This window comes from Saccopteryx bilineata, chromosome 2, assembly GCF_036850765.1.
Source record: "Saccopteryx bilineata isolate mSacBil1 chromosome 2, mSacBil1_pri_phased_curated, whole genome shotgun sequence".
Classification (NCBI taxonomy): Eukaryota; Metazoa; Chordata; class Mammalia; order Chiroptera; family Emballonuridae; genus Saccopteryx; species Saccopteryx bilineata.
In genome coordinates this window covers 29,465,619-29,537,707 of record NC_089491.1, presented here as the reverse complement: position 1 = coordinate 29,537,707, position 72,089 = coordinate 29,465,619, and the positions used below count along the sequence as shown (strand labels likewise).

The following is a 72,089-nucleotide window of genomic DNA, read 5'->3' as shown; positions in this document are numbered from 1 at the left end:
CTTTTCTGTATTTGTGAATGTTTTTATATCTCCTTCATACTTGAAGGATAGCTTTGATGGGTATAGTATTCTTGGCTGAAAGTTCCTCTCTTTCAGGGCTTTAAATATTGGGGTCCACTCTCTTCTAGCTTGTAGAGTTTCTGCTGAGAAATCTGATGATAATCTAATAGGCCTTCCTTTATATGTTGTACTCTTCTTTTCCCTGGCTGCCTTGAGAATTTTTTCTTTGTCATTGGTTTGTGTCATCTTTATTATGATGTGCCTTGGAGTGGGTTTGTTGGGGTTAAGAAAACTTGGTGTTCTGTTTGCTTCTTGAATTTGAGGCTTTAGTTCCTTCCACAGGCTTGGGAAGTTCTTGTCTATTATTTGTTTGAGTATATTCTCCATTCCATTTTCTTTCTCTTCTCCCTCTGATATACCTATTATTCTTATGTTATTCTTTCTGATGGAGTCAGACAATTCCTGTAGGGCTTTCTCATTTTTTATTATTTTTGAGTCTCTTTCTTCTTCTCTCTGTTGTGCCTCAAGTTGTTTGTCTTCTATTTCACTAATGCTATCTTCAATCTGGGCTGTTCTGTTAGCTAAGCTTGTTACCTCGTTTTTCAGCTCGTGAATTGAGTTTTTCATCTCTGTTTGATTTGTTTTAATAGTTTCAATTTCCTTGGTAATATATTCTTTGTGTTCATTGAGTTGTTTTCTGATCTCCCTATATTGCCTTTCTGTGTTTTCTTGTATATCTCTGAGTATTTTTAAGATTTCTATTTTAAATTCTCTGTCATTTAGCTCCAAGGCTTCCAATATGTTAAGTCTTTTCTCCATAGATTTTTCCACATCTATTTGTGTTACCTCTCTTTCTTTTGTATCCATAATATTCGATTTCCTCTTTCTTATCGGCATCTGAGGGTGGTCTTATTGATAGCACGCAGGCGCACTCCCTCGCGGCTTGAATGAGCGTGGCTGCTGCGGTAGCTTCCTCCACACCCTCGTCTCTCAGATTCAAGTGATAACAGTCCTTTTGCTTTCAGTTTGTGTGGAACTCCGGAATGCTCCGAGGATAAATTTTTCTGTTTCTAGTTGATAAATTTGTTGTGATTTAGGGGAGAGCTGTCGGACACGCTTCTCACGGCGCCATTTCCGTGACATCACTCTCCCTATAGTAGGTTTTCAATGAACATATTTCCTCTAATTGGCCTGGTACTGTTGAACTGCATGATTGTGGGTAAGTTAGTGTCTCTGCAATTGAGTTTTCACTCACATAAAGTAAAAGTGATTGGATTACTTCTGAACCACTAATCCGATGTCCTATAAAACAGTATCACTGCCTTACATCTGAATTTTCTCATGCTTCATGTCAGTGAGCTTGACTGGACTCACCTTCCACACTCACCTAGACCATTTTTTGTTCTTGTTGTTGTTATCACATTATTGGCATTTATGGTGGATTTTGAGTTGGTGGCTAGCCTGTAATATAATTTGGATTTGGCAACATTCTGCTAGAGGATCTTTTAGGTTTCTTTTAATTTTTAACACTCTATAAATCTTTGATTTGGGGGGAGCTAATTAATTAAGTTAAATAGTCACTTCAAAGCAACTACTGAGCTACTAGAAGTATTGTACTGCTATGTTCTGATAACAAATTTTATTATATTATTAAGTAACCCTAAGTAAAATTTACAGACACTGTTTAAAGATATTGCCATAGGCACTTTTCTCTCACTGATATATCATGTATTCATGTAAGTTATACAGTTTCTGAAAACAGGCACCTTTAGCAGTTTCAGAAATGCTTAAATATAAAACTGCTCAGGGAGTTGACAGGTGTATTTTTTATGTTAGGCTTTAGAACAAACAAATATGGTATCAATATTATTTTTATGTACCAAAAACTATGCAAAATCATTTTAAAATATGAAGATTCTGCAAAGACACGTATTTATCAAGAACTCAGGAGAATAGTGCCTGATGTTAAAATAAGCAAAGAACAGATGCAGCAGCCTAGCTGCTGAGGTAAGACTGATCAGTTGCTCCCCAGCTTAACCCTGTAAAGCCTTCCCAGCTTCTACTGTCGATTGTAACAAGTTCTTTGCTTTTTTCCCTCCAAATGTGACCCAAGGACCCATGATGGAATGGTTTCAGATAGATGTTGCTTCCTCACCCAGGCCAGGCAACTGTCCACCTTCATGCTGACCTCTAAACTTAGAATGTTCTTTGCCCCACTGTTGTTTAGTCAACACTTACTTTCTAGAATTCCATTCCTTCTCATTGAAGCCATATTTGATATTTTCCCGAATGTCTCGCAGTTAGAAGTATACAATTACTCCCTTTGTGCTCCCACACAAACTTCTACTGTAATACCTAAAATACTTATTTTGATGTTTTATCTTACATGTCTGAGGCCATCTTCCCCTTTATCTTGCTCTAAGAATGAGAGCTTCCTTAAGACAAGGGCCAGCTTACAAGAGGGACTTAGTGAACACTGAATGGATGAATACATGATAAAGGACACTGAACAAAATTTTAGATATGGATAGAGTAGGATCTCCAGTTGAAAGAGCCATTATTAGAAAAAAGTGACTCAAGTAGGGCCCCTGCCATGAAATCCAGTGTGATCCATTCCAATCACTCTCCTATATAGAAATTAATAGTCAATTTTCCTCAAAGAAGGTAATTCTTAAGAAGATTTTAAAGGATGCCCTTCTACAACTACTTACCTATAAATATGAAATATTCTATGTACTACATCATATGATACTTTCTACTGGACAAAAACTCAGAACCTCAGTCTTCAACCTGAATCAGAACCTTCACTTTAATATTATCCCCAGTGACTAATGTGCATATTATCTTGAGAAACACTTCTTTAAAATAACAGTGGTGGGGCTGAACTCCAGCTAGAAATTATGCTTTTATCCAAAATTTAAAAATACATATCTGCCAGCAGGGACTAGCCAACAGTTATGACTATAATAAACAGAATTTTAGGTTGAACAAAAATATTGAGGTAGTCTAAACAGAATCTATGTAATTGTTCATTATTTATAGCCCTTGAGGGAGTTCCTCTTCAGAAATCTAGATAGGCAGGTAGGTAGGTGGCCTAGATAGATAGAGATAGATAGATAAATTAGATAGATAGATAGATAGATAGATAGATAATAGATAGATAGATAGATAATAGATGATAGATAGATGATAGATATAGATAGGTAGACAGACAGACAAACTATATAACTTATACATTATATGTGTAGGAAGCACATGAACTATTCTACACATGGAACATACGTGAATATAAACTCACAGGCAGAAATTCACTAGTGGGTATGTTTATGAAGTTCATTAGGATTAAGCTCTAATCAAACAAGGATGGCCTTAGGAAACACAACTTTAACCAGAGTGTTTACAAAGTATTTAAAGAAGCAGTATAGCAGAGTGGCTAGAAGCTAGACTCCAGAGCCAGGTCGTTTGGATTCAAATCTTTATTCTATGCTCAGTAGCTCTGTGGCCTTGAGCAAGTTATTTAAAACAACTTTTCCTCAACTTCTTCATCTATATCTGATAATATAGCACCTAACTCAAAGGTTGTTATGAGAGTCAATATATGTACAATACTTAAAACAGCACCTGACGGATAGTGCTATATAACAATAATATACATATATATATACCGTATATCTGGCACTATATAAAGATAATATACTTACATATCTATTTGTATCATTTATTATCATTTTTATTATAGTAAAGACTTGGCATAGGGGAGGACACAGGTTGGTTTGGACACAGGAATTGGCCTACCACAAGAACTGAAGCCAAAGGACAACGGAGGGCGAACGGGCAATTGTGATGTGAGAACTGTGACTGGCAGTTCAAGCATAAATAATCAGGATGGACACTCAGGTGGTCGGGCTACCATAAAGGGAACAGAGGGGCAGAGAAAAGGAGGAAACCATCAATTATTGGGCACATGCAGTATGCCGGGACAGTGACAACAGCCTTCACATATATCAGCTGTTTAATCCTCAACTCACTGATAGGTCTGTTGCGCTAACCCCATACTACATATGCGGAAACTGAGACGCAGGAGAGCTAAATGAATTGGGATTCAAAAAGTAGGTGAGAGCTCTTTTTGCTCGTTTTGAGCAAAGGGGTGCTTAGATTTAACAATCCCACATGTCACGCTTATCTAAAGCAAATTCATTTGTTTAATTAGTAGGAAATGGGCTAATTCTTTCCAATATGATTTAAGCTCTTCTAAGGATGATGAGGATGAAGATGATGATGATGATGATGATGATGATTATGATGATGGCGGCAGCTGACATTTAAACACTATCACAGTGCTAAACACTATACTAAACATATTGCTGTGCTATTTCTACTAATCTTACCAAGAATACTTCAAGGAAGGTATATTATTATGATTCTTGTTTCACAGATAAAGAAACCCAGGCGCAGAGGACTTAGGGAACTCTCCCAAAGCTACACATGGACAGTGCCAGAGCTGGGTGCTTAGCCCAAGCGGTACGAGCCAGGGTCCATGCTCTTACCCATCTCGCTGTACTGTCTCCTGTTAAAACAGCAACAACCACATGTTGGAGGAACATGGAGGCAATGAATTTATTTATGCTTTTAGGACCTTGTTGCGAAATATTGGGAGTACATGCTCCCAAATTTAATTCTCACCACCATGATGTGAGGTGGGAAGAAGTTTTGATGTGAGACTTTAGGAAATTGGGAACTAAAGTTTAAAACTGACTATATAAATGGGAGAAACAGAGGGCCCTAAAATAACCACATTTTAGTTAAGTTAAAATTCAAAAAAATAAATCTCTTGATAAGGAATCAGTAAACTTTTTCTATAAGGGGCCAAATAGCAAATATTTTTGGCTCTGTGGGAACACAGTCTCTGTAACAACTGGTAACCACTGCAGCATGAGAGGAACCAAAGATGACACATAAATAAAAGAGTATGGGTCTGTACCAATAAAACTTTATTTATAAAAATAGTTTGGTGGGCCAGGTTTGGCCCATGGTCCATCATTCTCAGATCCCTGTTTTTGTTCTTGACCTTCAGCGTAATGAAAATAATATACTACTTTTCACTTATGGCTACCAGGTCGTACAATTCATGATAAAGAAAATATAGTACCATTTAGGATCCTCTTTCTTAAGAATTAAATGAAGCAGAAAGAGTGGTTGAACTACAGAATGTTAGTGCTACAAAGGGCTGACTCTGCCAATGTCTACCAATTACAGGTAAATGATGAACCATTAGAGCCAGCAATACTATCCTAGAGAGGATCTTAAAATTATGAAAAGAAGTGAAAGCTAGTTTCTTCAAAAAACAGCTACAAAGTGAGGTGTCAGATGGAGATCATAGATTGTGTGCCCCCCGTTTCCCTTCCCTATCTTTCATCCTCTCACCAGGCATTTATAATAACTCCATGATGAAAAATTACTGTCATTTCGTCTTGAAAGATATACAGCATCCACGTGCGGGCCAAGTGATTTAATCTTGATTAGTGCTGTCTGAAGGCTTGTCAGATGGGCTAGCGATTGGTCATATATTTTGCAGCACTGCTATTAAATCCACTGGGAATTAACATGTTAAATCCATAATCATGCTTTATTACCTGTATAATCTTGGGTGAACAGCAAAATGAAGTTGATTCATTTTTCTCATGTTCACCAAAGTGAAGTCATATTTTTTCCCCTTAATTAGTAATTAACCTTTATGGCTCTATTAAGTATTTTATTAAATTTAAATGAAATGTTTATTGGAGAGAGTTCCTGGGAAGTGTAAACCACAATGACAGTGCGGCCCTGGTGATGTCCTGTTTCCTGGAACTTCTCTAGTGAAAAGGTTCATAGTACGAGGAGTTCATTTTTTTATCACAAAGTACTGGAGCTAGTAACTTAATAGACAGTGAAGTATAATAAATAAGCAATGGCTTTGGAGTCAGATAGACCTAGGACCAAATTCATGTCTAATTGCTTAGAAGCTGTGTGACCTAGGACAAGTTACCTAATATCTCTGATTTTCAGTTTCCTTATATATAACATATGAATAATAAGTATGCCAGACTTCTGAGGACAAAGGAGGTAAATGAAAGAGTGGGAAAAATATGTGAGGCAGCCCATTTACAGGGCTAAATTTTATTAAAGTTTCAATTTGGGGTTAAAGCAGGCGAGTTTGGCACGGCACTCACATGGAAAAGAACGTGGTAGAAAAGGATGATGTCTATTCCTTAGTTCTTTCTACAGTCTTCAGCTCCACGAACTAGAAATGAAATGAACTCTGTGAAGAGAAAATACATGGCATAGACTGATAATATACTTAATTAAAAATCCCTAGGACTACAGTCAGCCTAAAAAGTCACCTTGCATAAATTAGAAAAAAAGGTCCCCTTGGGGCAGAGACAGTCTTGTGGGCATAGAGCTTGACAAGCAGAGAAAGTTTGTGTAGAGAAGAAGGCTCATGGCTTGGGGGGCAGAGCATGCGTTGGGTATCAGCATCCCTGGTCTCTCAGTGGGCACCCTCGTTCAGACCACAACCCTCACAGCTGCATGTGGGGCCCTGAATCCCAGTTTCCACTGGGCTTTTGGTTGGAGACAAATTTCCCAGGCTCTGTTGTACTAGGAATGGTCACATGAATTAATTCCAGCCAATGGAATGTATGCAGAAGTGATGTCTATAACAACTTCTAATCATCTCCTTAAGGGAAGCCCTTTATCTGGGATATTCTCTTCCTTTTCCTTACACACACACACACACACACACACACGCACACACACGGATATTAAAATGGGACTTTTCTTATTTACAAATTTGGACTGCATCCCCGAAGATAAAAACACCTCTACATTCTAAAAAAGATTATATGTGTGGCAAATCACCTCCAAGTCTGTGGCTTGTCTTACATTGGTTGTTGTTGTTTTTTAATGGTGACTTTTGAAATATAATCATTAACATTTTTTTGTTGTTACAAAAAGAAACAATGCTTGGAATGACATGTTCATTTTATAAGGGCAATTCTCATGATACTGTGGGGAGCTAGAGGTAAGGGGCTGAGGCCAGGAGACAGCACATTGGAGGCTGTGCTGTCCACACAGTCTCTAGAGTAATGTTGGGCAGGCAACGAACCTCCAGTTACTGGTGATCTGAAAATTGAATACAAACCTTTCTGTTTCTTTAACATCTAATTTTAAGTTCTCTCTCCCTTTTCAATATGCAAGTGTAAGTTCATGGCACAGAAACAATTTTTTAAGCAGCTAATAATATAATCGTGTACCAGACATATATGTACTTCCTTTGCTTCACAGTTTGTAAATTTTTCATAGAATGAAGTTTATTTCATTGCAAATTATGAAACACTGAATTAAACATAAGCCTGAATGCCAAAGGAGTAATAGAAGAATGTCAAATTTTTGCCTGCTCTTGGTTAAATTTAAATAAAATTTGCTGGCCTTTAGAGATGGATACTTAAGACTTACCAATGACTAATTCTAACATGAGTGTTCTACATATTCAAAGAAATGTTTAAGGATGTAATAACATTTTTGTTGGAGCATCGACACCTATTTACTGCATTTGCTTCAAATCCTATGTTTATTTCTCAGGTAGCCGTTCTATCTTAGGTTTAGATGCTTGAGGTGCACATTACTGCTATTTTTAACATAAACTCATAACTCCTACCCCAACCCCTAGCTTGTACAAATGACTAAGGAATCCCACTTATTGGGATTGCAATGACTATTTACGGTAACTAAGTGTCAGAGCAGTCCAGTGACCCTATTACTGTCTCCTCGCCTGAGTGATGGAGTCATATTTGTCACATCATTTCAAAGTGATACCTCTTTACACCTGACTGGTTTACCTTGGGTCAATATTACTGACAAATGACTATCACCTTCAATACCAACCACTGATAACACTTAATATCCCTTATACTTGCAAAAGATTAATTTAAACTTCCGATGTACTTGCAATCCAAGAGAAGTCACGCCAAAGAATATATTTAAGTTTCTTGAGTGCCCAGAACTGTGCTACCTAGAAAACATATAAATTGTGTAAAATAATAGCTCCATTTTTTGAATGTCTGGGAGGGGGCTGAACATTGCACATACATTATTGTAGCTCCTCCTCTCATGCAAGTTAAAAAGTAAGTATTTTCACACCTATCTTATAAGTGAGGAGACAGAGACTTGGAGGTAGAACTGACTTAGTTCTGTCTAATCCTGATGCTTTTGCTGCTAAGTACCTGGAATAATCTTAGACAGTATTCCTGCCTTTCCTGGTTGGCCATATCCTTTAGGAGATAAAAGGAAGACCCATGTAGCCATCTTATTGGCAATATCTTTCTCATCTCCCTCTCTATCCCCACACTCAAGTTTCACTGGACATACCTTATCTAAGCAAGTGCACACTTGGCAAAGCATCAACATCGATCTGCACATCCGAGTCTGCCATTTGTGCTTCCCACATCTCTCTGGCCTCATCCCATGGCCTTTTCCTCATATACATATGGCCGTGTCTGCCAGACCCTTGCCCTGCAGTAGTGTCTTGACACCAGATCAGTCCTTACTGGAAGACGTCGCAGGCAATTATTCTTTGTCCCTGGTTGGTGTCTCTGGCCTCCTCTTCCCCACCATGCTTTACAAACTCCAGGATTCTAAGATCTCCTGCCTTTGTCTCTATTCTGCTGCTATGACCTGCTTTAACCTGCAAAGTGAGATTCAGTCTCCGAAGCTTCCCTATACCCGTGCTACCCACAAACATAAACCATTAGATATTTTGTGTGTGTATATACATTTTAGAATTTTTAATATGCAGAAGTTTAAAAAACCTACCTAATATTGTTTCTGGTTCCACAAAGTTGAGGAGCATTCACCTGAAAATCTCGGCTTGTGCTCAACCCTGCCTAATTAACTGAGCTGATGACTGCCCATTGTCAACACGAGAGTCAAAGGCCTTGCATACTGTGCTCCCCACTGGCCTGTCTGATGCCATCTCCTGTCACTCTACTCACTTATCCCACACTCTGGCCACAGGACCACTGTGGCCAGTGCCCCTTCACTCGGAACCTCCTCTGCTCCTGCTGCTGGCCCTGCCAGAAAAGACTTCTTCCGGGAATGCCATCATCCTTCAAAAATCAGCTCCTGTTTCATTTCCCTCGTGAAATCTTCCCTGATTCCCTCAGGCTTCATGAATAGCTCCTTCCATTGTGCTCTGCCTAATAGTCCTTCATGTCAGACTCTCTTAAAGCCCTGTCTCCTGGTATTATAATCATATTTATGTGCCCTCGGCTCCTGCTTGAATGGGATGTTTTTAATGGCAGGGCCAATGTCTTGTTTACTCCTGGTCCCCTCAGTGCTTCCTGCAAGTGCCTGGTTCTTAGAGAAAGTACCCCCAAATTTGTTGAAGGCATGAATAAATAAGTACATGGATAAAAGAATCAATATGCTTGAGATGAGGACAAGTAATTATCATAACCACGTGTCACGCATCCCAAGGCCCGGAGTGTGAATGACAGTTACAAAACCTCCCACAGCTATAACGTCCCTCTTTGCATCATCTTGCTGGAGGAACCTGGCGTTTCATACCAATTTTTTTCGACCTCCGGATGTGGAAGAATTGCTCTTCCCCATCAGGGAGAGGCAGTGTGTCAGTCTGATGTGTATTCTGTAGCAGAGCAGTCCTCTTCACAAAGTGATTGCTTGTCAGCCTGTGACACATTATGGCAGGTGTCACTGCAAGCCAGCTCTATTTGGCACAGAGGAGAGTTAATGAAGGAGTGAATGGGGAAATTCTTGAAAGATGCAGATGGTGTGGCTGGGAGTTGGGGGATGAAAAGAAGAAGCCTCCTTCTCTCACACATGAGAAGGGGTTCACTCCCAACCTTTGAGGGGGCCAAATTTATCTGAGAAGTGTGCTGTCCCATCTTCTTGGGAACCTCCCTACAGGCTCTTCTGCATGGGGCTTGTCCTCTTTCTCCCCACATTCGGAAGCAAGCAGCCAATGTATTCCTGGCTATCGTGTTAGTATTAGAGCCAGCAAAGACAGGAGACTCTCCTTACCTGTTTTTATAGAAGAGGGACCCATGGGTTGTGAAAACTAGATGGAGACTCTCTGATCCTTGGAAATCTATTTTGCCTATGAGAGGATTCTCTCTCTTTCTACTTCCCTATCTTTGGATAATATGACATCTCATATCTGGAAAAAAAATGTCCCACTGACTGGCATTGAACATTTATAACTATATCTGGTGTTGTATAAGATTAAGATACAGGCTTGTTCTCCAGGAGTTTATAGTCGATGGAGAAGCACACAAGTGAACCAATGATTACAGTGTGATAAGTGTGATTTGTGGAAGAGCTAAAAACAAGGCACCACAAGAACATGGTGGGGCCTTCTAGTCAAGTTCTGTGGTTACAGTAAAGCATCCTAGGCAAGGCAGAGCTTGAGCTGAACACTCCAAATCACTGATAGTTAAATAGGTTGAAAGAACAAAAGAGGCCAAGTGAGCAATATGTGTGAAGAAATGGGCAACATGATACTACTTTGGGAATTATTTGATATGACTGGCACGCAAGCTGGGAAGTAGAGGGTAGGAGGAAATATGCAGGGGAGTTGGGTTCAGACAAGACTGTGATGGGCTTGGTGAGTAATGTTGAGAAGCTTCGACTTCAAGACCTCAGGGGGGTGGCTGAAGACCATAGCCCAATATGGGCTTCTTCTACTCTAGGTCAACGAATGGGGCTGTGGCCACAGAGAGGAACTGAGGGGGTAGTGATGTGTGTCTCTGAGTTTTGATTCCCAACATGGAATGAAGCAAAGAGCTGGATTTCCCTGCTGTTCTGACAAGGAAAACCAACAGCCTATTCACAAGGCCAAAGGCCCCAACGCACGAGCTACTAATATCGTGATGTTAGACAGAGTACAACTGATTTTACAACCTTTTCAATCAAATCAATTCACTTCCACAAGTCCCCATTTGTTTTTACTTGAAAAGCTGGTCCAATAAATTTATCTCACAGATATATATTTTTTTGCTGAGTATTAAATAAATTAACAAATGAGAAAAGTGAAAAGGGTTTAACAGAACATCAGATGCATACTTGGTATTAAACAAATTGTTTATAAAACTTAAATTGTGACATATCTATCAGAGCTCTATACCAACACTCCCCAACAGAATTTTCTGAGCTAATGGAAAGGTTTTATGTCTGTTCTGTCTAATGCTACAGCCATTAGCAACATGTGTCTATGGAGCACTTACAATGTGGCTAGTGCAACTGTGGGAACTAAATTATTAATTAGATTTTATTTTAATTAATTTAAATTTAAGAAGCTACATGTGGCAAATGGCTAGCATATCAACAACACAGCTTTATTTTCTATAAAGTCTTCATATAATTACAAAGTTTTATTCTAAAAGTATATATAAAAAATAAGGTTGTGATTTCTAATTTTGGTAACCCATTAGCAGGACATAATAGTTATTAGTATTCTACTCTATTTGCCACTGGGCATTTTGAAATCTCTTGCATAAAAATAAATTTTTTCAAGGAAATAATTGTATTTTGACAACATGTTTGGGTACATGCTATAAAATAAATAAATTATTTATTTCAAAAATAAAATTCCATGACAGCATCTATAACATGAGCCCATTTACTTTGAAAAGATATACATCAAAATTTTAACACTTTATCTCAGCAATGTTGGATTATATATGATTTGCGTTATCTCCTCACTAAATGTTTTATAGTGCTTGAATTGTTTTAAATAACAAGTTTTAATTTTATAATTTGAACTATTTTGCTTTTGTGGTACAAAAAAAAAGGGGGGGCATTAACCAATAAAGTCCTGGAAAACCAGAATAAGCCCCGGACCACAGAAACACTGCCTTCATTTATGGCTCCATTTAGGGCATTAAATTTTGTCTTTCTATCATGAGTAGTGAATCACATTTTGATATAAAGTGAGGGAGACAGAAGTTAAAGCAGCTGGTCTGAGGTCTATTAACTCTCTTTTCCAAGAGCGTGCTACTGATAAAAGCAAAGAGGGCAGGGACCCAGTCTAGTCTCCTTGTCAGCATGATAATTAGACCTGTTGGCAAATGATAAAATGATATTTGCTAGGAGGAGGGTCTTTAACTATAATGCTGTTAACAGGATGTGCCTGGTTATGTAATGCTCAGAAATTAAACCCATAATCTATAAATTTATGAGATATAGTTCCTATAAAATGGCAGGAACATTGAAAGGAAACCCTTGACAAATTCAATTTAAAAAGAAGGAAGGAAGGAAGGAAAGAAGGAAGGAAGGAAGGAAAGAATGAAGGGAAGAAAGAAGGAAGGGAGGGAGGGAGGGAGGAAAAAATGTGGCCCTTCCCTAACATCACTCATCAGTAAAAAAGTTAAGTGAGCGTCCAGGCTTTACCAGGAACTGTCCATGGTCCGTTTACTCAGAAGTCAAGACACAATCCCTGTCTTCAAACAGTTCATAATCTGAAAGGACTCAGTGTTGCTAATACTAAGATATAAACATGGGTGCTATGTCATTACATATAAGAGGCAGATACTAGCCTGAAAAAATTATAGAAGGTCTTCTCAAAGTGGCAATATCTTAGAAGATGTTGAAGTTATGTTGATAAGTGGCTGTTGGGTGTTTTGGGAGCTCTGGAAAGATTAATAGTAGAAAAGCACAGATCTAATGCAAAGCATGACATATGGAGTAACTAAAAGTAGGCCAGGATGCTTATAGCCTTGTTCATAGGAGAAGGAGATCAAAGATGGACAATGAGGCAGGAAAGGTAGAAAGGACATATTGGATTTTTTATGTTACTTCAAGAATTTACCAACCTTACTGAAAACAAAGGGGAGCCATGTTAAATAAGACAGTGGTACACACATAGTAATATTTTGGAATAGTTATTCTAGAAGTCATGTGGAAAATTGATTAGGAGAATATAAACCCAATTAATCTCTGCTAAGAATGTGCTGTGGAGAAGTGACCATATTATTTCGCCCTTCAGAAGGAGAGGGAAACTACAAGCTACACAGTCTTTGGGAATTGCTTAGAAACACATTTTCTGACTCAACATCTCTCCACACTCCTTTTTCAGGGGAGAAATTGGAATGGAAGGCATCATCTCAGTTACAGGCTCACTTGAAACCATAAAATTTTCCTGTTGCAGTAAACTTAGAGCTACTCAAAACTGGAAAGTGATGGTTTATGAAGACAGAGAGAGAAGGGAGCATTTCATTTTAAAAATGAGTATTGATTTTTTTTTCTTATAAGAAAACATGCACATTGTGGACAATACAGAAAATTATAAGGAGAAAAGCAAAAATGCCTAGTGATCCCATCTCCCCAGGTTAGTGCATAGATAACATTGTGAAATAGTTCCTTAGAATCTTTCTTCTAATTGGGTGATGCTGTATTTACAAGATAAAACAGGCCCTGCCAGTTTGCTCAGTGGTAGCGCGTCGGCCTGGCATGCAGAAGAAGTCTCAGGTTCGATTCCCGGCCAGGGCACACAGGAGAAGTGCCCATCTGCTTCTCCACCCCTCCCCCTCTCCTTCCGCTCTGTCTCTCTCTTCCCCTCCCTCAGGGAGGCTCCATTGGAGCGAGGATGGCCCTGGCACTGGGGATGGCTCCTCGGCCTCTGCCCCAGGCGCTAGAGTGGCTCTGGTCGTGGCAGGGCGATGCCCCGGAGGGGCAGGGCATCGCCCCCTGGTGGGCAGAGCGTCACCCCCTGGTGGGCGTGCCGGGTGGATCCTGGTCGGGCGCATGCGGGAGTCTGTCTGACTGTCTCTCCCCGTTTCCGGCTTCAGAAAAATACAGGAAAAAAAAATAGAAGGTAAAACAATTTGAACCACTTAACCTATTGCAGTATTTTAATAGAATCCAGTTCTAATATTCAAAAGCTTTCTTATACTTTCCATTTCACATGAACAAAATATCTGCCCTTCTTTGGAGTTTCTGAGCAACAAGAAGCTACTTTCTCTCTCTTCTCAATGCCTGTCTGTCCCTATTTTCCAAGTTTGTTTCTTCCCTCCTCCTCTCCCCTCTTTGCCTGTGATCACCACATTATGCTGAATCTTTCAAGCTTCTGCTTTTAGAGTTCCCATGATGCCTTAGTTGAATTGAAACTGTCTCCCTATAGAAGGGTTTTTTTTTTCATAGAACAATATTAAGAATGTAGTAAATAATTTATATTTGAACTTGACCCTAAAGGTCTCTCCTCAGAATATAAGAACAATTAGTGAGAGCAAGGGCAGAAAGGACTTTTCGATCTCTGTATTCCACAGAGATATGTGGTACCAATTATTTAAATCTGGAATAACCTTACCCTTTTAGTTCAAAGGACAGGAGAATTTCAGATCTACTTCAGTGGGGAACTAGCTTATGAAGAAATCAAAGTAGAAAGTGGAAAAATAGCAAGGACTTGGAAATCCAGATGGATTGAGAAATAGGATAATTCCAGGAAAGATGAAAATTCTTCAAATAAAAGTCCTCATTAAATGACTGACTAAAGCATTATTGTTGCTTTTGTGAATAGTGTAATATCTAGTGTAGCTCTCCTTAAATAACTGGTCTTTAACAAAACTATAACAGCAAGGTTCTTGTTAATTAAAAATCATCATATTATTTATTTCTGGATTTGGCAAATCAGAGTCTGAACCATGCTTCTAGAACAGTGCCTAACAAATAGTGTATTCAACAAATGGTGAATAAACGAATAAATACTGGATTGGTCTTGGAAGTATTTGAGCAACTAAGTAAGATTAGTTTTAGGAGGCAGAACTGTGCAGGCAGTGACATTCACGACAGGTGTCAGCAGTAAGATGATTCATTGTCATTTAAAAGGATGGGGTCAAACTCCGGGGCAGTGCTAAATGAAAAACTAAAATTGGGTGGCCAGGATGCTGGGGGCAGGAATAGAGCCAATTTCTTGGGAAAAGTAAGATTGTAGGGTCCACAATGCTGAGGATCGCATCAGGTGGTTACATTGCTGTGTTTCTAGCTGAGCACAGTGCCAGGCATAGAGTAGCTGCTCAGTAGACAAGATTTGTTAAATGGATGAATAATGAACCCAGAAGGGAGGCCAGGCATATATATACATAGGAGTGTGTGGGTGTTGGCTCAGAATTCTCAGTTAGTTACAAGGCAGCAAAGAACACTTTATATGCCTAATGAGTAATTGTTGTCCTACCATTTTTTATAGGCTTAGTCACACAAACAATAGATTTCACCCTGGGGTATTTCAAATGGCCTGCATATCTTCTCACAGAAGCTGACAGAATTGAGTCTGATCACATGTGATTTGAAAACAGTTTAATATACATATAGTTAATATTGTAATGGTGAGCTGATATTTATAAGATGTGGTTCCTTTATTTTTTAATTTGATATAGAAAAGTTAGACAAAAGTCATCATTTCTTCTTTCTACCAGCTCCCTATCCAGCTGGAAGCTCCCCACATGCAGGAAAATACATTTCCTGTCTCTCCGGCCTCAGGAGGCAGAGCTGGGACTGCCGCACAATAATCATCAGTACACATGCATTTAATTGAGCTGAAATCCCCGAGGACCGCTTCCTCCCAGTGTTCCAGGCCTGGGGGCTACTGCTAAATTAACAAGCTGTTGGGTTTAACAGATAGATTTCAACCCCTCTCCCTTCACCCCAATCTAGTTCTGGAACATTCCTTCACTTGCCACCAGTAAGCTAGCCCACCTCTAGATTCCCCGTTCTTAGGAAAAATGAGTGAAAGACTTTAAAACATAATCTTTTAACACTAAATACCCAATACTCTTCAGATACATTCCCTCATTTGAGATGTTTTTGTATTTTGAGGGAGTGTCTTCATAACAGGTGGATTCCATTTCATGTTGATGTTGATAGCACTGAATCACTGTTACTGAGGTCTGCATTCCCAGCCCTAACCACGATCTCACCATCCTACAGACCCGCCACGTGCACTCACTCAGTCGGTCCCGACTCTTAGTCTTACAGCATCAATTCGTAGCATACCACATATAACAAAACTATAATTGTCCAGTCACTATCATTCTCATGAAGTAGGACTTTCAGAACACAGAAGTCAAGACTGTATGCTCTCTCTCATGCTCCAGCCACATCAGCCCATAAGAATTCCAACTTCAAGTCCAAGGTAGACTTACTTTCCTTCCAAAATCTATTACAATGTTAGTAAATAGAGAATAATCTATATACAGCCTCAATCTGAGAATGGAGCCATTAGAGATGCTGGGGAATTTCTATAATATGAAAAGCAATATGGACTGTTTTGTCTGACAAATCAGACTAGAGAATGTAAATAGTTCGGAACACAAAAATTTGTAGTTGAAAAGGAAGCTGAGACACTCAAGTAATTAGGGAACTGTGGTCAGGATAGCTAGCTGCATTGTCTCAGCCCTCCACCTCTAACACATGCACGTGCGCACACGCACACACACACAATGTAAATCAGGCTCCCGTCCTGATCTTCCTTCTCAAACAAAGGCCTATTAAAACTAGGACCTCTAATAAAGATGCTCCTACCCCAGAGTTAAAACCTTCTGTATGGTGTCCTATGTTCTCCTATTCCCACAGATTAGGACCAGTTGACAAATTCTGCCCACAAATAAAGAGCTCAACTCATCACCCCAAACAGTTTCATCTGTGAGCATTTGCCATTTTTGTTCCCTCTGTATGTACCTCACCTAATACTCACATGGCTCTCTTCTTTCAGGCTTTATTGTAAAGCCTTCCATGAAAAACCTGTGGAAAACAGTCACATCTCTTTCTCCATTCATGGCATTCTCTATCTCCATTACTCTGCTTTATTTTCACTGCCTAAGACTGTACTTTCAGGGGTCATTCCTATAGCTTGTTATTTTCACTGCCTGACATATTCTTTTTGTTCGTTTAACCAGCGTCCCCCTGCTGAAATATAAACTTCATGAGTTCAGGACTTGATTTTGTTGACCACTGATTTCCCAGTGTTTATGACAGTATCTGGCATTTCGTAGGTGGTCAACAAATGTTTATTGAATGTGCCAATGAATCCACTCAGAATATGACAAGAGAACTTAAGTCGCCTGCTGTTAAGCAGGAAAAGAAAGCAAGAGGTCTAATTTGATGGAGGAATTTACAGGGCCCTGAGCATAGTGTCTTCATAAAAGGTGGATTCCATTAAACATATAGCAATAAAAACCCACTGGAAGCGTTTAGTCCTTCTGCCCACCAGGTAAAGCAACAGCATTCAGAATTTCCAGAAATAACAGAGATAGAGGCAAGCACATCATAGCACAAATGTGAACTCAAATAAAATGTAGCATGATTTTGAGTGATAAAAGGATAAAATGAAAGAGACATTATTTGACTTGCAGCCTTAAAATATTCAGCCTCTAGCAGTACAGGTTTGAGGTCATAAAATTGTTGACTGTCTTACTTTCTCTGACTATATGACCCAGACCTCCAGGGCAAAGAGGACTTTCCAAGCAGTGGCTGAACAGATTGTTTTATTCCCAGGGCAAACAATAGAGTTCCCAGTGGAGGGATCTTGGTCTTTCCTTAGTCCGTGGCTTTAACAATTATACTGCCAGTACATAGTCACTAGCCACATGTGGCCTTTAAGTACATATAAATGGAATTAAAATGACATAAAATTAAATATTTCTTTTCCACTTGTACTAGTCACATTTCAAGTGCTCACTAGCCACTACTGTAGAATGAATGAATGAATGCATGAATGAATAAATAAACAAATAAAATAGACCAGTGAAAAAATAAAACACTTCAATTATCATATCGTTGATCCAACAAATGACAGAGACTGGTAGGCGAAAAAGGAGTCAAAGAAGATAGGCAGTTTTGCACCTTGGTATTCACATGGACTTAGAAAAGCAACAGCTCAGCAGTTGCCAATAGTTTCCCAGGAAGGAATGCTTATTTTACATGTCATTACACAATCACAGACTTGTCTCCCCTTTGTTTCACACCATACAAATTCCTGCTAAACGTCTAGACCCATATTTCTGATTGCTCCCTTTGAGGGGTCATTTTTATATGGCGAGGCGACAACTTTTAGTCTTTGTTCTCATTTGGTGGTAACCCTTACTCACGCTAAGACAGCCAGACGTCCTTCCCCGTGTTCTGCCGAGCAGCATGTACGTCTCTGCGGTCAGAATTACGTAAAAGTTAGCACGTAGTTTCTAGCATCTGTTGTTCCTGCTATCTCGTATTTTCTTTTTTGAATTTTGGAAGAGTCCTTCAGATTGAGATTTAATTATTTCCAAAATACAATTGGAACTGCAAATTTCTAGTCTACTTGATTAGCTACTTTATTTCCCATCAAGATTACATATCACTCTCTATGGGAAGTCACTACATTGGTTGTATACTGAATAACATTTATGTGATCATAATTTTGTAAATTCGTCTTATTGATTTTTTAAAAATTTAAACCATTAAAAAAGCATCAGATTCATATTATACTTATAAAAGGGAATGTAAAGTCAAGTTGGTAGATTGAAATCACTCACAGAAATAGGCAAATGCTAAAAAATCAGCTTCTCCTCCCCCACCAATTAGTCAGTTTATCAATGAAACACTGGGTATGAGATTATGCAAATTTAAAATTTAATTATTTAAGTGATAGGTATCAAGGGATAACCTACAGGATGACAAAAATAGAAATATATATACTACTTAGAGCTATAAATAAAGCCAATAGAAGATCTATGAAAAAATATAGATAAAATTAGTAGGGGAGAAGTAGTATAAATAAATTAAATTCCTAATCTTTCATGGGCTAAGTTTATAGCTACTATTTAAAGTTGATATATTGGGAAAAACAGATATCAGCATATTATTTAGAATAACTGTGCTAACAGATGGGGAGAGAAGAACACATTTTTTTTCATTTAATATTGCTTCATACTGCTTGAACTCTTATTATGTATGTATGTTAATTTAATAAATGTAAAATTTCCAAACCAAAACACATATTCACTACCACATTGGCTCTGTTCCTCTAAGCCTTCCTTTTTATTTTATTTTTATTTTTTTATTAAGTGAGAGGTGGGAAAGCAGGGAGGCAGAGAGACAGACTCTGAAATGCGCCCTGACTGGGATCCACCTGGCAAACCCCCTACAAGGTGATGCTCTGCTCACCTGGGGCCATTGCTCTGTTGCTAGGCAACTAAACTATTTCAGCACCCAAGCAGGGTAGGCCATGGAGCCATCCTCAGCCTCCAGGGACAACTTGCTTAAACCATTTGAGCCATGGCTGCAGGAGGGGGAGAGAAAGAGAGAAGGAGGAGGGGGAGAGGTGGAGATGTAAATGGTCACTTCTCCTGTGTGCCCTCACTGGGAATTGAACCTGAGACTTCCACATGCTGGGCTGACATCTACCACTGAGCCAACCCACCAGGGCAGCCTTCCTTATGGCTCAGTGATTTGTTATTGAACGTCAACTGTTAAAGGACAATAAGGGAAACAAAAACATTTATTGGGCACATACCATGTGTACTATCCTAGAAGTTTCAATATTCATTAATTCCTAATCTGTTAAAGCCTTCTAATCCCTTGTTAAAATAGGTATAACACAGGAGCAGTCTTAGAATTTAAAAACCTGAAGCAAAAAAGGCTTCTATCTGAGGCATCAATTTTGATACACCTACAACAATTTTGGGAGTACAACTATCATCTGTGTATAAAACTGACTTTGTTAGTGATGTCAGGGTCAAGGCTACATTGCTCATTGAAGATCCTTTCATTGTTGTTAAAGAATAAAGACTGTAAAATAAGGATAGAAGGGGCAAATACATTATTCTTTGATCATGCTTGGCTGGCCACAGGTGGGCAAGCAGATTGACCTGTCCATCCAAACTCAGTAATTCCTCACTCCTTCACTTTTTGTTTATGACTTTATTTCTTCACGCTTGGTAAGAGCAGAAACTAAATCACGGCATTTCTTGGCTGAAAGGCAGAATGAAACAGCTGTGACCCTTGAGATAGTGTTTACTTTGCTGCCTCCTGATACACAGTAAATCACTTCTGTTGGACATGGTTGATGGCTTTTGTTCATACAATCGTCTGTCCCATCTGCTCCATTGATTGATCAAGAGGCAGAGAGTGGCTGCTTTAGGCTACATGTATTAGTTCATTCATCAAATGTTCATGAGAACCTACTATCTGCCAGGTACTGAGAACAAATCAGGTACCCCTACCCTCAAGGTGCTGACAGTCTACTAAGGGAAGACAAACATGTAAATATTAACCATTACACAAGGAGCATAAGTACTAGAAGAGGTATGAATAAAGTGCATGAGAACACAAAAAATAAGAAGAGTATTTCTATGCAGGAGAAAATGGAGGAAGGCAAGACACAGGAAGATTTACATACAAAAATGATATTTAAATTTTCTCTGAGCTCCACTCTGCCACCGAGGATGACAGGAAGAAGGAAGATGTTAGAAAGTCAGCTGAGAAAGACATAGACCCAGAGAACAAATCCGGGGCAAGGCCAATAAGAAGAAGTGGTCCAAAGGTACAGTTTGGGACAAGCTCAATAACCTAATCTTGTTTGACAAAGTGACATATGACAAGTTTGGTAAGGAAGTTCCCGCTATTAGCCTGTAAGCCCAGCTGTGGTCTCTGGGAGAAGGAAGATCTGTGGTTCCTTGGCCAGAGCAGCCCTTCAGGAGCTCCTTAGTGAAGGGCTTGTTAAGCTGGTTTCAAAGCACACAGCTCAAGTAATTCACACCAGAAACACCAGAGGTGGGGACGCCCCAGCTGCTGGGGAAGGTGCATGAGCAACAGCTGGGCTGATGGACTGCTTCACGACAGAGTGAGAAATAAAACCTAGAAATCAGCAACTGTGGCACAGCTATAGCCCATAAAGCAGGGGTCCCCAAACTTTTTACACAGGGGGCCAGTTCACTGTCCCTCAGACCGTTGGAGGGCCGGACTATAAAAAAAAACTATGAACAAATACCTGTGCATACTGCACATATCTTATTTTAAAGTAAAAAAACAAAACGGGAACAAATAAAATATTTAAAATAAAGAGCAAGTAAATTTAAATCAACAAACTGACCAGTATTTCAATGGGAACTATGCTCTTCTCACTGACCACCAATGAAAGAGGTGCCCCTTCTGGAAGTGCGCGGGGGCCGGATAAATGGCCTCGGGGGGCTGCATGCAGCCCGTGGGCTGTAGTTTGGGGACCCCTGCCATAAAGAATAGTAAGCTGAGCAGACATAGTGATGCACCCCCCACATACCCCATTTAGGGCCAAACACTCAACCCGGGCTGCCAGCAGAGCTACCCGCTACTGGCTCAAAGCTGAGTCTTTTCCCTGGCGGGCCTCGTGCAAGGTTTTTCATTTTATGCTCAGGTGTTTGGACATTACCCCAAAGCAGGGGTTGCTATTGAATTACTGTTTTTCTGGGGAGTAACATAATCACAATTGTATATTTTAAGAATAATTGGCTGCAGTGGGTACATAGGAGAGAAGGAAAGGACAATAGAATAACATGGGTAGCAAGAGTCACAGGAGCAAAGGGTAACAAGGTCACATGAATTTGGTATGTTGTTTCTGGACTTTGAAAGGGAACGATTTCAAAAAACCCCTATGTTCAATTAGTACTGACCTTGAGCCCCAGAACTAAGTGCTTAGAGACTAACAGTTTGAGAAGGAGGCAATAGATCTGCAGATAACATATCCCTGATCACGGACTGCAGAATGCCGCAGGAACCTGGGCCATATGGCCTGGGTTTGATCCCAGCTCTGCTACTTACTAGCAATATATTTTTAAGCAAGTTCTATGAACTATGTCTGCATTTTTCTCATCCATACTAATGATACCTATCTTATGGAGTTACCAGGAGGGATAAGTGCATTAATAACTGTGAAGCATTTAGAAAAATGTCTGGCACATAGCAAATGCTTAATAGTGTTAGTTATTAACAGCCCAGCAGATTTGCAAATGTTTCATATGAGGAGAGCTGTTTTTCATTTATGGGAGCCTGGAGATCTCAAGGAATGATGAGGAGAAAAATAATATATTAAAGTTGCTGATTAAAGGTGGAAAGGATATACTGCTACCAGAGACTTCGCCCTCTGCCCAACCCCCAGCCCCTTTCTCCTCTCAGTTCCTTAGTGAAAATGGCGAGCTGGAAGAGGGAATGTCATAGGCTTTGAACTAAAAGGGGCCCCCATAGTCATTTTGCTGAACCACCCATTCAAGACTAGGCTCCTACTACAGCCTGCATCATCATTCAGTTCTAGCCCTGAACTTGAACACCTCCAGCAATGGGAAACTCACACTGTCTACATCCCCAAACAGCCCACAGTATAGTGGAGGGCACAGCCATGAACTAGCAACTATGTACATATATAACAGCATAATAAATGGTATCATGGAGCCAAGGGTGTTATAGGAATGAATAAAGATTAATTTACCTTGGGGTAAGTAGGCAAGGTTTTACTAAGACAATCATAGCTTCGATGAATCTTAAAAGATGAAGCTTTGTTTATTTTGCAAGGCAGAGAAGCTGGGGACATGCATGTGATGCAGAAGGAACAGCCAACAAAGACCCAGAGTCTGGGAAGAGCCCAGACTGAAAAAATCTTGAGAGCTGGAACAGAGCTTGAAGAGTGGTGTAATAAGAAGAAGGGACAGAAGTTGCAGCAGTGAAAGTAGGTAGCAAATCCTTCAAAGCTGTGCTAAGGTCTTTGTAACTATCCTGAAGACAAGGGGAGACTTAAGATCCCTAAGAAGAAAACATAATCAGATTGGTAGCTTGAAAAATGTTTGTGGCGCTATATGGGTGAAAGGGGGCAGGACGACTGCCAAGCCTCCTGGACACATGAGGAAGCAAAGTCTCCGAGATACATTTAAAACCAGAGTGAAAATGTAAACACAATCTTCTGTGCTGCGGGATGACGCTCTAACCAACTGAGCTATCCGGCCAGGGTTGCAAACACAATCTTAATTTTTAAAATGCTACATCTAAGATTTAACGCAATTGAATGCTTTCTTCGGAATTGTGCATATAATCAGGGAGCTTTCATTCAGGGATTTTTCTGTTTACTTCTATCTTGTTTATATTTATTTCAACCAGAGCACTATTTGGAAGACATGTAAGTTCAGAAGGCATGCTTACCTTTAAGCCCAAAACAAATAGTGAAGTGAAAAAGTCAAACTAAGAAAACTTTTTATTTTAGGGTGAATGGCTAGAAAAGCAAGTATATATTGTCTGAAAAGAATTACTTTGTCAATCTCTACAAATGTTTCTGTTCCTGTGAAAAATCAGTGTGCATTACACAACGTATGTGCCCATCAATCTCTCCCAGTTTGAGCTGGGGATTATTCTGATACAGTTTCCTAGAAGAATAACAAGTGCTAACGTGTCACTTCCTAAAACGGAGAAGCTTGTTTCACAAAGGTAAATTTAAAGCACAGGATGGGAATTAAAAACAAAACAGAAACTTTATCACAATGCAATATATATTTTAGAAGTGAAACGCATTAACAGTGTTTCAGAGGTTTTTCTTGTCCTGAAGTTATTGGGTATTAAAGTAAAATTTCAGTGTCCGTTAAGGACACCTGGGTTAACATCAAGACCAGGAAGTCCATAATCATCATAGTATACTCATGCTTAACTTCTTTGTTATCTTTGTTGCCCAACTGAGAATTTGCTGTACTGATTATAAATGTGTGCAACTTGAAATCAAAAATACAAAATTATACACTTTATCAGGAACGTGAAAAAATTAAACATACCTCAAATAGTACCCCCAAATGTAGAGCCTGTATATTATAATGGGGAACAAAATTTTTGTTGCATCCACAAAAACACTTGTTCTTACCTAATTCGAGTGTGCTGATCTCAAATCTGACATTAGTTTTTCTCTGTAAGCTACAGTTTTTTGCAATTCAAGATTTTAGGTTTTCATCCTATTGTAAAATTTTCAACATTTAGTTTAACATAATGAAATAGACTGTCCTCTTGGGCATCATCTTTGTGGAAATATAATAATTTATATAATGCAGTAAATACACTAATACACTGAAAGATATGATTGCATCAGAATTTGTCTACAATTTCTAAATAGAACATATTAAACACTTATATTAATCATAAAATTTGTGCAAAACTTATTTAAATTCTATTCAGGCAAAAATTTGCGTTTGTAGCTCTTGCGTTTGTGTACTTGTTGAAAACAGTTTCATTTGATGCTCCAGCAGTAGTCTGCCATCATATTTCTGTCTCACCGCCCTGATAACGCTCTTCCATCGTCTTCAGATCTTGATGAAAGTGTTCTCCCTGCTCATCACTAACAGCTCCAAGATTTTCGGGAAACTTATCAAGGTGACTGTTCAGGAAGTGAATCTTAATGCTCATGTTATATCCAATGTCGCGGAAAGCCAACAGCATCCTTTGAGCCAGAAGTTCATAGTTTTCTGCTTTTTTGTTGCCAAGGAAGTTCTTTGTAACTGTCACAAAAGACTGCCATGCTGCTTTCTCCTCCTTATTCATCTTTCTGGCAAATTCTTTGTCACGTATGAGGGTTCGAATTTGAGGTCCATTGAATACATCTGCTTTTATCTTCTCAAAAGACAAGGCAGGAAAAGCAGAAAGAATATGTTGAAAGTATTCACTTTCTCTATTCAAAGCCTGAACACACTGCTTCATTAAGCCAAGTTTGCTGTGAAGTGGGGGAAAAATGATTCTGTCTTAATTAACTACAGGTTCATTCACAATATTTTGTATCCCTACTTCCAGAGCTTCACGATTCAACCACTCCTTCTGTGTCCAATGTTTCTCCCGAGCTCGGCTGTCCCACAAACACAGAAAGCAAGGATACTTCATGAAACCTCCTCTCTGTTGTCCTAGCAGGAAATTTACCATTTTAAGATCCACGCAAATGATCCAGTTTTGCTCCACATACTTCAGTAAGTTGAGGACAATTTTTATGTCATTATAATCTTCTCGCAGATGAGCTGAATTGGAACCAATTGGAACCGCTGCATAAACATTACCGTTGTGTAGGAGAACACATTTCAGACTTCGTTTAGAGCTGTCAAGAAATAGCCGCCATTCTGTTGGACTATAAGCAGTAACACCTAGCTGGCTGAGAAGACTACTGCTATTATGACAGTAAACAAAGTGTTTATCTTTGGAAAAAAAGTCCACAAAAATTTGTTCACGCTTCCTGAAATGGGATACTTTAGCTGACCAGTGAAGTACATTCTTTTATCTTTTTTTTTAAGATTTTATTTATTCATTATAGAGAGGAGAGAGAGAGAGAGAAGGGGAGAGGAGCAGGAAGCATCAACTCCCATATGTGCCTTGGCCAGGCAAGCCCAGGGTTTTGAACCAGCAACCTCAGAGTTTCCAGGTTGACGCTTTATCCACTGCGCCACCACAGGTCAGGCGAAGTACATTCTTTTGTTGAAGCCTGGAGGCTAATAACTCAGCTGCTTTCTTTGATAGGCCCAAATATCTTACTAAGTCATTCAATTTGGGTTGGCTAAACTGCTGAGGGGTTAATGACTGCTTGATATCAGAAGAAGACCCTTCAGATTCTACAACCATTTCCTCATGCACCTTATCAAAATACACTTGATCACCATGTTCACTTTCTTCATCCTTAGACAAAATAAAACCATTGAAAATTGCATTCGGGAGTGTCTCAGAGTGTGGGATAGGTCGTATTGCTGAAGGAATATTAGGATATGCAATCATATACTGTTTTTTCTTGCCAATGCCCTTTGTATGGATCAGACAGAAATAACAGTCACTGCTGTCATCCTTTGGTTCACGCCAAACCATGGGAATACCAAAAGGCATTCCTTTGCATTTTCCTTTTGTCCAGTCATGAAGCATTTCCTCACAATTATGACACAATATGAGGAGCCCTATTTGTGTCTTGATAGCCAAGGGGAACTTGAAAATAGGCAATATATGCACGTGTCACAAATGATGAAATATTGCACCTTTGATGTTGAAGTGTGTAACAGCCACATAAGTAACAGAAGGTGTCAGGACTATTCTTACATTTACGCCTACTCGAAGAAGCCATGATTCAATCTTAAAACAAAATAAAAGGGTGTTTTTATTAGATAATAATATTTTACATTTAAAAACAACTACATTTATGTAAAAGTGATGTTTATAAAACATTAATTGCCTTATGGTTATGATCAATGCAAGAGTCATTGCCCTTTAACTCCAACTTAAAAACCAATGCATGCCATTAACTGTAACAAAAAGAAATTAAAACTTCATAAAAACTAGAGCATACACCAAAAAAAAGATTTCAGATTTGGAATCAGCGATGCAGAAATATATAGAAACAGTTCTAAAACCTCATGCAACAGTAAATGAAAAAAATTGTTCCCCAGTGTTATTGTAGCTTACTCAATGTTTTAAAAATGGTAACATGCCTTTCCTTCTCAAAATGTTAGTGTGAAGCTCTTCTTATAGATGTTGGAAGAAGAAAGGGTGGTGAGAGAGAGACGTAGAAGGGTCAAACTGACTGAGGTATTACGCTCGGCAGCAACCGAAACCCCCGGAGAGCCCACTCGGGTAGCACTTAGTTGAAAGAGATGTTGAATATTTTCCTTCATGTGTGCTAAATTAAATGACTAATTTCTAAAGGTCCACACATGACTTCTTTCCCCTACACAAAGCATAGAAATTTAAGTTTAGCGCTGAACAAAGCCCATTCTCCTTATCCAGGAGACCCAGTCTACCCTGGGTAGACTGACTCCTTTGTGATTCCACAAAACGAGGTTCTTGGGATGTGTCTGGGGTTTTGCATCAATTCTAACAACCCCAACACAGAAACAGGGAAGGGCAGCATGCAGGATGCATGCACACGTGACTGCACCGTGTCGCAGGCACGGATAGGGTGACGATGCTGAACTGACACAGGGAAACGTCCACTTTGTGTTTTCTAGCACAGTTGTTTTTGTGCTTTATGTTCACACTGGACAAGAAACTTTTCTTCTTGTTTAAGGCAAGCTGCTGGTATCATTCTATTTAAATCGTGTTATACTGTAAGAACTAACATTGGCCCTTTCTTCACTTTAGACTCAGTATAAATGACAGAATATGTTGCCCCCCCAAAAAAAATGCATTTAATTTTTTTAACTCAGTTTCTAAGTTTGTGTGAGTCATCCCCGCATTTCCAGATTTTAGATGTAAAGGACAGAGTGGAACCACTAAATCTAAACTTCACATTTGGACTAAGAGACAAGAAGCTGACAGGCACATATTGTTCAAAGCCCTGGTAGTTATCCTTTTCCTTTCACACTGGAAATGGGAAGCCTTCCTTAGGAAAGCAAAGGACCAAAGACGGCTTCAAGGCCAAGGTTGTCGGTGCAGACCCACAGGATCCACAGTGCGCCCACACGAGCCCCAGGGAAGTCTCCGGGCCCAGTCAGCACTCTAACAGGTGGTCAGCATGAGTGTCTATGGCACGCACCTGTGAAGAACCACAGCCTGTCACTGATCATTTTCAGAAACTGTGTGCTGATGTCCTGGGTGCACTCCTCCCTGAAGTTAAACAGGAACGTGCAGAGAGCTGCCTTCTGCACAAATTGAAATGACAGCATTTGACTCTGTGCCAAAAGCTCAAATGCATGGAGAGCCCGAGGGAACTTGAAATTTGGGGAAACTTGATTTGGAACTGGAGAATTTTGTAAGGAAATTGGCTGACACCAGACTAGACTGTTCATTCCTTTTTTCAGGATCTTTAGCAGCAAGGATGTGCACTATGCCGTGGTCATTAGATTCACGGATGGGTATGCATCCTGACTGAAGTTAATGAAATCAGTTTTTGCTGCCTGAGATCCCCTTCATAGTTCCTGGATTACATGCCTTCATGAAACAGCAAATGTTTTTATTGAGAGTCTCTTTTTCATATTGCAATTCTGTTCCCTACAGGTCAAGATCAATGCAGCTGAGGACACCTTTGTGTGTGGGAATGTCCACAGGCAGCACCTTGGGGCTGACTAGGGCCACAAACTGCACATGACTCAACCAGTATCCAGGGAAGACCAGGATGAAATTGCTATTATGGTGACATAAGAAACAAAGACCTTTACAATTATAGCAGGTTTCAAAGACATGCTATTTATGTGTGTGTATGCAAGCACCTTAATTGTGGGGTCCAAAAGGACCACTATTGCCTGACCAGGCGGTGGCACAGTGGATAGAGCATTGGCCTTCGAAGCTGAAGACCCAGGTTCAAAACCCCGAGGTCGCCGCGTGAGTGCAGACTCACCAGCTTGAGCACAGAGTCGCTGGCTTGAGCATGGGATCACAGACATAACCCCATGGTGGCTGGCTTGAAGTCCAAGGTTGCTGGCATAAGCAAGGGGTTAGTGGCTTGGCTAGAGCCCCCTGGTCAAGGCACGTATGAGAAAGCAATCAATGAACAACTAAGGTGCTGCAACTATAAGTTGATGTTTCTCATCTCTCTCCTTTTCTGTCTGTCTGTCCCTATCTGTTTCTCTCACTAAATAAAGTAAAAGAAACAAACAAACAAAAAAACAAGGACCACTATTGTATTTCATAATAACAACCTTTCCAGATCACTCAAGATTATCATTTTATTTGGAGACCTTGAAGTAAGGTCAGATTGTCCCTGGGCCACTGGGCATGCCTAGCAGAGAGCCCTCCAAGCGCCCAGGGCATTAACCAGGAAATACAACAGACAGGCCGAGCTCCAAGAATTGTTATGACTGCTCTTACTTTATATATTAAAAAATAAAAGTTATTGACATTAAATTTCTTTGAAGTTAGGATGATTTCATTTACAGCAATGCCAGTGGGATTTCTGGAATTGTGTCAGAATGATCACAAAGTTCACTTGAAAGAACAATTGTTCTAGATTACCAAAGAAAATGTTAAAAAGACATGACAAGGGGGTATTTTCCCTACATGGTAAAAAAAAAAAATGTTTTATACAAAGCAGCAGTAGTTGGTATAATGTGGTACTAGTTAAGGAAGAGATAGACAATGGAAAAATTAGAAAGTCAAGAAACAGACCCATGTAAATATGAATAATTTATAATATAATAAAGGTACCACTTGAGATCTTAGAGGAAGCTTGAATAATAATAAATATCAACACTAGAACAACCAGCTAATCATTGAACCAAAATAATGTCTAGATTGCTGAAGAAAAATTAATATTTCTTTAAAAACTCATTGAAATGTTTTGGAAAGAACTTCTTAAGAAAATATGTTACTAAATTCAGAAACAATAAAGAGAAGTGATGATTGGATTGGGAAAAAGAACACTCAGAATCAAAATTTAATGAAAAATACAGAGAAAAAAATATTTTTTGTAATAGTCATAATATACATAAACTTTTCTTAAAACCCAACCAGAGAAAGATAAAAAAAAATAAAAATGTCACAAAAAAGATTCAATTTCAAAGGTGGGCAAAAGTAGGTTAATAATAACAACAAATACTATAATAATTAATAAATAGTGATACAAAAATAAACTCTGTGTTTCATGTACTCACAAATGTCCACCGACTTTTGCCCACCCTGTAGATAAATGGTCGAGAAAAAACATTTTGAGCACCTCTTATGTGCCAGGCACTATTTTAGGTGCTAGGGAAGGATCAGTACAGGAAACAGAAAAGGTCATTGTTCTTACGCTAGTGTATTCAGATTCACAGTAATAGACATAAAAAATCAAATATGTAATGTGTCAGCGGGTGATAAATGCTATGAAAAAAGTAATAAAACACAGTGAAGAAGTAGAGAACACTAAACTTAGATTAGCTGACATTTGAATAAGGACCCAAAGGATGCAAGGGATGGGCTGTGATGAGATCCACGGGGGAGGAGCACTCTGAGCAGAGATGACGGAAAGGCCAATGGCCCTGAGTCAGGTGTGTGCGTGGGGACTTAGGACCAGCAAGGAGATTGAAGAAGCTGGAATGGAGTAAGGCAAAGAAAGAGTGGAGGAGAGAAGATCAGAGAAGTAACTGGAGGCCAGATGACCCAGTGCGATGAGAGTAAGCAAGGGAATTCTTCAGCTGTGAAACCTGTGTCCTGGTTCTACAAGAAAACAAGAGGTTAGACTGATTCTGTACAAAGTGGCTGGTCTAAGGGGAAGGGAATCCTCACAGGCAATAACCGCCAACAAATGACTAAGTCAGGCTGAATATCTGAGGTCTGCTGACAGGTAGGAAAAAATGGAGGCAGCTCGGGGCCAAGAAGGTGGGTCTAGGGTTCTCTTGAAACCCCAAATGGTTCAGAAATCATTTGCCTGATACACATATTTTTAAATTGAAAATTTATTTTTTTTGAAAATATGTTAGAAAATATCAACGGATGTTCTCACTGTGTAACCAAGCATAAAGAATAAATATCCTCCAATTTGCTTCTTCAGTTTCTCTGTTTTTCTTTCAAAGAATATGCATACAGAGGCTTGCAATGGCTTGCTGTCAAGAAAATTAGTAATTTAAATTTTTCTCCCGGATTTAGAAATGATTCAGATTATTTGGCAGCTTGACTTCTTCCAGTTTGTGTTACATTTGCATTTTAATATAGTGTCAATAGACATAGCGATCGTCTTTGAACATTTCATTCCTTTCCTTTACAGAGTAGTTATTCTGATCAGAGGATAAAATAACAATTTTAAATGAAGCCTCTGATAGAAATCAGGCCAACTGATTGAAATAAATTTAAAAGGAAATCTTACCTCAAGATGTATGTGTAATAGAGGGAAATGATACACTCCTGCTGTTTCCGAAAAGATGAGTTACTACGAGTGCTGCCTAAACAAGACTTGAAACTTCAAAATATTAGCATATGAAAAAATGTAGAGCTTACCCAAGGGGAGAAAAATCCCTGCTATATAAAAGTACTATGTCATATTCACTATATATATGTAACCTTAAGATGATTATATAGTTAGTTGTTAATTCATAAAATATACTTGTGAATATATTCTGTGCCAACAGCTGTGCTTGGCACTCGGATGACTCAGTCTCATGGGAAAGGATGGTAACTGAACTAACTGTGTCATAAACATGATGAAAGAGGCAAGCACATGGGGTGGGGGAGTTACTGTAAAAAGAAAAGACTAAACAAGTGGAAAGGGCTTCTTGGGAACTCTGAAAATTAGGATTTGAAGGATGGTCCAGTAGGAAAATTGTTGTAAAGGGGTCAAGGGACCTAGCTTCCAGTAGGTACTCTGCTATTAAATGAACTTGTGCCTTGAACGGGGATGGGACATGTGCTTGAAGGGAAAAGACAGGAAAAGCAAGGATGTTCGGAAAGTAAAGCCTGCCTAACAGAGCTAAGCTGGAGAGATGAATGACGAGCGCCTGTTGCTCTTTGAACAGTGATTCCTGGGAAGCCGCGTATCCTGGCAGGATTGAACTCGAAGAGGTAGTGCTGGCAACTTTCCTATCTTTCCTGTACATCCTCTCTTGTCGATGGACTTTTCCAACTCCTCCCTAAAATTTCTGAAAACAGAGTATAACCTAATCCATTGAGTTTCAGTGGATGTTCCCAGAACATCCTGCAACACTATCACCCAAGGTTCTCACTAAAAATGCAGAACCCTGGGTCTTACCTCAAGGTTGCTGAATCGAAGTACCTAAACTGAAATTAGAAGAACTGTACTTTAACATCTTTATTAGGTGATTTACTTGCACTAACTCATTCTGGTCCACCTATTCCGTCCTCCCTGCCATCCAAAGAATCTGGCTCCCATCTTTGCACATCCAAACGAGGACACTGTGGGGACTATAAAACCCATGGCTCTATATGCTCAATTGGATGGGGTTCTACTCCGTTGTATAATTTCCCATTTTAGAGCAAACAATTTAAACTTATTTTGTGCTTCCAGAAACAATATAGAGTAATTCTTATTTTTAGTTGTTAAGAAGCAAAATAGAAACATAAGCCATTGACCCAATAATACTTTGATTTTATCTGTGAACAAAAATATTCATGAAAACATAATAAAATGTCAGTCATTTTTGCCTTCATGGGGTATGATTGCTGGTTTTATTCATCTTTCTCTTTCCCATAGTTTTCATCCTCTAAAATAAGCACATTTTTATAATGAAAAATAACACAATTACAATTCTACCTAGAATAAAATTAAAGTTGAAATGTGAAAGCCATAAGTGACCTTAAAGAACTTTCAAAGACCCTAGTAAATTCTGTTTTAAAAAAGATTTAGGTCTTTGTTGGCTCTGGTGTTTCAGGTGGTAGAGATATGCTCACTGATATCTGACCTCATTTAATTTTTGAAATTGTCCTTTGATCATCAACTTTGCCCTACTTTTCCTGGGAAATTAAGTCATCAGAAACTCTGACTCAGGGACACAAAGGGTTTGAAAGGTTTCAATGTGAAGGATGAATAAAAGTGACAGGGATTAGTATCTGTTCACCTCTAAAACTCTATAAATCTTCCTTATGAAAAATTTTAAAGGCAAGCTTTAAAAGTTGATGAGGACAAAAAGAAATGCAGATATTTTTCTCAAATAAGAATAAGGTAAAAATTTAAAAGATTTTGATTTTCTTTTAATGACTGTTTTAATTGTGAACCAAGTGATTTTTTTTAATTTTTAAATTTTAGGTAATATTCTCTTATATACACAATTTAGAAAATAAAGAAGGATATTAGTTATCCATACCATACTATATATTAAAACTACAGTGTATTTTTATTTTTTTTAGCAAGCAAGAAAGAGAGCAGAAAGAGTCCAACAGACAGGAAGGAAGAAAGATGAGAAGCATCAATTCTTAGTTGTGTCACTTTAGTTGTCCATTGATTGCTTCTCATATGTGCTTTGACCAGGGGGTTCCAGCTGAGCCAGTGACCCCTTGCTCAAGCCAGTGACCTTGGGCTCAAGTCAGCGAGCATGGGATCACGTCGATGATCCCACGCTCAGTGACTCCACACTCAAACTGGCAAGCCCACGCTCAAGCTGGATGAGCCACACTTAAACCAGTGACCTCAGGGTTTCAAACCTGGGTCCTCAGTGTCCCAGGTCGACACTCTACCACTGTATTTTCTACAATCCATGCATAGGACTGTAATTATTGACTACACATAATTTAGATTAGTATAATTTTTGCAATATTTCAATATACATATTTCTTATGTTACAAAGTAGATATTAGAAACATCATTGGACCATAAAGTATCTAAAATTAATCATCACAGAACTGACCTGTTTGATTCACCTTATGAATCTGCTTCAAATTATCTAAAATAGGCTTTTGTTTTCATGACACATTTAAACATTCAAGAGGATCTGCATTCTGTTTTCTGTTGTCCTATTATACATTCATGACACTTATGGGAAGCAGTGATAAGGGGGCAGCATAAGTTTAAGTGAAGAAAGCTTCCTTTCAGTCTATCTCATGGATGGAGATTTGTATTTAAAAAATCTTACAAATAAACAATATCAGGTTCTTAAATAGAACACTTAACTTATTATAACAGATGAGCCGACCACATTTTTGTGAAAGTACTAACTGGAGGGCTCTTCCTACTCCCCTGACCACTCTAGAGGCTGCAGCCCCCTCGAGTCCTACAGAATGTAGGGACTAGATAGCTACTGGTCTTGGAGAATCTTCGGAAACTTCTGTTGACCTGAGCGTTGGAATATTTCCAGATAAACTTGAGCGCTCTGAACATCTGGGTACTGACTTATCACCTGGAAACCTCTCCATTTATCCCTCAACACATCCAATGGCATACAAAGCTAGGTAAGTCCTGCACTTGGAGAAAGAGGAAGACAAAATATTCTGAGATATATCACACAGCAGGTAACTACTGGTAATACCTAAGAAAAGTCTAGATAATAGGAGATGCTAGTAATGCCTAATCTTGGAGATCAGAAATAACAGTCCCAGGAAATTGGAGTCCAGTCCCCCTGATCTTTCAGGAGAGAGTTTATTATAACTCCACCAATTTCAGTTAAAATCTTCGCAAAAAACACCCTAAGCAGTTTTTATTAGAATTTCCCTTTACTTTCTTATAGTGACACATTGCTTTATATTTGAACTTAAATTTTCTGACATCAATCACCAAGTAATTCATACAGGACTTTAGAAAAGATAAAACCATTTTTTTTATTAATTTCAATGGGGTGACATTAATCAATCAGGGTACATAGGTTCAGAGAAAACATCTCCAGGTTATTTTGACATTTGATTATGTTGCATACCCATCACCCAAAGTCATATAGTCTTCCGTCACCTTCTATCTGGTTTTCTTTGTGCCCTTCCCCTCCCCCCACAACCCCCTTCCTTCCCTTCCCCACCCACAGTAACCACCACACTCTTGTCCATGTCTCTGAGTCTCATTTTTATGTCCCACCTATGTATGAAATTATATAGTTCTTAGTTTTTTCTGATTTACTTATTTCACTCAGTATAATGTTATCAAGGTCCATCCATGTTGTTGTAAATGATCCGATGTCATCATTTCTTATGGCTGAGTAGAATTCCATAGTATATATGTACCACATCTTCTTTATCCAATCATCTATTGAAGAGCTTTTGCTTGTTTCTATGTCTTGGCCACTGTGAACAATGCTGCAATGAACATGGGGCTGCATGTGTCTTTACATACCAATGTTTTTGAGTTTTGGGGGTATATACTCAGTAGAGGGATTGCTGGGTCATATAGTAGTTCTATTTTTAATTTTTTGAGGAACTACTATACTTTCTTCCATAGGGGTTGTACTACTTTACAGTCCCACCAACAGTGAATGAGGGTTCCTTTTTCTCCACAGCCTCTCCAACACTTGTTATTACCTGTCTTGTTGATAATAGCTAATCTAACAGGTGTGAGGTGGTATCTCATTGTAGTTTTGATTTGCATTAAGATGAAACCAATTTATAAGCAAGAAGAGTGCAGGGCAGCTCCTTCCTTCTTAATTTTTTTTTCCCTTAAGTGAGGAGCGGGAAGGCAGAGAGACAGACTCCCATATGCACCCTGACCGGGATCCACCTGGCAAGCCCCCTACTGAGCAATGCTCTGCCCATCTGGAGCTGTTGCTCCATTGTTGTTCGGCAACCGAGTTACTCTACAGTGCCTGAGGCAAGGCCATGGAGCCTTCCTTAGCACTGGGGCCAACTTGCTCCAACTGAGCTATGGCTGCAGGAGAGGAAGAGAGACATAGAGACAGAAGGGAAAGGGGAAGGGGTGGAGAAGCAGATGGTTGCTTCTCCTGTGTGCCCTGACCAGGGATCAAACCCAGGACACCCATATGCCAGGCCAATGCTGTACCACTGAGCCAACTGACCAGAGCTTCCTTGCTAATTCTTAAGTTCAGTTACATCATGTTGATATTTTAAAATCGGTCACAACAAACAGACCTCATCTATGGAAATCAACAAATATTCAAACCAGAACTCTCTCCTCAGCCCCATGTGCTTGTCTGACCATCTGATCACCACTAAAACGTATGGCTAAACTGTGGGCATAATCTGATAATCGTGCACTTGGTGGCCTTGATCTTAACATAGATGTCCTTAACCGGCAGTTCCTGGCAGTGGGATTCAGAGCTGACACACAACAGCATGAGCAGCTGGAAAAGAAACATGAAAGCCCAATCTCCCCTTTCAGGAGCATTTCAAAGTGACCCAAAGTATAAAGCGTGGCAAACCCTCTCCCTCCCTTAATTCAAAGGAGAAAGAAGACAAAAATGATGAATGAAGAAGAGGTGGCGAAAGAGGAGAAAAAGAGGAAAAGAAAAAATAAGGAGAATTTTAAAAAGGGCTTGTCAAAAATCCTGCATTTTCCACAGTAGCCAAAATGCACAGTCATTATTCATCCTTTGTTTCAGAGGCACTTTTACTGTGGATTTTACTTCTCCTTTCTCTTTTTTTTTATACCATTATTAAGTATTCTGCAAATACCTTATTACAGTACAGAAGGATTCTGGACCATGCTTTGCTTCTGCAACCTCGCAATCCAAGACTTTTATTCCTCTGAGGACCCTAAGCTCCATTAATGAGTCATAATAAAATGTTCTGTTTCCAAGAACAAGTGACACAAATAAGGGATTCTCAGATGCAGAAGAACAAGTCACAGGCAAAACAAGACTAGACAAAAGAGATTGAACTTGAATCATTTTGGAGAAGTTGTTCAGATTCGAATCATTATGAAGTTGCCTTGCAGAAAATTAAATTTCTTATTAAACTGCTAACTCGACTCTAATTTCTCAGAGACCCTATTGTAGTCGATCTCGGTTTAGCACTAGTGAAATATTCACATCATTTTAAATACATTCTATTGAAACTTTCTGAATATCAGATACATAGCTAAATGAGATGTCAAAATTTCTCTCAGGCAGTTCTGATTAGATGGTTTCATAAAATTACATCACTGGTGCAGCACAGACTCTGCAAGTCTCAAAATATATGACGATATCTATAAGTCCATGTAGACTTTCAAGTATTGTTGGAGTCCCTATGAATCATAACAAAAAAGATGGTGAAGGTGAAACACTGGTACTGTAGTTTGCGATTTTACCATATTTCAGGTGCATTTCTGCTTTGACACTAGATTCAGACAAGCAACAGTAAGTAGTTCTCAGTTACCCTTGGTAATGTCACAGAAATTTTTCTAATAAAAAGCAGAAGTAGAAAACATAAAAGGTAAGTCCCCAGTCATACAGGAATTTTGTTCTGTTTCATTCCCTGAAATAATCCTATTGCTTAGGACAGTACTTAGGAGAGTAGGTACTAAATAAATATTTATGGACTATTGAATGAATAAAAATTTTGGATTAGTAACCTTACTCTTTTTGTTTGGGTTTTATTACAGTTTGGTAGAACCTGCCAGGATTGTATTTTCCATGGTAACTGTATATTTCTGCTACAGGAAAGTAAGGGAGCTCTGTAGTCACAACTCATGATTCATAATTCTACTAATTAACTGCATTTTCATAAAAACCTCTTTTCATCTACACCAGGTTCATCATGTCAGCAAAGCCCTTTGCTAAGAAACATAGCTGAAAAAATTTTTATCAAGAGGCTAATATTTATAATCCTGTTTATTAAAAAATGTTTAATCTTATTTCCAGTTCTTTTATTTTTCCCCCCAAAAGTATGGCCAATCAAAACAAACAACAAAACTGGGTTCCAGTTTTGAAGCGAATGGCTCATCTGCTTTGTGGAAAACATACCATCTCTTTGGAAGACGAGAGCTAGTATGCCAATGCCCTCCACTCCTATCCATGTTTCACTCCTTAATCTCTAGTGCTTATTTCCTGGGATTACTCCCTAATTACATACCTAAATGCAAACCTTTATCTCAGAAGCTAACTTCTGGGAGAAACCCGGGCTAACAAAATGACCTTCTGGTTCTCTTTCTGTTTTATAACTAGACTCCTATTATGGTTCAAAGGTCAATCCCTACGTCTTTTTACAGTGTAGGACACTAAAAATTGTTGCTGATGTGTCAGAAGCAACAGGTCACAAATCAAATCTGGCAATTGAGAGTATCAAGCCATGTGATTTGAGCGTGGATATTAAAATTGTAACACAATTTTCTCTATAATTGTGCCCTGATCAGAATCCACATTGTTCTGAACTACTTCTCGGGTGGCAGTTGCTATGGAAGGTCAAACCTTGTCTTGGGTTACCCAGGAAGCCTTCTAGAGTGAATTTTGAATTTTCTTTCTGAACTGATGTTAAGTCAGAGCAATTAAAACTCTCAAAATTTGATAATTGGCTTAATTTTTATGTAGATTTTTTCATGACATATGCAGAAGAATGAGAGTGGGGATAGTGAGTGATAGTAGGAAATACTTAACTATATGACATATTTTATTCCCAAACTTGGTTGTACATCAGAATCACCTGGAGAAAATATCTGTTTTTTAGAAGTATGGATTCTTGAGCTCCACCCTAAAGGTTCTGATTCCACAGCTCTAGGCCCAGATCCTGAGATATATGTTCTTAACAGCTTCCCAGGAGTTTTTGATTCACAGCCACATTAGGGAAATGGTGACATAATAATTCATGGACAAGATTTTAAGAGAATTTCTTAACTAACCAATAAATTTTTCTACCATAATGTTGGAAGCTCAGGAATTTTCTAAATCACATATTCTTATTTACAAAAAAAAAAAAAAAAAAAAAAAGTCTTAACTCCCTAACTTGGAAAAGAAAGTTTAGAATTTAACTTTCAATATCAAAGGCATAATTTCATATATGTTGATCTTTCTGAAAATATACATGAGAGTTCATTTTAACTCGCTGTCATTCCTAGACATCTATAGGCACGCTTGGTTAAAAAATTATCTCTAGGTGTAGTCATGTATAATAGAAAATGTACACAGTTAATTATAAATACTTCATCAGCTAATTAGCATTAATTCACTGTACAATTAAGACTTTGATTGACACAGGTAATTAAATTATCCTTCTCAAAGATGCATGTTCCTAAAATATTCATTAACTTGTTTCAACCACAAAACTAATGTTCATCAAGGATTGCCCCATCAGAGGTTTATTCTCTGGCACTACGATTGGCCCATATGCAGGTGCCACTGCTTCTCGCAAGCATCCTGTGCCACAGTGTTAGAGAAGATCTGGAGCACCAAACAGAAGGTCTGCAGACAGGCTGAAAGGAGATGCTCCCAGACTACACGTTTGTATGGCACTTGTTGATGCAACAATGGGTAGATTAAAAAGTGAGCCAAAAAGACCAGAGACAAGGCACAAAGTTGTCCAATACTGTCATGAATGTTCAAGAGGCTGCTAGTCTCCAGTGAGGCTGCAATTTAGAGATGTGAGTTCCCAAGGCTTAGTAGTCTTATTTATGTACTGAAATGTTTTCGGAGTTCTCCTAATTCCCAAAAGTAACATGAGGTTATGCTCCTTAGATACTGTTAACATTTGAAGCTTCCATATGACATCATCTCCCTTGCTCCATGTCAATTTCTTTTTTTTTAAACTTTTGAGTATTATTTTTTAGATTTTTCTTTTTATTTATTCATTTTAGAGGGGGGGCGAGAGAGAGAGAGAGAGAGAGAGAGAGAAGGGGGAAGGAGCAGGAAGCATCAACTCCCATATGTGCCTTGACCAGGCAAGCCCAGGGTTTTGAACTGGTGACCTCAGCATTCCAGGTCAATGCTTTCTCCACTGCACCACCACAGGTCAGGCTCCATATCAATCTTATCCCCATCCAAGACTTATTTTTTCTGGTCCTACTGAGCATTATTTTTTATTTCACCTGTGACCAATGAGAAGCTAATTAATACCCAAATCTACGGTACACAGTTAGCAAAGAAACAAGATGTAGAAATTATAGTAGGGGTCCCAGGCACCTGCATGATGACTTTGGGAAAAAGTCTCCTCTATGACAATAAGAGACACTAAGAACACTCTTACACCAGGCTCCTTGGGTTTCTAGGGCACACAAGTAAAGTGGTGCGGTGCTTATATTATTCTGAAGATTCATGTTCAATGATACTTGTGGCAGAACCTGCCTTAACACTTTTTCCTGACTTGTTATGATTACCTACTATAATTCTGGAAGACGGGTCTTGCTCCTCTTTATCCCTGCCCCCAAACATTAATCGGAGATGATGATGTACTTTCTTTGCCTGATGTACCTTCACCACTATGCACTTAAAAGTCAAGGTACCATCCATTACCAAGAACAGCTCTCTCTGAGAATCAGCCTTCATTACTATTCCATTGTTTGAACATAGTCTCTGATGGAAGACCCCTTTTCTGTGGACATTGGCTCTGTATTTGACCTGTGATCCTGGTTATCTCTGTGTTAATCTTCTTGCCTTTAGCTTAGTTGTCTCTTCATTCCTAACAGAACATGAAACCAACATCTGGAAACACATAGCTTGATCCTTTGCTGGAAGATTTATTACAGGAAATTGTGCCTTTGTGTATTTCTGTTGTGTGAAGGGATTCAATATTTCACAGAAACAGAATGAGTAGATTCACTTTTGTTTTTGAGGTATTACATATTACTGTGCAGGAACTCATTAAATTGAGTCTGATCTAAAATAATACAAGAGCAGAAAGGCATTATTCACTCCATTACCATTCTTTTTGCTGTTCTCGCAGATCTCTAATCCCACCCTTTAATCAATCGTGTTAATGATGGCTCTGCTTCTGTGGCAATGGGCTCAAAAGGGAAGGGGGGAGAATATTTTATTTAATATAATTGAATAACTAAAGGAGTATTTGACCTCAGATATTGTTTCTCTGAGTGTTCAATCAGAAGCAAATAGACATTTCTATCTTCATTTCCTGGCCTTGCTTTCACAATGTTAGATTTATTTTCTGTAGATCCCCACTCCAACCCAGTGGTTTTAAGATAACTTCAGCTGTTTCCCTCCCTGTATACTATTGTGCAGTGGGAGAAAAACAGTATTTTTCAGGATTCAGTAAAATTTTTGAGCATTATTGAACACTATTCGCTTATATATTTATATTAGACTGAATTGAATTGTTATGAATTGAATTGTTCCCCCTCCAAATTTACATGTGGAAGTCTGAACCTCCCCTCCCAATTTCTATGAATGTGACCTTATTTGGCAGTAGGGTCATTGCAGATGTAATTAGTTAAGATGAGGTCACATGGGAGTAGGGCAGGTCCCTAATCCAATATGACGGGTGTCCTTATGAAAAAGATAAATTTGGACATAAGCACACAGGAAGAATGCCATGTGACAAGGTAAGCAAAGATTGGGGTGATGTAGCAGAACCCAAGAAGCACAAGAGATGGCAGTAAACCACCAGAAGCTAGAAGAGAGGCGTGAGAGAGATTCCCACAGCTTCCAGAAGAAACTAAACCCTGGTGACACCTTGATCTTGGAACTATAAGACTGTAAGACATTAACGTCTGTGTTTAACTCTCCCACTTTGTGCTACATTGATATGGTCGTGCTAGGACTAATATATGGATCAGTCCCCATGGTCAGGTGACAGAAAATTCTGGCCAGAGTCATGGCAGGCCCGCGACACCAGAAATGAATGACAGCACTGGTACAGACTGAGGGCAGGGGTGACTCTCAGGGGCAAATTAGAAGTGTCCTCATTCAGCCCTTACCTACACCTGGTCTTTTCTCGTCGGCACAAGGCCCAGTGCTCCTCAGTCCCCTAGACACCGAAGTGCCCATGATTTACTTCCCAGGTTGAAGGTGCAAATGGAAGAAATGATAATGTAGATCCCTGGCAAATACAATGATATCTCAGTAATCAGAGCAGTTGATCAGAATGTTCTATTTCTGTCCATAATGTATTGAGAGAGATTTTGCTATAGTAATATATCAAAATAGTAGGTGAATATGTAGTGAAATTCTACAAATATCTAAACTTGGGAATGATATGTAAAAAAACCCAAAAAACAAAAAGAAAATTCATTTTGAGTTTGAGACAGATTCTGTGCAGTGCTAATATGTGAGAAGCATGAAATTGTACTTTAAGAAGAGTTGAAGTCACACTGGTGTTATTAATGTATAGGTTGAGATAATAAAGGTTGAGCCATTAGTATATGTATTCATGAAATGAGCTATTAACATACTGTTTGTTTTATACTTAACTCTGTAGGGTCTACTAATTTACAATTAAATTTAAAAATCCACTAGGACTAATGAGCTAATAATTGCAAAGAACTCTGAGCATGGAAAAAAGGCACCAAGGGAAGACAAACTTCTATTTGTGAAAATCGAAACATCTGAGACTTTAATTACATCCCTTGCTAGTTCTGACTTGTAATCAGTTATGGGGACTAGCTCATTAATGCTCTACTATGGGATTCCTAAACAACATATTGAAAACCATTTCACTTATCAAATTGGAATATACTCAAGAGCAGTGTATGTTTAAGGGATCTTATTTCTAAAACTGAAAAAAAAAGAAAGAATTTGTTAAAGGCTCTATGCGGAGATAGGTATGGAACTAGGCTCAGGGAGATGAAAACTTGGATACTGGTTTTCAGTGCTGGACCCCTGAGATTGCCCAAAGAAGCACTAAAGAAAGTGTCAAAGTTCTCCAAGTATGGTATCTATCAACTGAATGTTCTGGAAAAGATATGAAATTATATTCGTGCATGTATATACATATATGTGTATACATAGTCTCTACTCAAAAATGGAAAGAATAGTACAGTGAACACTCTTAAATCCTTCATTCCAGCATGTATATTTGGATTTATTTTTATAAAAGTTGAATGTAATATTTATTTATGTTTATATTTAATATTTATATTATAATATTAATTGGTTACATGAGTTTAATTTGTAATCTTTGAGTGATGGAAATTCAGATGGTAAACTTATTTTCAATTTACTCATCTACATATTCTAATATGGTGATCATATAGTCTTTATATAAATTTAAAAAGACAGCCTGACCAGGCAGTGGCACAGTGGATAGAGCCTCGGACTGGGATGCGGAAGACCCAGGTTCGAGACCCCGAGGTCGCCAGCTTGAGCGCGGGCTCATCTGGTTTGAGCAAAAAGCTCATCAGATTGGACCCAAGGACACTGACTTAAGCAAGGGGTTACTTGGTCTGCTGCAGCCCCATGGTCAAGGTACATATGAGAAAGCAATTAATGAACAACTAAGATGTCGCAACAAAAACTAATGATTGATGCTTCTCATCTCTCTCTGTTCCTGTCTGTCTGTCCCTATCTCTGACTCTCTCTCTGTCACTATAAAAAAAAATTAAATTTAGAAAGACAGCAAAACATCTTGGAAAATCTTTCCTGCTGGGTTATTTAAAAATAATTTCATTAGGGAGCTATCAAAAGTTTCATTAGTTTCATGTTATACATTTGAATCTATGTGTAGAGTCATGATCTATGATCAGCTGTGAGTTATAGATACCTGAGAAGGAGTAAAAATGAAGTTTTATATTTCTCATACACCCAGGAGTCTGCAGGTAGGTAGGATGTCCACGGTTGGTATCTTGACCCAACAAAATGCTGAAATAAACACTCAGACTGCTCCTATCTTTCTGTCATCCTATTACGTATCCCGTCACATGGTCCTAAGAAGGGTCAAGTTTCAGTATCAAGTCCTCATTCCAGTGACAAGGAAAGAAGACAGAATCTCCCAGTTAAGTTTGCATAGTAAAATAATTTTATTTTTTTCTTTTCTTCTTCTTCAAAATCCCAACCAAATGACTTTTAGTCACATCTCAGTGTTTGAAACTAAGTTACATGGCTCTGTGAACCAGTAAGCAGAGCTGGGGAATGCAGTCTTTTGTTGAGCACAATGCCTTCTCCAACAAAATTGAGTGTGAAATACATCATTTTATGTACCACTAAAAAAAAGAAAGGGAAAAAAAAGCTCCTTCCAATGAAACTATAGAATGATTTTGTTTCCAGTTAGAACATTTACTTAATAATCATTGAAAAAATACTTTTAGGGTTTTTTTAATATACTTTTATCATATTATCATGCTGTTCTGTGTCCAAGACATTGTGCCTACATGCAATTTTTGTTCCAATGGTAAATTGTAACAATCTTTTTGAATATAATGTAAAAAACAATTAAACTCAACATGAGTACAACTATACATATTTCAGTTCATGTGACAACAGTGAATAGCACTGGCCAAATTCACACAAGATCAGGCGATGAAAATTTTATCACGGCGCTTCCTGACCAACCGTGATGGCAAGACAGCAACAATGCCAGAAGTACGGAACATACAAGGTCATGTTTGCCCTGGAGCTAGTCAGTGTGGCACCTAAGAATTAAGTAGGTTACTTCTGCATAGTCAGGGATGTCTGCAACATGATTACTTGAATCTGTACGGCAGTACTTCACATTTAATCCAGGTTCCTTTCTTCAAAGGAGGTGGTGAAATTCTCTTCTAACTAACTATTTAAGAATTAAATGTAACAATTTTCACAAGGCGGGGGGGAAAAAATCCAGAAACTAGATGAGGCATTTTAGATTTCATGAGCAGCACAGAGGGAGAGAAAGTGCATTAGGTCCTAGGGAAAGAAAAGACAGATAAACCAGAGGGCAGAGGAGAAGGAGATATTTGTTCAATGCAGTCTAGAAAGAAATAAAGACATGAAGTAAAGTGCCCCCGGGCACTGAAATCGCATCCTTGGACACGTTCGGGGCACAAAATTGAGCTGAGTGTGAGCGCTGATGGGATGATAAGGAGCTTGATCTTTTGCTGCGATCCTGAATGTGCTTCATCAGTGTAATTAAGGTCCCATAATTCCGCACCTACCAGAGTATCTGGCATATGGTAGTGCTCAAAATTATTTATTGCACTGAATTAGAAAATTTTACATTTTTATTGGGATGAGGAGTTGAGAAATACCCCCAGGATGTTCATAAACATTTTTTTTTTCAGCTGAGGAGGTTAAGTAGAAATTCACTCTTGGAGATTTTTATTTTTTGGTCGGGGATGGGGGTGGTATTCAGGTTACTCTTTCACTCTGAAGCTTAGGTGGAAACCCATAGGTCGGAATTAGACATGTCTACCAAAACAAAAGAAGCTGACTTAAATGTTACTCGCAATAAGAATAGTCTACTTATCCATCTTCTTATAAGACAAGCATGGGATATAGTCAGTAAAAACTGGATTGTGAATTTATACTAGATGTCATTCAATCGCATTTATTATGCACCTGTTCTCTATAGCTTCCTGAATTGGATCCAGTGGGAAGATAACAAAAGACCGGTGGGGTGTAAAGACAGCCTTGGAGTCGATGACTAAGTCTGTGTCCCGCTCTCCATCCACAAAATCAGTGTCTCTCTGCAGTTTTGACTTCAGCATCTGTAATTTAAAAATCTGCCAGGGTAATTCTGATGTGCAGCTATGTTTAGACTCGCCGAGACTGGATCATTGCTCGAGTTCCTCTCAGCTCTCAAATTTCACACTTGAACACATTCATCATGTATTCTGCAAACCCACTGGTTTCACCAGCAGCTGGCAGTTCTGCTAGTTCTCATCTCCCCTTAAATATACAAGACCACGAGAGCCTCCCAGCCCTCAGAGATGCTCAGGTTCATGAGGTTCTAGCACTAACTAAGGCCCCCCAGAGAAGGAGAGCCTGAGAAATTGCCAGGAGTAAAGAGAAGTGCAAGAGTGTCTCAAGCTGATAACATCATTTCCATCTAATATCCCCAACTGTTTGCCCCGTATTCCTCTGTAACAGTAGAACTTTGCTGCAGTCACAATAGTGTCTCTGCCATGGAGGGAAGGACGGTCCGGAGACCAGCAAGTTGCTTCCGTGGAGGAGTAAGACTGCAGAACCAAAGACTGGATGTAAGGGGCAGCTGTCACATTAAAGAAGACAGAATAACCATTTGGAAGTTACTACATATAAGAAAAAGAGGACTGCCTGATCAGGCGGTGGCGCAGTGGATAGAGCATCGGACTGCGATGTGGAGGACCCAGGTTCGAGACCCCGAGGTTGCCACCTTGAGCACGGGCTCATCTGGTTTGAGCAAAGCTCACCAACTTGGACCCAAGATTGCTGGCTCCAGCAAGGGGTTACTCGGTCTGCTGAAGGCCCGCGGTCAAGGCACATATGAGAAAGCAATCAATGAACAACTAAGGTGTTGCAATGGGCAACGAAAAACTAATGATTGATGCTTCTCATCTCTCCTTTCCTGTCTGTCCCTGTCTATCCCTCTCTCTGACTCTCTCTCTGTCTCTGAAAAAAAAAGAAAAAGAAAAAGAGGACTAAATAACATGTTATATTATTATACCAAATAATATATTAATTATATAGTAATCTTTTAATACACAGCCCACATGGCCTGAAGGAAATTGTTGGCTTACAGAGGTGTAATAGCGGGTTTGATAACCCAGAATCACATTAAGGAACTCAAGGAATAAATACGTCTGCCTTTAAACATAAGTGAAGTCAGGTATTTCTCTGCGGGTTTCCTGTTTAATTAACCCACTTCACTTTATAAAAAACCAGAAGTGGCATTGTTTTCACAGTAAGAGCCTGTGAGAGCGATTGCACAAGCATCAGATAGTCATATAGCACTGTGGCTATAGTCAAAGTAAGAAAGGAGGCTTATACGCTTATCAGAAGTTTCCCAATAAAATAAATATGCCACATAGATTATTGAAGCTAAAAGAGCCTTAATAGATCTTATAGTTCTTAAAGAATGAGCAGGCAATTGCAAGGAGGAAAATTAAAACAAGGGATTCTAGCAGATTTAAATACTGTGTTCAGATCCACGACACATCCTGAAACGGCATTGTGAAAGATGAGGAGGGAGTGCTTTGGGATGAGGCTCTGATAGAAATAACCTCAGAAAGAATGTGATGAATTGGACTTTCGCTTCTCCCTTCAGCGTCCCTCCCTGGAGGAGGATTATATTTCATACTCCATTGATATTTTCTTTGTCTATGTCAGAGCAAAGGCAATGATGATCAATTCCGCTAAAGTTTTAAATGCCAGCTTACAGTCCGATATATATATATATATATATATATATATATATATATATATATATTTAGACTTCCTCTCCGTTACAAGCCCAGATTGAGTGTGCACCTTCAGTATGGTTCCCAGACTAAAACTAATGTGGAGCAGAGCTGTAGTCAACCAGCTAATGACAGGTACCATGAGCAGGAAATAATCTTTGTTAGGTGCATCATTGAGATTTGGGGGCCATTTCTTTCTGTTGTATAACACCACTTACACTGACTGATGCAAAGTACCTTGCATGTCAGTCTAGGAGTTAGAATTTATACAGAAGTTTGAGAAGACTCACTGAAGGTTTTTAAAGTTAGGAGCAAAATGGGTAAATGACTCTTAAATGAGGAATGAAATGAACGATAATGAGCTATAGATTGGGAGAGGGCACTTCTACTATTAGCAAGCCATAAACAAGTGTGCTTGCTCTATATGGTGTCATTCCTTATGTTAACATGTCTCTGAACATCCTCATCTACAAATACAATAAATTCCTTAGAGAACAAGTCAGAATATATGTAGGTAAATAATTATTCTCATATTTTAGATGCTTCCTACCACTCCGTTGCAATTATTAGTACAGGACAATAGACTCACAATAATTATTATCTTTCCTTAAAAAAACTTTTTTTTTATTCTAATGTCACTGGAAGCTCTATGTCCTTAAAGAGTCAAGTTAGACTCTCTGCTCTAATGATTAACACCTATAGATGAGAATGGCTAACAAAGATAGCAGTCATCTTATACACCAGGCTACTATGATTATATGCCCAGGTTCCTGTTGGAAAACCAGCACAATCACTGTGGTGTAACATCTTCTCATAAGGAATATATGAATATTAATTAAAACTGTCAATAATCTATCAACGAGATTCACTGAAAAACAAACAATAGAGAAACAAATTTTTTTTCACAGAAATGGATGTATGTGATTCACGTTGATTTGGGAGTAATAGAAGACACCTAGGAAGAATTGTCTAGATGTTCCCAAATTCTGGATGTTTACAGTTATGCAGACCAACTGTTGGGCTCTCTGGTGAGTTTTCAGTTTTTCTGAAAATGGAGACATTTTTATTTTGGGAGAAAAATTATTTAAAAAAATCAAGACGAAATAATATTCTAACTCAACAATTTTTCCACCTTTTTATTTCATGGCACACATGAACTAATTACTAAAATTCTGCAGCGCACTAAAAAAAATGTTAAAATTTTGACCTGACTACAAAAATAGGTATAATTTTGATTCATTAAGACTGAACAGCTATTTTGTGTTGACTATTGTCATTTTTTTTTATTTGACCATCTATGGGAAAAGAAGTCAGTGCTACTGACTAAATAGGTACCACGTTTTAAAAATTCTTGCCGCACACTGGTTGGAAATCACTGCTTTAACTAAAAAGAAGAGTGGGAAGAAAAAGGTTTTAAAGTTACATTGATTGTCTGATTTCACTAAGTTTACCAGAGGAGTCTGTAATGTCTCTCTTCACCTTGTTTAACTGGTCTTAAAGGCTTAAGAGAGTTTTTAGCTCAAATCAGAGCTATCCAAGAGGAAATTTCTCAAATTGCAAAGTAGGTTCTTAGAAATCAAGAAACTTCTGTTCTTTAGTGAATACATTCAGAAATGCAAAAGTCTGTATAATATTTTTTTCTGATCACTATAAAGGCATATTTAAGATCTTCAGAAATATCTTATTATGCATTTTTTCAAGCATGTCTTCTGAAAAATTTCAAAATGTAAAAAAAAGCTTCCATTTCTTCTCTTCTGAATGCAGACTAGTATACCAGCTGAGAGACAACATGTTTGACCTATGCCTGGAAAAAAATGACTAAACACTACTTCTTTTACAGATAGGGATAATCCACCGTGGGGAACACTAGGAGCAGCCCAAATCATTCACACAACAGAAACAATGTTTCTTGTTGATTATATTTTCCACCTTCAGAGCACAGGATTTAAAATAACTCCCAAAGAAGAGGCGTAAGATAATTATAGACAAGATTTCAGGAGATAGCAACTGCTCAAACTCATTAAGGAACTAAAGAAATCACAAGAGGTTTGCTGATAAAAACAAATATGTTCAGTAAGAGAGAAAGGTGGAAAAGCAGAAGCTATCTCTGAATTTAGAGCAGGAAAAATGATACTAATCCCTAAGAAAGGAACAGAGATAATTTGGTAGAGGAAGTTAGTAAGACACAAAACTTCGACAGACCTAGAAAACTCACTGGACAGATAGACACCTTCAGTGAACAAATTAAAGTCATTATTTTAAAAGACAGAGACTTTCAGAGATTCAAATACTTTCAGGATCTCTGTAACCACAGGAACTGTGTATATGGTTGAATTCAGAAAACAGACTCTTTGAAACATCTAAATCCTATGATAGGGCTCCTTGAGAGAGAGCCTATGGATAAAACCACAGAGACACTCCAGGGTAAATGTCATGCTTTGAAGCAAACATTTGTTTTTTTGTTTTTTTCTTCACAAAGCATTTTTTTAGGTTTTGGAAATTATCCTTGTTGATTAATTCATATTCAGTTCATTCATTTTCACTATTGTATGAGATTCCATTATATGAGCTCATAATAATTTATTCATTCACTCCATTACTAAATAATTAAGCTAAGCCCTATTTTAATCACAATAAACAAGACTGTAAAGTGCTTAAGTATATAACTAAAGAGGAAACTTATGAGTCACAGAAGATGCACAAAAGAGAGGGTTCCAGATAATATTCTCACTAATAATGTATGAGAACTCCATTTTCATTACATTGTACTTAGGTTTAGAATTGCTTTCTTCTTTTTAAATAGTAGTTTATTCTATAATTCTTAATGATTTATATTTATATGTATATGTCCAGTTAATTCTTTACTAGTTATATGCATTATAAATGCCTTCTAGTAGTGTGGGTTGCTATCTATAGAAGTTTTTAACAATAATGTTTAAATTTAATTATTTATGCTTGTCCTTTAAAAAATTTTTTTATGTGTTAATTTCTTTTAGAGAGAGAGAGACATCAATTTGTTGTTCCACTTATTTATGCATTCATTGGTTGATTCTTGTATGAGTCCTGACCAAAGACTGAACCTGTAAACTTGGCATATTGGGACGACACTCTAACTAACTGAGCCACCTGGCCAGGGTTGTCTTTTCTGAATCACTTAAGAAATCCTTCCCTACTCAGGTGTCATGATGACATTATTCTGTTTTCTTCTAAAAGTTTTATAATTTCATTTTGCATGTTTTATCCAGCTGGAAATTACTTTTACTTTATGGAGAGGTTTTTTAAAAATACATGGTTAGCCACTTTTCCCAGCACTGATTACTAAATAACTTGACTATTTTTTTCCTTCAATTATTAGCTTTGGTTCCCACTCTCAGCAAGCAGCATTTTACCCTATATATAACACAAATTGAACATATCACTTTTTTTCACATATGCCAAGGAATTTTTAAAAAAGGAAATTGAGAAGCAAAGGTAAGTGTATTAAGAAAAAACAATTCAGTGGAGAGAATTCTTCACTGTATGCTATGAGTCCCTGCTTCAGTGAGATGTGAAGGTGCCCACACTTCAGCTGAAGCCTAGTGAGGTAGCTTTAAGTAAGAACCAAGAGGTATTCATACAACCACAACCATTTAGAGGACATAATGGACTCTCCACTTTAGAAATCTGAAATACAAGAGGCTGCTCGAGATGCTCAAGGAAGGATTCAGTTAGGAGGTAGGTGTACTCTGTATTAGATCAAAGGACCAGATGTCAACAAACCAGACATGGATTATTAGAGAGAGAGCACTGCCGCAAATGTGTCTTAGAAATAACCTCAAACCACCATCTGGAGGAGAGACAGGACTTTACCCGAAAGGAGTATACACAAGAGGTCCCCAGATAATAATGTGCTCACCAAAGACCACAAGGAGCATTTCAAAAAAAAAAAAGTAGTCCCTTATTCTCCTACCATATATAGAATTTGATAACAGCTTAGAATACTATTATAACCATAAATAAATATACTATATGACTGATTTACTCATATTAATCTGATTGGCCATAAAATAGAGCAAAATAAGAATGTTCTAACGAAATACGCTTATGAAAGAATTTTGGTAAAATGTTAAACCCAGTTAATTGCTCTTACAGTCATGATACAATATCACCAGTTTAGTGATCATTGTTAGGTATTCTGTATATCAAAAGTATATAATCAATCCTATGTTGTCACCTCTTGTCAAATTTTCAGAACCCCCTGCTGGTTGGCTCAGCGGTAGAGCATTGGCCTGGGTGTAGAAGTCCTGGGTTCAATTCTCAGCCAGGGCACACAGGAGAAGCGATCATCTGCTTCTCCCCCCCTCTTCCCCTCTCCTTCCTCTCTGTCTCTCTCTTCCCCTCCCACAGTCAAGGCTCCATTGGAGCCAAGTTGGCCCAGGCGCTGAGGATGGCTCCATGGCCTCTGCCTCAGGTGCTAGGATGGCTCTGGTTGCAGCGGAGCAATGCCTCAGATGGGCAGAGCATTGCCCCCTGGTGGGCATGCCAGGTGCATCCCAGTTGAGCACATGTGGGAATCTGTCTGCCTCCCTGCTTCTCACTTCAGAAAAAAAAAAATTCTCAGAACCATTGAAAGGCCTGGTCCTCTGTGGCTGACACCTATCCAGAGTTACATCAGAGCAAGAATAAACATAAGCAGGAGCTACATGACTCCACCACAGCCCCCCTTCCTCTCACTCCCAGCATGCTGAAGCTTGTGGTTCTGATTCTTGCTCGAGGCCAGGAGGACACCCTGACTGCAGGAATGTGTGAACAGCTGGTACAAAGAACAGGAACTAGTTTATCTAGTTTAGAAGTTACCTGCTAGCTTCAGTTCCTGTCAACCAAAGGAGCAGACTGCCCTTCAGATAGGCCAGCTCTGGGATATTTGTTGACCTTCAACCAGTTATTTGAACAAACAGCTTGCATGTAGCCTCCCCCACCTTAGCAAAGACTTCTCAACCCCCTCCTTTTGATTTCTTTGTTCTATTTTTTGTTTATTTCCCCCTTCTTTCTCCTTATTAAAAAACAAACAAACAAACCCTGCCTACACCAAAAGATTAAAATGGGTTTTTGAAAACAGGAGTCCTCTCATCTTCTCAGGTGACCAGCACTTAAATAAACCTCTTTCCTTCTCAATAGCACTTGTCTCAGGTAATTGGTTTTCACGGCGACAGGCAGATCATTTTCCAGTTTCACTACTAGTCAAGAAAGAAATATTCTGTTGTCTTATATCTTCCTTGTTCATCCTTCTCCTCTCCACATGAACCATGGAAGTGTCAGAAACTGTGGTCAACAATACAGGAGAGAAAGGATATAGGACAAGTCAAGGAGATAGAGGAGGAACTGGGCATATAGCTGTTTTCCCACTGAAGCTAGCCTTCCCAAATTAGGCCCAACTGGGAAGGTGAGAACAAATATAACAAGTAAAAAAATTTTACTATTACAACAAACATCCAAACACCCACCACTTGGATTCAACATGTTGCTTCCAATGTTGCCCTGAGGGTTGACAGTCAGTGATCAGAAGGGAGAGAAAGAGGAAGGAATAGCATTGTAGGTGTGTGGGAACTAGTGTTGGAAGTAGAGATGTAAGTTTTGTGCGCATCTCAGTGGTTACATTTCGTTCGCATGGCACTGTGTGGATAGAGGCGAGGAAGCTGAGAGAGGCAATCCCTGGCCAGCGGCTTCAGCTCAGCAACAGTTCTAGGTGTGAAGTCAGAGTAGAATGTGTGGTGTTCAGCAGGCTGCCTCACCACATTGGTTTTGTTTTCCTAACAGTCAGATCTCATGCAACTAAAATTATTTGTGTGTATGTGATATGAGTTAATAATCTATAAATTCAAAGTCTTGATTATTTTCTTCAATCAGATATGGCATTATTGAACTGAGACTGTTTAGAGGACTAAAGTGATTGATGTTCTTTTATTAAATGAGAATAAAGCAAAACAAAGTTGTGGTACCAACCTGTGATTTAATCAAGGAACTAAGGCAGAATTAACCATATAAAGAGTTTAAAAGGGCAATAGAGGAAAAAGGGAAAGTTGTTTTTCCTATATCTTTAAGTCCCACTTATCTGTGCCTCAAGCTTTCAGAAACATATATAATCTTTAGATTTAAATTTAGTATGGTCCTGATTTATACTCCAGTGATTTTACATTCAGAATAATTAAAAGGAACAAATCAGCAAGTACCATGTATGCTCATTAAAAGACTTTTTAATGTGTAGCAATAAAATGCAAAGATAAAAGGCAGCTCTAATCAGGTAAAAGCCATAGGTATAGGGTAAAGTGATTGTTTTTAATTTCATTGTCTGGTAGTTGGATGTTCAACTCTTTGTCTCTGTGTCCCTTGAGCTAAGTGATATGGGGACACAGCATTACCAATCATAATTGATTATCCACTCCAGTATATTGTCTCTATCATAATTAAAACATATCAACTCTCAAAGTGGTCTGTGCCTTGAAATCTATTTGTGTTATAAAAGTAGCCAAAAAATCTTATTGCATTCTATGGTAAGAAATTATTTATTGCCATAATCAATTTCAAAATATCTGTTGGGTTTGAAGATCTAGCTAATATAATGCAAAGAATATTTTCTATGCCATATTTAAAACAGATGTTTATATTTTATTGTGACATTTATAAAACGATGACTCGGCTGAACACAGAGGCAAGCATGTACCTTAAGTAGACAAGAAAGAATTAAATTAGGTGGTGGTTAATGTCATGTGCCTAGTTGACTGGGCCGAAGAGTACCTACATATTTAGGCAAACATTATTCTGGGTGCTTTAGTGATCGTGTTTTGGAAGAGAGTGACATTTAAATTGGAAGACTGAATAAGGAGATTGTCTTTTATAATGTGGATAGACCTCAGCAATCAGCTGAAGGCTTGAACAGAACAGGAAGTCTGGCCTTCCTCTGAGCAAGAGAGAATTCTTGTCTCACTTTCTTCAAGCTGGAACATCAGCTTTTTTCCCGCCTTCAGTCTCAAATTGGAAAAATGTCTGTTTTGGGATCTTGAGCCTGTCAGCCTTTGGACAGGAACTATACCACTACTGGCTCTCCAGTTCTCTGGCCTTTGGACTTGAATTAGAACTAAACCATCGGCTTCCCTGAGACTTCAGCTTGCCCATTCACCCGGCAGATCTTGGGATTTGCCCACTCCCTAATTGTTCAAGAGAATGCCTTATAAAAAAAATCTCTATACGTGTTGTATAAATAGATGTGTCAAAGAAATTTTACCAAATTTGCCAACAGAAAATTGTGAAGCCCCACTTCATAACAGGATGGACTCTCCCCTGACACATCCTCTGTATATCCATTTTGACTTCAGTGAAATAAGAATTATAACTTAGACTATTATAGAAATCCCTGTTTATCTACAGGGAATAGGTTCCAAGACCCTCAGTGGATGCCTGAAACCTTGGATAGTACTGAACCTTATATATGTTTTTTCCTATACATGAATACACTCTATGGCTTCTCTTTGGCATATCTGCATTGCCAGCATCACTACCCTGTGCTTTGAGGCCATTATTAAGTAAAACAATGGTGACTTGAACAAGCACTGTGATACTATGACAGTTGGTCTGATGACCAAGATGACTGCCAGGTGATAACGGGCGAGTAGTGTATACAGAATAAATATGCTGGACAAAGGGGTGATTCACTTTTGCAGTCAGGCAAAACGACGGAGCTGGACATGCAAGATTTCATCATGCTGCTCAGAAGGGCACGCAATTTCAAACTTATGAATTGTTTATTTTTGGAACTTTACATTTAGTATTTTCAGACCACAGTTGACCACGGGAAACTGAAATTGTGGAAAGAGAAACAGTGGATAAAGAAACTACTGTACTTTTCTTTCTGTCAGGATTAACTATTGTGACGTTTTTAATTCTCAAAGAATAAAATGGAAATAATAAGAATGACCACTCTACCCAACATATGAAGGCACAAGAACCAGGTTTGTGTTTAAAGCAAGAAATTCAATTACATGACAATATTTATAATGTGCAGGGTACTGAATGCTGCCAACGATTGCAAGGGTGAGCTTCAAAGCAGATTTTTCCTTGGTTGAGAATTGAGATGACTACAGATTCCTGAAAAAGACCTAATGAAGTCATGCCTAGATTTCTGACATGGAAAAAATTATGAGAAATAAATGTTCCTGTTTTAAGCCTCTAGCTTCGGGGATATTTTTTCTGTAGTTATGGATAACTGCTACACTGAGTTCCTTTAGGGACGAGTCATAGGGGTAGCAGCATTCTGAAGTAGTTCTTGATCATATGCTGTTGGGACCCTCAAAGATGTTTCTGGTCCTCTTTCTTCTAGAGTCTTAACCTTTCAACTTTCTTTTCATTCTTCAAGGTATCCCACCATACTTTCAATATATGCATTAAACCAGATAGATTTAATGTCGACTGACTATAATCTAAATAGCCTTTAGCTATCCTTGTTTTAGTTTCATGTTACACTTTTATTTTTATCATTACTTCCATTCCTGTAATTTTGAAACGATTTAATAAAACTGTTCATTTTCCATTTTATCATTCTATGAGCACCTGTTTGATCTTAGCAAGAAACTAAGTAAACTTGTACCAACATAGCTATAATTAAAAATATAAATCTACAGATGCAATTCATAAGTTCCTGTGACATCTAGACCTGTATCTTTTATGCTAATATTATATTTTCAAAAAAATTTAGAAGCCTTTCTTATTTGTGATATTCTATGTGGTCTAGCCAGAAGTCATCATTAAAGCAATGAATGATGGTATTCAGAATGTAGAAAACAATGTCCAGAGAATCTATCAATTAGAAAAAGGTTTTCCTTTTCCAATTAGGTTATTCTGACATCAAATCTATAAAAATAGCTATAGAGCTATGCAACACCACAAAGATTCTATATCACTAATTAAAAATATCCAAAAACTAACAAACAAAAAACAATAAAATTCAAGTTGATAACCCAGATTTTGTGGCTCTTACTGTTATATTTTATTCATGTTCTTCTTCAAATCTTTATCCTGATTTTATCAAGTGGCATTCAAATATAGTTTAGAATGGCTTTTCATTTGGGGAATTAAATCAAAATAATAAGGTACTGATATTCAAGTGATTTTTGTCTCTCTTAACTTGATAAAAAGTTCCTATCACTATGCAGTATGTCTATCAATTCAAAAAATAAATCAACCAGAAAACTATTGCTCTTCCTTCGTCCCATCCCTAGAGAGAGCTAGCTCTGTTCAGAGGGCATTAAGTTCTCTCTAATTAGGTTATGGTGTCAGAGGGTGGAGCTTTGGGGTTAAGGAGGGAAAGCATTTAGCCTCTGAGCTGAGTCATGGCAGGTTCTATTTCAGTTCTGTAGGCGTTTGGAGGTTGCCTTAAGTCATGATCCACAAGAGAATAGGTTTCGCCTGCATCCACCCACTCACTTGTATCATTAAGATACAAGTTGGAAGGAAGAGAGTAAAGCCTATTGAGAAGAAGAAAACTTAAGGCTGCCTCGTGTTAGCCCAAGGGGTCCACAGAGTTCTTCGCCCTCTGATCTACTTCACTACAACTTAGGCTCCATTACTGGGGCTTGAAGAAACAGCCACAGGAAATAACAAAGTATTCCTTTACATAGTCTTATTACCCATTCATATATCGCTCTCTTCAAAATTTGGTGATAAGCAGCCATAAAATCCTGGATGTTTACTATCTCATGTGGCAAAGACAAATAATTTGATGTATTTTGGTGGAACAGATGAGAATAGTTATTTAATGACAAAATGTGGAGATGCAAAGCATCAAAATAAAAACACAAGTTTTTATTTTATTGTGTTTTATTTGATTCTAACCATTGGAGCTAAGCCATGATCAACCCTGGCCTGGATCCAAAGTGGATCTTTTGAACAAGAACTCTATAAGGAAAAACTTCTTTTTCTCTTTATTTCTTTTTCTTCTTTCTTTCTTTCTTTCTTTCTTTCTTTCTTTCTTTCTTTCTTTCATTTCTTTCTTTTTCTTTCTTTCTTCCTTTCTGTTTTTAGATTTTTTTTGTATTTTTCTGAAGTGAGAAGCAGGGAGGCAGAGAGAATCAGACTCCTGCATGCACCCGAACAGAATCCACCCAGCATGCCCACTAGGGGGTGGATTCTCTGCCCATTGGGGGTGTTGCTTTGTTGCAACTGGAGCCATTCCAGTGCCTGAGGTGGAGGCCACAGAGCCATCCTCAGTGCCCGGGCCATCTTTGCTCCAATGGGGCTTTGGCTGTGGGAGGGGAAGAGAGACAGAGAAAAAGGAGAGGGGGAAGGGTGGAGAACCAGATGGGTGTTTCTTCTATGTGCCCTGACTGGGAATCGAACCTGGGACTTCCACATGCCGGGCCAATACTCTACCACTGAGCCAGCCAGCCAAGGCCTCTGTTTTTAAATTTTTTATGTATTGATTGTGGAGAGAGAGAGGAAGAGACAGGAACATCGATTTGTTACTCTATGTGCCCTGACCGGGTATCAAACTGGCAACCTCTGCACTTCAAGAAGATGCTCTAACCAACTGAGCTATTCAGCCAGGGTAAACTCCTTTTTCTATTACAATATTTGATCATCCTTCTCCCATATTCCAATTCAGTGTCATTTTGGCATCATCATATCCCCATCCTCCCCACCCTCAACTAATTTGATAGTGCCTGCTTTGAATATTATCAGAAGATAAAAGTAAAACTTGAATTTGCTTAGAGATTTTTCCTTGTACGTTCAGCTTGTGAGTGCTCAACATTTTATAATATTTAATTTTACATCTTGTGTCCTGCTTGGGTCACTTCTACATGTGCTGCATCCATATAGCAAGAGAGAGAAAGAGAGAAATCATATATAGTAAACTAGGAAAAAGGTAAAGACAAGATTCCCTCCCCACCCATAACTTGCAAAAAAAATTGTGAGCTGTCAATTTTAATAGATAAGGAAATAAAAAATGATAAAAAGAGTTCTGGAACCATGCATTATCTTAGAGTGGTTGTAATTTCAAGACACTGATCCTTGAGTTTTGAGTCAGAAAATCTCCTTTGATACTGAATAAATCCATCCTTGAGACAGAGGGAAAAATCTTCTTAAATCAGTTTTTCTTTTATTACATTATTCAAAGCAAGCTACCTGCCGAAACAAATACTTTCAACATCTCTGTGGCTTAGTACAATAGAATTTTGTTTCCCTCACACAAAGTCTAACAAGATGGAGGGCATGATGGGTGTTCTGCTTCAGCTGCCTCAGAAACCTGGGCTCCTGTCATGCAGTCCCACTGCTCCTGGGGCCGGAAGCCTCAGCTGAATCCCGTCTGTGACAGGCGGATGAGCCAAAGGAGCCACGCAGACGTGGAGGACCACACTGAAAGCCTTTCTGAGCCAGGCCTGGATGTGGTGCACATCACTTTCTCTCAGATCCCCAGGGTCAGATTGCAGTAGCTGAAGAGGCGGCTAGGAAATGTAGTCTGATTATGAGCCCAGGAGGGGGAAAATGGGTTTTCATGAACACACATTCTCTGCCACTCTGCTGCTTACTGTGACTCAGGTGTTCATATTCATTTCCAAGATCATGAAAAATTTTACTTTAAAATTGCCACCCCTGTGTAGAGGTTTTTGACTTTCAGATTGAAGTATATTTATCCCGAGATCTTTGTGTCTTTTTTTCCCCTCTATCTCAGCCAAGTTCTGAGGGACCTGTTTCTCACTCAATCTTGGCAATACCATGGATTGGGGTAGGGAAAAGAAGAGGGGATCCAGACCCCTGAGGATGCATTCCAGCACATCTGGAGTTCATCAGTACAGATGAAGAGGACTGGGAATGACTAGTATATAACAGCTGTACTCTCTCCTTGCAATGAAGAAAAATTAAATGCATTTATCAAAAATTCGATTGCTGAAGGAAATAATACAAGGCCTCTATTATCAGAATAGCTCATAGGCAAACAGATAACTTCTATCAGCAGGTAAGAAAGCTGGCAACAGAAACTGTTCTTTGCATTTTATAAGAAAACTATCAGTAAGGAAATCCACTTATTAAAGGTTTTGATCTAGCGGTTAAAGTATGAGCTGTGGTAAATTGTAAAAGAAAGTAAGGAAGACATTCAAACTCAGCATACATTAGTTTATATACAGTCAAGGAGAAATGGATCAAATTACAAAGCACACTGAAGTGTTGAAATCTCAACGGGCCTTTTCAAAAGGGTATTGAGAAACATCAAAGTAAGAAAGAAATGGATTTCTAGAGTTGCTATAGTCAGATTTTATTCTATAGATAATAACTTAAAGATGCAAGGAGTATTTCTGCTGCGTTTGGAAGGGAGACAGTTTCTGAAGGCGAGGGAATTCAAGGAAAAACCATGTTTGGAGTGGGGTAAATGCGCACGCTTGCTCTGGGCCCGGAGTGCAGGTGTGGAAAGCAGAAGGCGCTCCGTCCTGGTTCTAAGTCTTTTTTCCAGCAGGGACAAATGTCAATTCAGGAAGAAATCTTTCCTGGGAGGGAGACTCCAGGCTAAGGGACTCAGGAGTGGGGGCTGATGCTGCAGCTATTGTTAGTAACATAAGTGTCAGTTAAATGGCTAAGGCACATATGGTGGTTCTTTGGGGGATGGAAAACTTCAGAAAGAAAGCCAGAATTTGAGAGAGTACAATATGCAAGGCCATGAACTATACTAGTGCCTGTTGTAAGTCAAGTTCTCAACTCACGAGAAAGTGGAAATTCAAGTCTGAGTCAGACATTACAGCTACTTAAAAAGTGAGGTTCTAAGAACTCTGGTCTAAAGGGAAAATAGAAACTAAGAACAATAGACTAAATATGACACAAAAGAGAAAAGGAAGCATTAATAAAGGGTAATCTTTGTGTACTACCACACACACACACACACACACACACACACACACACACACGAGATAAGAAGTTTTCATAAACCTCTTCTAATTAATATATGCAGGGCAATGTGTTTTGCTATTATTTTCTTCTCTCTTGCTTCATTGTTCTCCTCAGAATATAAGAAGCAGAGTGTCACAGTTATCTCTGAGTGAGAGATTTCTCACATATGACGATTAAATTCACAAGCACTGGACTCAGGAACTTGAAGGATGTCCTAGAAAAGCTAAATAAACCAAGAAAGTTTTCTCTCTTAAAATCTTTTATTTTTTCTTCTTAGTTCTTCTAACAGCTGTTACCAGGTCTTTGCAGCTGTATATTATTTGTAATAGGATGAGGGTCTGTCTTGTAACATCTTTTGTGTTTTAGGGACATTTTTGCTTGTAGAATGCTTTCATTTATGGGAATATGCTTCGATTTCAGGGGATGCCAACGTCACATGGGGCCTGAGTACCTTTGGATGGAGTGCAGGGCCAGTGCTGTGATGTTCTTATGTGTCGTGAGGTCCCTCTGGAACTTTACAAGAACGTGGGAGAGTTTTCTACTTGGAGGAAGTCCTCGTGGAGGCGCTGCAAAGCTCTGCTCTACCCAGTGGAGGGATGTGGCACTGCAGATGAAGAAGAAACCCCCATTTCTCTACCAAGACACCTACGTGAGCTCTCCATCGGCAGAGACTAATAAAATAAGAATGAACTGCCAGAGAGAAAGTGCTTCTAGACATAATCTAGGACTGTAATTTGTACAAAGAAAGATAAGTGTTCATGTCAGCTATTCAATCTCTCTGTGGTAGAAAGAGGTTTATAGAATAACACAAAACAAAGGGTTAATATTGTTAAAATGAACAGGTTTGGTGACAAACATAAGGCATTTTAAATTGGTGGCCTTGTATAATTTGGGCTCTGTTGTTAGGTGACACATTTTGTATAAACTCATCTAGTGAATAGGGAGGAAAAGGGGAAATAGAAACTTAGATAATTTATCTTAATATACAGTATGCCCTTGGGGTTACTCAATTGCTTCCTGTACTGACCCATTTTAGAGATTTTGGAGGACAACGCGAAAAGAGATTTTCATATTGGCCTAAGGGGATGATATGCCAGTACTCCTGGTCCCTGCTAGACTATGAACTCTAAGGAAATCAAAATTAGGAAATTTTAATTATGCTGACACACTTTAGTTATAAAAATGTGGGTTAAATTGTATTTATGGACACATATACTTGAAGAATGCAAATACTCTGTAGAAAATTTCTTTCTCAGCAAGACAGTAAATTGAAGGTCGGAGAATATATATTTCTTGTAACCACTGGAATATAAATGAAGATGCTAGCCAGATGGAAAATGGCTTTTTGAAAGATGAAATTGTGCTTGCTTTGTTTCTTGTCTATGCTGATTAAGGGACCTTTTCTGCATTTATCAATAATTATTACAACAAAATAAGACTTTCTGAGAAGGATGAATGTCTGATTACATATCTTCTAAATGGAAGAGTTTAAACACATTTGTCAAGCGTGTCTGTGGATAGGTAGTCAGATTTGTTCACGTAAATTATATATTTGTTTTAAAAGTTGATTTTTTTTCTCTCTCACTTGTAAATGATCTTGTCACTCTTGCTTTCATTAATTCATTATTATTTATTCTGTGGTAAAATGTCTTTTTAGACTGAGACACTTTTGGTCTTCTACAGCAGTCTTTTTGTTGTTGTTTTTTAAATCAGTTCCCTCTGATTGATTTGATCCCAGCACAGTATGAGTCTGGCTTATACTGTTGCTCCCTGAGAGCTGAAGGAACTGTTTTGCCCTTCTTGCTGCAGTCCCACTGCCTAGCATAAATTAGGTGTCCGGACTTTCAAACCATGTGACTACATAGGACTTGTTTAAAATCAGGAAGGGGGCCACAGGAAGGCAGAAGGAGGTGTTTCCTGATAACCTACCAATCTGCTTCCTCTCCTAGTGGCTCAGTGGTATCTCCAACTGACCATCAAACTGAAGCTCATAAAGTTAATACAAGAAAGAATCAAAACTAGGGACAAACTGACCTCCGAGGCTGCTTAGGCTCCCCTCAGTACTCCATTATCTCTGGTTCGCTAGAAATGAGTCAGCATCAAGGATACACATTGGGTCACAGTGTTTGGTCCATAGGATTCTGTGTCTTTTGTAGTATTTACTTTCCTTCCACAAAGCTGAAGGAGTAAGAGGGCCTGGGTTGATGATGCAGGCACTGGTTATCAGGGGAAGATAGACATTCTTCTCTCCGCTCATTACAGCAAATAATTTCTAGATGGTTTATGTTCAACTCTATCATGTATTTAACCTTAGGTTTGCTTTTTTTAAAAATCATACTGATAAGGTCCCTTGCCTTACCATTTATGTTGGAGGTTATGATGATTTACAACAGAAATCATCTCAAAAAGATTCATCCTGACTCATCAAACATTAGAGTAGGTGGCACGCATCTTATAGTAATAGTTAGGCAAAGCCACCTAAAATATCACTTGTATCAAAGAAATGTCCCTGAATCACTCATTCATAATTAACCAGGTCTTACCTTGAAGCGTATTGCCAAGCTTGTATCTCTATATCGTATTTACTTTATTCAATACACTCTTATATCCTACTTACTATATACAAGACACTGTTCTAAGAGTTTTAATAATATTAACACAGTTAATTATAAATTTCTAATGTTATTATTACTCCCAATTGGAAGATGACAGAATTGAAGTTCAGAGATATCAGGTAATTTTTCAAGGTTACAAAGCTAATAATTGCCATCTGTGTTATTCCTGGATATGTCATTACTTAGTATAGATGGGGGTGATGGGCTAGTTAGTGCAAAGACCTGTAATTGTAGTGTTAGAAAGCCTGGTTTCTCATTCAAGTTCTATCACTTGCCTGTAAAATCTTGGGTAAGTCTCTAAACTTCTTTTAGGAACCAGATCCTTCATTTGCAAAAGTGGATTAACATCTACTTCACACGGCTCCTGAAACGATGAGATGAACCACTCAGTATTAATCATTTTTTTATTATAAAGTTTACAAATATCAATCACATCTTCCATATACCTTATGTCTTCTGACCCTCTAACCTCCACCAGTCCCTCTTCTTCTCCATAACTCCTTATTTATCACTATTAAAAAAGTTTTCCCTATTGGTGTGAAAGCTCTTTTCTGCATTTCTTGAATTTTTAGCCCTATTGTAAACATTCTCTTCTGCCCTAGGCTCAAATTTATGAATATTGCTCAGGTGCAGACCCTGGACCCTTTAGTCAACTACAGCTTGTATTACTTGTCTCAGCTTCATAGACAGCACACAGGCTTCCACAAGTATCAGCTTTATAAAGACTGTTTTCAAGTAAGATTTCAGCAGCCATCATGTCAGACTTTCAATTCATTCGAGCCTCATTTATTAGGTATGATAAAAATTTGGATTTTAGATCCTGGCTAAATAACCAAGTGTGTCTTAAATTTTAATCTCGGTTACCTACAGATATTTGAATTAGTATTTGATACTTATTTTGAGCTATCACTGCTATCCCTGGGCCTTTGCAACTTAATTAGAAATATGTTTCATTTCCTTCCAGCTTAACCAAAGGAGAAGCATTGACTCATCAGGTAAAAGGTACTTCAGGTCAAAGAGTCTGAAATTGGAATTAGCATTAATGTAAATTCATTCCTATATGACTGTATCCCCTAATAAACCATCTACTGCCTCTGACTTCCCACTACTACATACCACACTGAGGCCAAATTATTGCATTATTTACATGAATCTTCTTATATTCAAACTAAGTAGAATTTCCCTCTCCCGCTTTAGTCCCCACTCCTTGGTATCATATACTATCCAAGTTAGCTTTGTAATAATGAAGAATTGAATTATAACCCTAGATTCTACCTAGAGAGCTTTGCTTTCTTTTCAGCTATATTCTAGATCAATTGTTGAACTCGAATGTTCCTTCAAATCATCTGGAGAGCTTATTAAACATACAGATTCTGATTCAGTCTGTCTGCAATGGGGTCTGAGATTCTTCATTTCTAATATGCTCCTAGACATTAATGTTGATGATGTCCTGGAGAGCGCATTTTCAGTAGTAAGGTTCTGGGTAATTTCAATTCATATAATTATTCCAATTTACTCCTCTGCATGTCTTGAATTTTTAGCCCTATTATAGCCATTCACTTAAGTCCTACACTCAAACTTAAGAATATTTCTCAGGTGTAGATCTTGGGCCATCTAGTCAACTACGGCTTGTATTATTTGTCTCAGCTCCGTAGTTAGCATGTGAGACTTCCACAGCTACCCTAAACACAAGAGGCAGACCTTCAGCCACAGCGAATGCTGACATAAATCATTTAGTTTGAGTCCCATATTTTCTTTGTATTTTCTTTGAAGAAAAAAACATGATTTTTACATTCTCTGAATCTCTGAAAAAAATGTTCATTATGTTAATTAGAAATATGTTTCATTTCCTTCCAGCTTAACCAAAGGTCAAATTATTTATGCATCTCTCACTTCCACTGCATTTCTAACAAAACTGTATGTTTTGTTTTCAAACATATTTAGATGTTCAAAATTTTCATTTCTATCACTATAACTTAACACTGTTTATTTTATATATTTTTATAAAGTTTTAACAAAATGAGCATCTTTTTATGGGTATTAGAATTCTTATATTCAGATAGATTGTATGAAAGAGTAATCTCCCTAAAGGGGAAAGATATTATCAGAGTCAGTTTTCTTTGGAACAGGCAGTTCCTAAGATATGAGACTAGGAAAATAATAGGAAATGATAAATGATTAAGGCAAAACTTTGGTATGAGGCATAACTTCTATTGGCTATCTCTCTAAGTCTTGACCTAGTGAATCTAAACTTCTAATATAAATACGCTTTGATATTTTTATACAATATAAAAATTTATGTTATTTGCTATATTACCTTTTATCACTACTAAAGTCTCACCTTTAAAAAGTCCTTATTTAGGCCCTGGCTGGTGGTTTAGTGGATAGAGCATCAGCCCAGCATATGGACATCCTCAATTCGATTTCCAGTCAGAACACAAAGGAGAAGGTGACCATCTGCTTCTTTCTCCCTCAGTCTTCCCCTTCTCTCCCTCTTCCCCTCCTGCAGCCAGCTTGATTGGTTCAAGCACGGCCCTGGGCACTGAGGCTAGCTTGGTTTGTCTGTGCATGTCAGCCTCAAGCACTAAAAATAGCTCAGTTACTCGAACATCAGCCCCAGATGGGGGGTTCCCAGGTGGATCCTGGTCAAGGCAATTGTGAGAATCTGCCTCACTATCTCTGCTTCTCTCCCCCAAAACAAAAAAGTTCTTATTTTAAAAACTTTAACTTGGTTTTAGATAAACAATGGGGAATTAATGACAAGGAAATAGAAAAGTAATAGAGGCTCAAAGTTGGTTAAATAGAATACAGATTTGGTAAACTTTAAGGTCAGAGACTCTAACTATGACCCCAGATTTCCATAGCAGGTGCAAAAACAAGGAACCTGATAAGCATATGAACTGGCTCATATCACTTGGTGAGTGATCGACACATGCAAGGAGGTTAGTGAAGACTCGTGGAACATCTATTGTTCTTTAACCTTAACACCCCAGATTGTATTCATGCTACCCAAGAATGTGTCTCCCCACCTCCTACCACATACCTATGGAATAAAACAGAGGAAAAAAGGAAGAATTTTTCCAATTATGGTTATGACTAAATATCTCAAAGAGACTGACTCAACTTGAACGAGAATGTTTTAAACTGAAAGAAATAGAGCTGCAGTGGACAATTTAATTTTCTCTTTATGGCCATGTAAGAGTTGAAGCTCAAGAGCTGGATGAGAGCCATTACAGAAATATAATTTTCTTTGTTTTCACACCAGAGACGTGGCATCAATATACCAACCCGCTGCATCTGCTTCGATCACAGTTAACCTTAAAAACTTTGCCTTCCTTTTACTGAGTCAATAGCCAAAAAGTCCAATATTGCAATATGCTATTGCCTGTCAGTCCTCAACTTAAACCCTGAGCAGCACTTAATATGTTTGATAATTTTCTGCGTAGAGAAACACTCTTCTCTCTTGGCTTTGATAACACCACCTTCCACTGGTTGTTCCTCTCAGTTCCCTTGATGAATAATCTTGGAGCTCAAACCTGAATCTACTGCTCATACCCTTCACCCTCTTACAAGGTTAGTCCTCAACACTAGGTGCACATTTAAATCACCTAGGGAGCTTTATCAACTACTGATACCTGGGTCCACCCAGCAAAGATTCGGATTTAATTGATGTTGGGCAGTCTGGTCAGATATATTAAAATTTTTGTTAGGTGATTCCAATGTGTAACCAATAATTAGAAGCACTTTCCTAGATTGTTTCTCTTAGTGATAAATATTAATTTTTATATTTCTGTCCCATAATTCTTCCCTGAAATCAGGATTAATTCATTCAACTGCCAGAATTCTGGGGACAGTATGGCAGAATAGTTCAGACTGGATTAAATCTCCTGCCAATAGCCATTATAAACTCTGGACAAATATATCTCTAAGTCTCTTTCTGTTTCACTCTACACGTTGACTATATGCAGACAGAAAACCGAGCTGATATCATTCTTTCAAGAATGGAAGTGTTGCCAGTGGAGGTAGGGTTCTTCCATGGAGTTGCTAGAAAACATTTTGGGTGCCCATGCATGGAAGGATGTGTACTGGACAGATTATTGGAGCAAAGATAAATGACTGCCCCCCAGGTGTTTGGTGTCTCATCCATGACCAGATGGCTCAGCTCCATCTCGTTATGGAATAAATCTAGTCTCTGAGGCCGCAAGCCCACACTTGTCCTTACCAAGCCTGAGAGGACTAGGACCCAAAGATGCTATGCCATTATCCTGGGCTCTGGCAGTACAGCATAGCCTCTGCTCCCAGCTGTGCTCCAGCTGGCCCTATGCTACTGCACTCAGGTCCACAGCTGGAGCAGTGCTTGGACCCTTGCTTGAAGTTACGAGGTGGCTACAGAAAGAATGTGCATGAACAAAGGGGGAATGAATGAATGAACACGTGCTACCTAGTCAGACCTTTGTTAAGCTTTGATTTTGTTACCTTAGACCTGGTAGTGGGCAGGCTTTCCTTCAAACTAATCAGTCTCTTTCCTAGTCTTTTGCAAGCTTTTGCCAGATCCTCCCGCTTATGTTCCCTATGCATTTTAATCCAATTTCCCAGTTGTTCTAGGCTAGATTCCTCTCCCTTTATGTTGTATTTTGGCTCCTACTGTGCATGACTCAAAATTTTGCATCCTCATCTGGTTCCTACTGCACATGCACATACCTCCCCCTGCATGAGCTTGGCTTCTGCTAGGCATATGCCCAGCAGAAGAATTTCCCCTTTATTGTTTATTCCACCTCCCCATAATACAGGCAAGTGGACTGGTTGTCTTCCAGAGAGATTGGAAAGCTGGTCCTTCATCGAAGGGATGTTAATCCCTTGATGAGAATTTGGCTATCCCCTCAGTATCTGAAGCTATAACTCTCAGACTAATGCCTGATTAAGTATAACTTCCAGACTTCTGGCCAGTCTAGCTCCCTTCTCAAATTTTAGCTGGCTATATTGGGTGAGATTGACATTTAACTGGCTTTTCTCATGATAGCACTCTCCAGTTTGCTCTGTGACAAGAGATAAGGTTTAAGCAGAAAACGAAGTCTGAGGTTAGAGTTCAGGGCTACTAGAATTTGGTCAGGACAGGTAAATGCATGAAAGAATGAAACCACAGAAAGGGCAGCCTCCAAATCTGTATGTGAACACATATAGAGTGTGGCTCTAATTAAGTTAGCAATAAACAAGAGTTAGAAAGCAAAAATAATGAACAGGAATTTCAGTAGCTGCCTGGGAGCTGTCTCCAAACTGGGAGACACAGTTTGGAGTTCAAGTCCAGCCTAATAAGAGAAATTAAATCTAGGACTTGTCACTGATACTCCAGGAAGGCCACATATTATTTGGTTAGGACTATTCCCAGGATTAAAGTCTATGCCTTGGAACCGAGAGAAAAATTGAATTGCAAACACTTTAACAAAACTAAAAACAAAGCCTCCACAAGATCAACTTGATCCACCAGCAATTTAATTGTTTATTAGAACTAAATTAACATATTTCTGAGGAGGGTTACAGAATCTGAAGTCTCTACAAAATATTACTCAGTGTACAATCAAAATTACTAGACATATGAAAAGGCAGAAAATTGTGATCTATATTCAAAATAAAAATAAGTCAATAAAATCAGACACAGATATTCCAGCTATTGAAATTAGCAAATAAGAAGTTAAAAACAACTATTATAAGTATAATATTTACTAGGAAAAATGAATATGATGAGTAAAGATATGAATTTTCAGAAAATATATGAAAACTAAAACTGAACCAAATGGATACTCTAGAACTGAAAGAACATCATATCTGCAATTAAAATAGAATAGATACTCTACAACTGAAAGAGTATCATATCCCAATTAAAATAGAATGAATACTCTAGAACTGAAAGAACATCATATCCCAATTAAAATAGAATGGATACTCTAGAACTGAAAGAGTATCATATCCCAATTAAAATAGAAAAGCTTTCAGAAAAGCATCTGTGAAATTGAAGACAGGCCAGTAGAAATTCCCAAAGTCAAACACAGATTTTTAAAAATTAAAAAAACAAAAGATTTAATGGACAGGGCCTCAGTGGCTTCTGGAATAGTACCCAAAAGTCTAACATATTTTCGTAATGGAAGCCTCAAGGGCGGGGGGAAGACAGGTAATAAAGTAGAACAAACATTGAAGAGATAATGGTCAACTATTTCCCTAATCTGATGAAAAACAACAATCAATAGATCCAAGAAATTCAGCCAATATATCCAAGTAGGATACATTCAGCAGCCAACTAATCATTTCAGTTTCAGTTACTCATAGATCTTTAGGACAACAAGTGTGAAAATGGGCTTATGATATATCTTTGACAATTCCCACCCTTCAAACCTGCCTGATCATTTCCCAACACCTCTCACGTTAGTACATGTACCACACATCTGTATTGGTTTCCTGTGACTGCTAGAACCAATTACCACAAACTCCATGGCGTAAAACAACCCAAATTCATTTTCTTACAGGTTTAGGAGCCAGAAGGTCAAAATGGAGTTCACTGGGCCACAACCCAGGTGTCGGTGGCCTGCACTTTCTCCAGAGGTTCTCAGGGAGAAAGGCCTGTGTCTTGGCCTTGTCCAGCTCTCATCGCTGCCTTGATCCTCTGGTGTGTGACCCCTGTCCTCTATCTTCATAGCCAGTGAATAGCGTCTTTGTCCTCTGACACTGCTTCCCCCTGTTTAGGTCGCATGGTGTCCTTCTCCTCTGTGTCCAGTCGCCTTCTGATAAGGGCAAAGGTGATTCCATTTAGGGCTCATCCAGGTCATAGAGGATACTCCTCCCTATCTCTGTTTTTCAACTGCTGGTCCATAGACCGGTGCCAGTCCGCCAGAAATTCCATTCCGTTCTGCAAAAGAGTTAACCACCCTGATGCTGTATGCAGACTATAGACCTAATGATCTTAGTTGAATGCACTTGATCTCAGGGTGATTTCTGCTTTAGCGATCCCTGAAATAATTCTCCTATTTGCACTGGTCTCAAGTGTAAAAAAGTTGAAAAGCGCTGTGTCCCCATCTTGAGATCCTTAACTTAATCATATCTGCGTAATTTGTTTGCAAGTAAAGTAACATTCCCAGGTTCCCAGGATGACCACCTGGCTGTTCAGGCATCCATTATTCAGCCAGCACACCATCTTTTATTGCTCCTCTCCCTCCCCAGCTTTCATTTTTACAAACGATTCTTTTTGATTCTACCTGAGAAACTCATCTTGATTCTATCCACTTCATCTCTACTCCCATCCTTCTAATTGAAGATGCCACTAATTATCATCCCAACAAGGCCGCCTGGGTCTGAAACACACTTCTTTTTAGACAGTAGCTCGAATAACTTCCCTTTTAAGAAAGTTTTAATGACAATAACCAAACAGCTTCAGTTTTACCCTTTTATCGCCTTCAAAGCACTTGACACATTTTAAAATCAACATATTGATTGTTTCCTCTATCAGTTAGGTTCCATCAGGGAAAATAAAAATCCTTTTTGACTTCTCACAGAAGAAACTGGTTACACTTGTATTGGAAAGCTAGAAGAGCAAACATGAGGAGGGGTCCTAGAGGAATAATGCAAAAGAGGGATGTTGCCCATAGATGAACACCTGCAGAAGCAGAAACCTCCCTGAGGGTTATTAGAGAACAAAAGAAAAGTGTTGTTATTGGAATTCAGGAGCACAGTCACTTTGGGGGAGGCTCTCCTGCAGAACCACTTGGAGAAATAATCTTAGACACACAGAGAGAGAAAGAAAAAGAGCATCTTGCCTCCTCATTTTCTATTTCTCTATAGCACACACATGCAAGTTTCCTATGTTGCCAATGAAGAGCCCGTGTGGGCCATACCTTGTGAATGAATAGGGTTCTGTCTCTACATGGCCTGGCAACAATAGTGAGTAAACAGTGTCCCAAGATTCTTAATCCCCAACAGTAAGTATATTTAGAAAACTTCTTTTTCAAAAGCATCAGATGCTCTCTGTTTTTCACTATTTCCATCTACCTATAACAAGTGCTCTGGCTGTTCCTTAATGCTGTTTTAGAGTTACACTTCTTAAGAACTTTTTAAAAATAAGTGTGTGGAGGTTTAAAAGGCAGGAGTACACTGGGGTGAATTTATCTTGTTTCCTAATAAACAAAACTTACTAATGGCAAAACCACGTTGTAATACTGCAGGGAGGGATCAAAATGAATTCCTTCCCAGCACCGGAAGCTGAGCTCATTATAGCAGGAGCCCTGTGTATGATCTCCATTGGGGATCTTGACCTTTACAACAAGATGTTAAATAATTAGAATTACCATAGCAATGGGAGCTGAAAATAAGCTGCCTCGTCAGATCCACCTCCTGCACAAAGAAAGCTACTAGCTGGGAAATAGAAACTTGTATTATGAAATACCTACTATGTGCCAGGAATTCTTAAGTGTGTTTATTTATTTAATTGAAAAAACATAGGACTAAGGATCAGACCACCTGGGTCTAAGATCCCAATTCGGCCTTTTTAAAATTATGGGATTATCGAAAATGAATTTAACCTCTCAATTTCAGTTTTCTTAGGTATAAAATAGAATAAGAATAATCTTATATAAAATTGTGAAGATGACTTAAGTAAACATGTGCAAAGTTTTTTGTAAAGCGGCTATATAAATATTTCTGCTAAAAAGTTTAAACTGCTAATTAAACAGTTCTGTTTTTAAAATGGTTAGTATAAGTATTTTTAAAAATGTCAACCTTTAGGCGTTTGGCTGCAAAACAAGATGGCAGTTAGAAATTAAGATGGAATTTTGAAGGTGTTTACAAAAACACAGGAATGCCTGAATCCTCTTCCGCAAATCGCAGTTTATCCCTGAAAATTCTACAGGGAGATAGGCGTGGGGCAAAAAGCCAGTGGGAAGTAAATATTACTTTATTATTACCTGTGTAAGTACCTATTCACTTCTAATGCAAAACGTCGACAAGGCTGAGTTGGAGGTCTGTAGTTTTTTGCTTGCATTTTGGCCAGTTTCAAAACTTGGAATATTACTACCTACTAATCAGCCACATGACACCGAGACGTGACACCCTGACCAGAATACTTAGGTAGTTTTATGGAATAAATAAGAAATGATGGACTTCCTCCCAAGAGCACCATAGAGGGAAGAAGTGAGAGAGAACTAGTATTGAGTGCTGATATTTCTGACAGAGTATTCTACCATTAGCAAATGTGGACAAAATATATGGTTCAGAATCTGGTGAATAAGATTAGCACTTTCTTTTTGGTGGGAAGATTAGGGAGCTAGGACAGAAGCAGAGAGAAAGAAACTGAAATCTCCCCTGCCTCAGCCAGTCAGCATCCCTAGCTGGCCCTTCCCAGGAGCCAGCCTATCTCTGATTGGCTGTTATATCTACGGAGTCCTTCAGATGAATTAACAGGTAATGATTCTGCACTGATGCACCTCAAAGAGGAAACTCGATTAGCCAGTGTGAAACTTACCATTTTAGTATCTCTGAGCTACAAATCTATTCTTCATTGCCTGATCTATGAAATGGAGCTGGGCTCTTCAGTTATTTCTTCTTTGCCATAAGAGACAATGTCAAGCTTCGTCAAGAGAGAGTTCTGGAGAGACAATTAATGGAGGAGGAAGGGGAACTTTTTCTGATTTCAGTGTGCTCTTCTCCATAGGCTCCTGAGTGTGTGTAGCTTCTCCAGTGCCTGGCTTCCACAGTGCACACTTCCTCCGTCCTTGCTCCTGCAGCATGGGCTTCTCCAGCACCCAGTTCCTGCATCACTGAGGTTTCTCCTACAGTAGGATTCTGTGGGCCAGATGTCTTCTTCAACACCTAGCTCCTGCAGTGCTCAGTGGCCAATAGCACCTGTGACCCACAGCTATCTCCAGCACTCTCGAATGCCCCTGGCAGGATATTTCCCAGTGGCTAGTTTTCTGAGCATTTATACAGGAAAAACTTCCAGGAACTTGTGCTAGTGCAGGACCACAGCAACTTCTCTGCCATCAGTGACCATGACTTCTTCATCAAGATCTGGATCTCAGCTGTTGTAGTGAGGGATGTCA

At 38.7% G+C, this 72,089-nt stretch overlaps 1 protein-coding gene and 2 pseudogenes across 1 annotated transcript in view; 2 read left to right on the top strand and 1 right to left on the bottom strand.

The window, feature by feature from the left end:
• LOC136322194 (E3 ubiquitin-protein ligase Topors-like) overlaps positions 1-4,319 on the top strand; it is a 14,904-nt gene extending 10,585 nt beyond the window's left edge. The window contains exon 2 of the mRNA XM_066254337.1: positions 4,247-4,319. Within this exon, the coding sequence (XP_066110434.1) occupies positions 4,247-4,319 (73 nt within the window). The remainder of the gene's footprint in view (positions 1-4,246) is intronic.
• Positions 4,320-12,796: 8,477 nt separating this feature from the next.
• Positions 12,797-20,828, top strand: LOC136322193 (small ribosomal subunit protein eS25-like; annotated as a pseudogene).
• A 3,451-nt stretch (positions 20,829-24,279) lies between these two features.
• LOC136322192 (WD repeat domain phosphoinositide-interacting protein 3-like) lies at positions 24,280-39,731 on the bottom strand (annotated as a pseudogene).
• Between the last annotated feature and the right edge of the window lie 32,358 nt (positions 39,732-72,089).